We start from the raw sequence: 72089 nt of genomic DNA, 5'->3' as shown, positions 1-72089 counted from the left end.
TATCTGTTTTTTTGTCAATGAGATAAATATTCTTGCCAAAGATTGTGGTGATTATTAACAAATTTGGGGACAGATGTTCTGATGTCTCTTGGAGAATAAACAATACATTTCAAGAGATAAATGGGCTTTCAGAGAGAAATTGTCATCTGTGATAAACTTTACAATAAAATCTAAAATTTTTTCTAACAATAAATATGCCCATTTGAGTATGTATTTTACTTTAGTTCTCTCAGCAGCAGCATGCACCTGCTCATCCATATTTTTTCTCATATAGATTTCTTATGGTCCATTTGATCCTGGTCTTACTGACAAAGTCCAGTTTCCTTCCCTCTATCAGATGGCCCGCAAATCCTCTTCTCTTCACCAAGGAATTGTCCGCTTATTGGTATATTTTCAATGGAACTGGATAGGTCTGATTGTCTTTGATGATATGAGAGGTGAGGAATTCCTCAGGGAAATGAGAGAAGAAATGAAAAAGAACAGAGTTTGTGTGTCCTTCACAGAGAAGATCCCTCTCAGTGACAGAAAAAATAGGGAGACTTCTGTGGCCTTCAAGTCCAGAATCCTAATTTCAGAAGTCAAAGTCATTGTCATTCATACTGACACAGATTCAGTAACAATTATGGGAACCCCACCAGGATTTTTATTCCCAAGCAAGAAGGTGTGGATTTCCACATCTCATTCAGACACTACAACAAGAGCGGTGTACCATTATGGTTTCACTTTCCATGCTACTCTCTTCTTTTCACACTTGACTGCTCCAGTCCCTGGGTTTGAGAGTTTTCTGAGGGAGTTTATTCCACCTTTAAACATGAGGAAATTTTTTCTTAAAGCATATAGGCCATCACCTTTGAAATGCTCAGATCAACCAGATATCCCAGAGCAAGATTTATATTTACCAAATGCCTCCCTAAAACATTTACCTCTTTACCCTGTGGACATGACAACATCTGCCTTGTGTTACAACATCTACAATGCTTTTTATGCTGTGGCTTGGGCTCTCCATGAAATACTGATGAAAAGATCTGAGAAAAGATCCTTGGGAAATGAAGAATCTCTATTGCCTCATTCATGGCAGGTAATATTAAAAGTGTGGTGAATTTTTAGTTATGAATTTTTGAGCATGTATTTTAGCAAGAAGTGGGACACGGGAAACATTAAAGACTTTTCAATTTCTAAAATTATTCTGATTGTGTGTTCTTCAACAATTGTATTATTGGTTTCCAATATTTGTCAAATTGCAAATAAAGTTAAAATTAAATTTCCTTCCTAAAGTCTTAGAGTTGTAAATAACCTTAGGTTTCATATTTCTTATTCAGCTCTGTTGTTTTTATCATAATTATTTGAAGGCCTTTTATTTCATTAGGAACTCTTTTTTTTTTCCCTGAAGGACTGAACTTAGGTTTTCTGAGTAATTGATCCTTAGTTGTAAGCCAGATACTTTTTTTCTCAAAATTATCCTATTCCAAGCACTCTGATCTTTCAATTAAGAAGGTGAGAATTCTTTTGTTATTCCCATTGTGGCCATAATGTATAGATTTGTTTCTTACTACATCTTTACAATATTTTCTTTCTTTTTTCTTTTCTTTTTTTTTCCCCTAATGCTGGGGTTAAGTGACTTGCCCAGGGTCACACAGCTAGGAAGTGTTAAGTGACTGAGACCAGATTTGAACTCGGATCCTCCTGAATACAAGGCTGGTGCTCTATCCACTGGGCTACCTAGCTGCCCCTAATATTTTCTCCTTCACCTTGGAGGTCTAGAATTGGACTGTAATATCCCTGGTGAATTTCTCTGGGGATCTTTTTCAGTAGATGATCTGTAGCTTCTTTTATACTCTATTTTACCTCATATTTTGGAATGCAGGAGAAATTTACTTGATACTTTCTTGAAAGACAGAATTCATGTTCTTTTTCATTGTTGAACTCATGTAATCTCATAATGTTAAATGCTCTCTCTTCTATCTGTTTTCCAGATCAGCATTTTCCATTGTGGCATTGAATATTGTTTTCCATTCTTTTTCCTTTTGGCTTTTTCCTTTAATTTCTCAAAGCATCATTACCTTCTACCTTCTTAGTTCTCATTTTTAAGCAAATATTCTCCTCAGTGGTCCACTATATTTCCTGTTCAATTTGTCCACTTCTGATTTTCAAGGCATTTTCTCCTATATGACTTTTTCTGCTCCCTTTTACATCTCTCTCATTTCTCTTCATAATTTTTTTCTCTTCCTCTCTGACTTCATTTTGATAAGAAAAAGGATGTCTCAATTTCAGGAGTTTTGTACAGCTATTTTTCAGGGATTCTTCTAGGGTCCTGGAAGTTCATTTCTTTCAAGGTTGTCTGATCTTAGGAAAAATGTGTTTATTAATGTCCTGGCCTCTGTTCTGTTTGTAAGTTGCCACAAGCACTTTTTCCTGCCCTACAACTATGAGAAGATCCATATTTCACTGTTGCTAAATGTTCTGGTGTTCTACTTCTCTTCCTCACTTTCCAACTGTGATCCAGGAAGGTGTTCTCCATCTGGGTACTAACAAAGCAAGCCAGTTCTGCCCCAGGGCTTTAAAAGAGACACTTGTAATGTAGTGGGCTTAAGGCCCTTTAAGATTCCTTGTCTGATCTATCTTTGGAACAAGATATTCCTAAAGGAAAAGATCTGTATCTGATCCAGTTTGGGCTGTACCCAGCCCCCAATTGGTTTGGGTTTTCAGCCCCCTTTGATACAAGATCTGGTCAGAACTAGTTTGGGCTGTACCCAGCCCCCGCACTGGATCTGAGCTGGCTTGGATAAAGCCTGACAAAAATCTGGCCTTCAAGGAATTAACCTGAGCTCCGCCCATTACTTCTTCAAGCAGATAAAAAGGGCAAAGCTAGAACCATCTTTGGTTCAGAGATTTGAAAGATGCCAGCTAAGATGCTTGCATCAGAGATTCTCTGTCCCCGCCGCTTTCGGCGTATATCTTCCTCTATCTAATGCCTTTTACTAACCAGACCTTAACCTTGCTTCCAAACCTGGCAATAAACATCTTTTACCCATCTAGGTTTTCGGCCTGTAAATTCATTTACAGGGGACTCTCGCCACCACTAGGCCTGATTTAACTTTGTATCCTTGTGCCGAATCCTAAAGGGGTTGCAGGGGAGCTCCATGTGACTTCCTGTACCCCGAATCCTGCCACTAGACCTCACTTAATCCTATTGAGATATATACCTCATTATTAGGTATTTACCTCATGATTTGGTTCAAGTTACCTCATCATTTTGAGGTTCCCTATTACCTCATCAGTAATACCCTTCTGACAAGCTCTTCAACCCTATTAACATCTGTGGTCCAAGCACTCCTGCAATGGCTGCCACTTCTGCTGCATCTTCAGGTGCTTTGTGTTCAGTGGCTGCTCTGGTTCAGTTGAGCTCCTGGTTGACATCAAGTGCTTTGAATGTTTCATAGTTTGTCCTACAGATGGGAGATTATCAAGAATGGGAGGGTCTGGCCTGTGCTTCAGAACAGTCTCTTCCAAGGCAGGAGGAAGGGCAGAATAGGAGAGATTTAAGGCAAAGGCACCCACCAGGATCCTATTGCAATAATCTGGATGTGAAGTCATGAGGATGTTCCAATAGTGAAAACAGGAGGGGAAAATATTAGAGAGATTTCTCAAGCAGACCTCGGCAATAAATTATATAAAGGGGGTGAGAAACAATGAGGACTTGAGTGTGAAACAGAAACTACAAACCCAGGAGATGCAGGCAACCCTGCGGGTTTCAGAGGGTCATTTCTGTGTCCCAGAAGAAGCTCAGATTTGATACCACCTGAAAATCAGAGCACAAGACTCCACAAATTCTCGTGTACAATTGCCTTTCCTTGAGGTGCGGCTCACTGATGAGCGTTTCTCTTCCTTTCCAGCTACTCTCCTACCTAAAGAACATCCAATTTAAGAACAGTGTTGGTGAGCAGGTGTTTGTGGATGAGAATAGACGTAGAGAGGCCCAGTATGCCATTATGAACTATGTATACTTCGATTATGATAATGATCATCTTCTGTACGTGGGGGATTTTATCCCAGAAGCTCAGCTCACTCAAGATTTTACAATTTGTGCAAATGTCATAGTGTGGGACACATGGAATTCAAAGGTCAGACACATTATTAATGTTAATTTATGATCTTAAACAGGAAGAATCCTTGATTTATGTGGTGTACTCTCCATTACTGATAGGTTCAGCTGGGTAGGAAAATAGCTAGACTGTAAGCCCTAGTTCTGTTTCACTTGACATAACTTCATACGTCTCCCCTGTTTTTTCTGTACTATTCTCTTTATCATTTCTTATAACACTATAATACTTTATTATATTTATATACATCTACATAGGTATTTTGTTACACACACAGACAAATTTTGTTGCATATATATACACATATGTGTAAATTTATTTCTATGTATTCCCACAGATATCTATAAATATAATATGTAGTTCAACAAATCTTCAATTTATAGATACCATTTCATATTCCCTTTTTTCTCATTTCCAAAAAAGGAATAAATATATTTTAAATTGTATTTATTTTCAACTTAAATAGGAAAGAATGAAAAAATCTTTAGCTTGTATGCAGCACAACATACAAGATTCAATATATAACATGACTTTCCATTTCACACTGCTTACTTTTTTCCTTAAAAATGTATCTGTTAATCTATCTATTTGTTTGGGTATGTGTGTGTGTGTGTGTGTGTGTGTTTGTGTAAAGCAAAAGTATCTATATTCTGTCTCTCTTTAGAGGTAAATTCTTTATGCTTGCAGCTTTTCTTTGTAGTTGATTGTAGAAGTTTTAGCACAGAAAAATGACTTAGAATTTAAAAGTGTTCTTGGAAAACCATCACTGTTACTGTGCACAATATTTTCTAAATTCAAATCATTTTACTTTTTGTTATTTCATTCAACGTTTTCCCTGTTTTTCTAAAATCAACCAGGTCATCATGTCTAATAACACACCACTATTCTATCACTATTATATATACCATATCTTGTTTAGTCACAATGGATAGAGCACCAACCCTGGAGCCAGGGGGACCTGAGTTTACATCCAGTCTGAGACACTGAACATTGCCTAGATGTTTGTCCCTGATTAATCCCAATTCACACACACACACACACACACACACACACACACACACACACACACTCACTCATAACAAAGACAAAAGTCTATTAGAATTATCATGTATCATCTCATTGTTGAATTGTACCAAGCCCATCCCAGCTGATCATCATATAATCTTACTACTTTGTAAAATGATCTCCAGGTTCTGTTCATTATTAATAATTTTACCTCTTTATCTCTGGCACTCCTCAGTAAGATTTTGTTTTCTTCCTTATCTCTTTAAACTGTATCAATTTTTGTTTTTACTTGATCTAGGATCAGGATCACTACTCCTGCTTTTTTTTCTTTCTTTTTTTTTTTACTTCACCTGAAGAATAATATTTTCTGTTCTACTATTTACCTTTAATCTGTATGTATATTATTGCTTCACATTTGTTTGTTGCAAACTACATATTGAGGATTCTGGCCTTTAATCCATTCTGCTACTTCTCTTTTCTGGGAGTGCCCATCTCATTCATATTCATGCTTAAGATTGCTAACTCTGTATTTCCCAGCAATCCATGTTTTCTACTTTATACTTGTCTCTCTCCTTTCACCCTTTCCTTCCTCAACAGTGTTTTGCTTCTGATCCTCATATCTCTCAATCTGCCCTCCCCCTTTTTAATCACTTCCCATTTCCTTTATCCTTTTCCCTTCTACTTCTGGCTTCCCTTCTATTAGCTTTATTTCTTTTTTTTTTTTCTTTCCCATTCCTATTTCTACTTTTTTATACAGTGAAACAAATTTCAACACCTGATAAAATCTGTACAATATTCCCTTTGTGAGTTCAAACCCAGGAGAATAAGAGTCTACCAATGCTCATACCTCTCCCTTCTTTCCCTATACTGTAATAGGACATGTGTTCCTCTTTGAATGATGTCATTTAGCTTATTTTACTTCCCTTTTTTCTTTTCCCAATGCAATTATTTTCCACCTTTAATTTATTTTTATATTATCATGTTAATGTTAACTTATTCCTACACCTTCTATGTACACTTCCCCTCTTTTTATCCGGATTCAACTTTTTCTGATACTCTTTACTCTTGTATTTGAAGTTCACATTTTATTTATAGCTTTGGTCTTTTCATCAGAAAGGACTGAAAATCCTATATTAAATATCTAATTTCCCTTCAGAAAGATAATGCTTAATTTTTCTGAATAGCCCATTTTTGGTTGTCTCCAAACTCTTTTACCTCCCAGAATATTGTATTCTTGAACCTCAAATCCTTTAATATAGTAGTTTTTCAGTCCTGAGTAATACTGATGGGGCTACCTCAATTTTTGCTTCTTTTTCTGAAATCTTGCAGATTTTCCCCTTGATTCTGGAACTTAGCTGCAATATTCCTTGGAAGTTTCATTTTAGGCCTCTTCAAGGAAGTAATTCATGGATTCTTTCAATTAATTTTACCTTCTGCTTCTCAAATATCAGAAGAGTTTTCCTTAATGATTTCTTGAAAAATGTTTATCAGGTCATTTATTTATCATAGTTTTCAAAACATCCAGTAATTGATATTTTGTCACTCCTGGTTTTGTTTTCCACATCATTTATTTCTCTAATGAAATATTTTGTATTTTCTTCAAATTTTTCATTTATTTTACTCTTATTTCATTGATTCTAGATGTCTAGTTGAGTCATTCATTGCCATTTGTCAAATTCTAAGTTTTAGTGAATTACTTTTTGTTTTTCTGTGAGTCACCTCCTTTTAGATTTGGCCAATTGTACTTCAGAAGAATTTTTGTTTTATGGATTTTTTTTTTCATTTTTCCGATTTTATTTTTAGGTGTTATTTTCTTTTTCAATTTTCTCAAATTGATTTTTAAGAAATAATTATCTGTTGAGATTCTTACAAGGTACTTATGTACTTAGCACTAAGTACACAATTACTTTGTAAGAATCCTAACAATTATCTTCTATAATTTTTCCCATTTTGCCAAATTTGTTTTGTTAGGAATTGTTTCTTCTAGACATTTTCCTATTTCCCTTTCCAAACTTGGGTTTTTATTACCAAATTGTCACAATTTCCCTTCATACTTCTTATTCTTGCAAATTTTTTTTTCTCATATCTCTTTTTTTAAGAATTTTTTAAGCTTTTTCAAGAGAGGCTTTTGAGCTTGGGCTGAGTTCATATTCCCCTCTGAGATTTTATTCATAGGCATTTTGCCATTGTATCCTCTTCCAGGCTTCTATTATGATCTTCCCTGACTGATACCTCTCTATGGTCAGAGCATTTTTTTTTTTTTGCTGTTATACTGTCTTTTAAAATTTGAGCTCTCTTCCAAGGACACACAAGAGATTGTCTCAAGGTTCTTTTGAGGAGAACAGGGATTTCTCATGGACTGTGTGGGACCAATACTGCTGCAGGCTTTGCGCCTGGGCTGCTTGCTGAGGTTCATTGACTCTCAGGTTCTCTTCTATATTTGCCCTGGAGTCTCGTAGCAGAACTGTTGATGCACTGGCTTTCTGGACTAGGACACAGTAGAAACTGTTGCTGTACTTTGGCTAAGAGCCTCACACTAAATTCCCAATGCTGGAATTCTCCAGGCTGTACCTAAATGTGCCACACCTCTGTTAGGCCATGACCCAACAGTGCTGTCCACACAGATCTGTCCTGAAAGCATTTCAATGTATCTTAAGCTGAAAAATTACATTCCAAATGTTTCTGAGTTCTGTCACTCCAAAACCCTATCAGGCACTTGATCTGCCAAAAATATCATTTTTGGTTTTTCACTGACTATGCTAATTCCTTCAATTTCTCTTTCATCACTTATTACTGAGGAAAACATTTCCAGTACAGTATTGAATAAGAGTTGTGTTATTAGACATCCTTGTTTAACCCTTGATCTTATTAGGAATATTTCTAGACACTGAAAATTCCCATTGCTTTGGGAACAGCACTTGAAGTACAATGGCCCTGCCCAAGGAGAAGCTTCAGAGCCGTGATGAGGTATCTCCCACATCTATAACTGAGACAAGGGAAGTCTTCTTCTCTGTAAATATGCAACATATAGACTATCTTATAAATGACCAAGGTCTGAAATACCTTTTTTAATACAGTAAGAGAAGGTTTGTCTCTGAGTATTACAGAAGAGTGGGTAACAAATGGAAAGAGTACGTTGGATCCTGGAATCATTCATATATACTCCTTTTTATTTTTAATTAATTAATTAATTATATTTTTAAAATTTATTTTTATAATTATAACATTTTCTTTGGCAGTATATATACATAGGTAATTTTTTTTACACCATTATCCCTTGTACTCCCTTCTGCTCCGAGTTTTTCCCCTTCTTCCTTCCACCCCCTTCCCTTGATAGGGGGCATTCCCATACATATTAAATATCTTATAGTATATCCTAGGTACAATATATATGTGCAGAACCGAATTTTGTTGTTGTTATTGTTGCAAAGGAAGGATTGTATTCACAAGGTAAAAATAATCTGGGAAAAGAAACAAAACAAAACAACAACAACAAAAAACAATGTTCACAATTTACACTCATTTCCCAGTGTTCCTTTTCTGGGTGTGGCTGATTCTGTCCATCATTGATCAATTGGAATTGTATTAGCTCTTCTCTATGTCGAAGATATCCACTTCCATCAGAATACATCTTCATACAATATCATTGTTGAAGTGTATAATGATCCCCTCGTTCATATCCTTTGATATATACTCCTAATTATGTATCTGTGGAGGTGGTTATCAAAATCAGAATGGCAAAAACAGCTGCATTTTTCTTCACAAGCATAAATAGCTATCAGTTAAAAATGTTTATTCCTGTCTCCTGTCACCATCTTAGGTTCCCTCTGCAGTATGTAGTGCCAGTTGTCCTGCTGGATTCAGGAAGTTGCCTTTGGAGGGGAAGCCTCCTTGTTGCTTCAGCTGCTTCCCATGCTCAGAAGGAGAAATCTCCAACCATATGGGTGAGTTACTACAAGGAGCTGGCTTCTCACAGCCCCCACTAGTGAAAAAAAAAATAAGAGGATATTCTTTTGTCTCAATTTTGCAGAAATGTCAGGGTCTCTGTAAATGGTTATATGAGCCAGAGAAAGAGCAAAAGGTAGGACCTTTTCCAATAAGATAAAGGGTGAAAACATGGATGCCCATTCTCACCAATATTAGGAATCTTTGTCCTAGAAATGTTACCTTTAGCAATGAGACAAAAGTGAATTTGAAGGAACTAATGTATGCAATGAAAAAAAAAGTTGTATCCCTCTTTGGAAATATGGTATGTTTAGAGAATCCTTGAAAATCAACAATAACTACTTGAAACAATTAACATTTTAAACACAATTGGTGGATTTAAAACAAACACATATATCACTGCAATTTGTATGTCACCAACAAAGGCCAGGAACAAGAAATAGAAAGAAAAATGCCAGTTATGTGTAAACAAGGCAAAATATGTGGAAGTCAACTTGCCAAGACAAAGCCAGGAACTGTACAAACACAATGACATGGGAAATTTCCCCTACTACAAAATGAGAATGAGAATATATAGGAAGAAATTATTCATCATCTTATTTCTTTGATAACTGCAATCACTTACCCTTTTACTCCTAGATAGTGTGTCAAGGATATACACAAAGGTATAGATTAAAAACAATATGTACAAGTGTCACTATATATATGTGTGTGTGTGTGTGTGTGTGTAAAAATATAGTTGTACAAATTAATGTATGTACATATATATTAAATATATGTTCATAAATAAGGGAGTGGGAGAGATGTCTTAGTAAGAAATAGAATGGGAGAAACAGATAGACAGATGTTGACAAAGGCAGAGCTAGAGATAGAAAGAAATGAATAGAGAGACAGAAATTGAAACCGAGATATTGAGATGGACAAGGCAAAAGCAAAGAGTGTCACCTAATTGGGGAAGGGGTTGTATTCCACACATTATAAATTTCAGACTTTTCTCTAACTTATGGGTCTGTTTTCTGTGGAAAATTTACTTAAAACTGACCAAGAGCTGAAAACTAGCAGGGTCTTCAGAGATCATGCTTCATGTCCCATATGAAACCCAGAGCCATTAGCTGACTGTGTAAGCTCCATAGGAGCCATCCAAATGCTATTACTCCTTTCTATTGATGATCCAATATTGCCTTTCCACATTTCATTGTTCTATTTTTTCATGGTATTGAACAATATAGTAACAAATAAGTCAGGCATAGTAAGGAATGCTAAACAAATTGGCCTGTTCCCCTGACATGTTAATCAACACAGTTGAAAGCAGGGATAGCCCTGGGACTGGACCTGTGACTTGACTCTTAGAGAGAACTCCTGCAGCAGGAACAATCCCTACCTAAGAAGGTCAGGCATTTAGCTGGGCCTTGTTTTCTGGGAGATGCCAAAACCATTGTGGACCAGAGTGACTTCCACAGTATTAAAAATGTACCTTACCCCTCCATGGCCATCACCTGTTTTCATCACACTGCACATGGAGTGACATCAGATAATCATCTCATGAGGTTAAGAAATGAGACATGGGATAAGTAAATCACCACATGGTCACAGGGCTTGTGGAGTCAACATTGCATCACAAGCTCGAAGTAGAATGGATGTTGCCATGGCTTATTCAATAGCATTGCATTTGAGCCTGGTCTTAAGTAGTTTTGAATCCAAGAGAGAAAGCAAAAGAGGAAACCATAAAAAAAAAAGCTGCTTCTATGAGAAAATCCTACAATTTTTACAAAGTATACAACATCCCTTAATCTCATCTACTGCCTTAGTGGGGGCACACATGAATCTCTCCCCTGCAATGAGGGCAAACTCTTGATTTAGTGACAAGAAGGATGAGGGTGATGGTGATAAAATTTTTTTAAATTATGTAAATTGAAGCTCAATTTTGTGCTATATAGGTTGTCTCTCACTTGATGTTTACAATAAACTTACAAAGATGATGAGATTATTATCCTTATTTCACTGAAAGGAAAACAAAGACAGACCAAAGGATATTATTTCCACAGAGTTACATAGAAACTGTATTTTTGAGGCAGGATGTAAACTCTGACTTTCTTGACTTCAAGTCCCATTCAAACTCAAGTAGTCCTTTACTTGCTGATAGTGAATAGTAAAATTGAAACAGTTGGCGGTAATTTGTGACATAGCTATCATGTCTCTGGTGGTTTTCACTGCAGATGTGTCAGGGGCAACAAAAGATTGGTAAAGATCACAGAAAAAAAGGAAGAATCAATGAGCAGAAAATTTTTAGGCAACAGAGAGACAGCTGATATCAAGTACAACCCTAGGGTGTCATTGGAGCATTCAAGATACTAATTTCAGCAATCATGAATCTGAAAAATCCAATATTCCAGCTATTAGTGAAAAAATCCAATTGAGGATTGAAAGAAAATTTTTCTTTAAATTAATTTATGAAATGACAGTATAAAAGGATTATTGTTTTCACTATTGAATATAACCTAAAAAGGCTTCATTTCTCTTGGTATTCATAAAAGGAACACTTCCAAAACAAAAGAAAGAGGTTTTCTATAAGAAACTTGCCAGCTATTTAATAAGTAATTATTTAGTCAATCAATAGTCATTTAGTATGAGAAGGACTTGGTCATAAATAATGGGACAGAGTGATAAAAAGGAGGTGAATCTTTCATTCAGTGAGATTCTATTCCAAAAGAGAAGACAAGAATATACACACTCTCTGTATCTACCAAGAAAATGTTTTAAAATTCATATAAATTTAACAATATTAATTGTTAAAAGGTGTAAACTGGGAGCTGGAAAGAATGAGGAAGTATTGATACAGGCAGCTCTTCAACTTATGTTATTGCCCAACACAACACAAGAGTAATCTCAATATTTGATACTGAAGGGCTCCTCTGTCCAAGCCTATTGTCCTTAGTGATTAGGTTAAGAAGAAAAGGTGATATCACTTACATAAAAGGAATAAAGAGAACTTGACCCAAAGCCAATAGGGATCAAGGACAAGTATACATTTGATCTGGCCAATATGCCAAGTAACTTACAAGTTACTGTTTCATCCAGTAAAGAGAGAATGGGATTTTGCATCCTATGGAAGCAGAAGGACTTGCTGCAAATCTCCTGATGATGTCCTAATGTGGGAATAAATAGAAATATTTTAAGGTAAACTTTAAGTCCTTGTTTGTCTCCTGCAGATGCTGAGCAGTGTCAGAAGTGCCCAGAGGATGAATATCCCAATGAGCAGAGAGATCAATGCCTCCCCAAGACTGTGACCTTCCTGGAGGTGACTGAACCTTGGGGGAAGACAGTGACAGCTGTAGCTCTTTCACTCTCATTTCTCACTGCCCTGGTTCTATGGGTCTTTGTGAAATTCCAAGACACTCCCATAGTCCAAGCCAATAATAGGAACCTCAGCTACTTGCTCCTCACCTCCCTTTCCTTCTGCTTCCTCTGCTCCTTGCTCTTTGTGGGCCGTCCCACCACTGCTTCCTGCCTTTTCAGACAAACAGTATTTGCAGTTGTGTTCACAGTGGCCATTTCCTCCATTTTGGCCAAAACCATCATAGTGGTTCTGGCTTTCAGCGTTACAGGGCCAGGGAGCAGGATGAGAATATTCCTTCATCCTAGAGTGTCCTACTGTGTTGTTCTCATCTGCTCTGGAATTCAAGGGCTTTTCTGTGCCATCTGGTTGGGGACCTCTCCCCCCTTTCTAGAAGCAGACACACACTCTGAATCCAGGCACATCATCCTCACATGTAATGAGGGCTCTGCCTTTGCATTTTACTGTGTCCTGGGCTACATGGGCTTTCTGGCCCTGGGAAGCTTCACCATAGCTTTCCTGGCCAGGAACCTGCCTGATGCCTTCAATGAAGCCAAGTTCATCACTTTCAGCATGCTGGTGTTTTGCAGTGTCTGGGTCTCTTTTCTCCCCACATATCAGAGCTCCAAAGGGAAAGCCGTCATGATTGTGGAGATCTTCTCCATCTTGGCCTCCAGTGCTGGGTTACTCAGCTGCATTTTTATTCCCAAATGTTTTGTGATTCTCCTGACATCATGGGAAAATACCATAAAACAGAACAAGAATCAAAGGGGTTCCAGGAGCAAAGATTTTTCTTTTTTTTAAATGTGATACTTTAATCTTCCCCCATCCCATGTAAAACAATATTTTTAACTTTTTTTTTTAAGCTTTGACTTCCAGGTTCTTTCCCTTCTTTTTCAAACACAGAACCATTGAGATAGCTCATGTTCAATTACACAAATATTTATATAAATATCTTGTTGAGAAATATACGTGCATCATTCCTTAAGTTAATAAAAAGAACCTTTAAAATAAAATGTTTACAAACTGTATTACATCAACAGTTTCATCATAGAGACCTTCAGAGTAGTTTTGGATCATTGTGTTCTTGAAAAAAATCAGACATTTGCAAGTGACCAATCCACTATATTGCTTGACTTTGCCAGCATTACATTGTGGTTTTCTTTATGTTCATGTTATCTGTAATGTTCTTCTCTAAAATGCAATGTTCTCTGGGAGCAAGGTTCTTAGGGGGCTTCTGGGAGCTGCCTTTGTTTCAATTCAGTGTAATCATCCCAAATGCAGCCAGGAGTTAAAGTCCAGATGCTTTGTTTTGTTTTTCCAAGTCTTGTCTCCTTCCTTGGGCCCGGTTAGATTTTTTAGAGGCCTGTCTCTCTCCTTGGTTCCCAGAGCTCCTGCTGCTAGTCCTTTGCTTTTACCAGCTTTAGCTTCTCCTCCTCCAAATATCTCCATCCAGACCAAAGATAGAAGTTGGAATGAATCTGACTCTGCCTCCAAGAGAGGCTTTGAGACTTTGTGTCTCTGCCCCTGAGAGCTTCTTGCTTTTATGCTGTGCATTGAGTATACTTCAATCATTATAACACTAGGAAACCATCATATGTTGTAGGATTAAATCAGTGCTAAATTAGATTTAACCACTGTCTCCTCAATTCAACTTAATACCTTGTTTCAGGTTCTGGCCCACAACATCTCCTTGTAGGATCAGATCAATCATATTGAACAATGCTAAATTAGATAATTATTGTCTCTGTCAATTCCACCTTGTAAGAATCATAACATCTCCCTCTTTCTTTTGATTTAGAACATAGGTAAATGTTCCTAACTTCTCAAGGAGGTGAGAACCCCAAAAAAGAAGGTGATCACACCTTCCCAGACCGCTCAAAAAAGGAGTGAAAACTCTATAAAAAGAGGAGGTGATCATACTCTCCCTGACTTCTCAGGAAGGGAGATGAAAACAGCAAAGGAAATGGGAAATCAAATCAGATTAGCGGGTTTCTGAAGGAGCTCACTTGAAACACATATACATAAATCCATTACACATAATTACATAAATTGCATAAGCTAGTAGTGATGTAACAAATAACATGAATCAACATGAGGATTTATACATGTCCATAAGTCCTAGAAATAGTCCAAATGGAATCCATTGTCCTTTAGTTCATATGCCAGGAATCCAATCATTCCTGAAAGTTTTGAAGTCCTGTAATACCCTCATCTTGTGTTAGGGAATCCAATGATTCCTGCTGGTTTTCAAGTCCTGCAACAGTCTTTATCAACAATTTTTCATCTCAAGGAATCCAATGATTCCTGCTGGTTTTGTTTTTAGGGCTTCTCCTTTGTTTCCAGATTTTTCTTTTTTTCTCTCTCTCCAAGTGCTTGTTGCCACCCATCTGTTTCCTTCTCCATCTGTAGCAATATAAGTAAACCCTTTCTCCCAAGAAGTTAAACTATCCTAATTCCTTTTATTTACCACTTTCTAAATCTCTCATCATCTGGCAATTACATTGGAGCTGTTTGCACTGGATACTGCCCTGCTGTTTAAAAAGCCTGCATTCTCCCCAGTTGTAATTCCTTTCTCCCATCTGATTGCTTTTTGGCTGATAGATCACATCAGAGTTCTGAACTTATAAATTCTCTCAGGGTGTAAACTCAGCTGCCATCATGCCCTACATATATTTTGTATGATATTTTGGGGCTGGGCCTTGCCTCTCATTCTGAGGCCCAGTGGAATCCCTTGTGGCTTTTTGGACATGGGGTTTTGGGTTTTATTGTCTCACCGTTTCTTCTCACTCTATCTTTATATCTACACTGGGCTCTCAGATGTCCGAGTTTCCACACTGAAAACATCAATGATTTTCTCTAGAAGTTCCTTGCTAAGAGGGACCCTGTCTTACCATCATAGTCTGGGAATAATAAGCATTTGTGCCCACTGTGGCACAGCATCTTATAATCTCCTCTAAAGGAGCATTTTTGTGTAGTCCCTATATAATTCTTTTGCAAACCTCTTTGGCATTTTCCTTAGCCAGATCTCTGGTCATTATTTCTGTAGCTGCATTTTCTCCAGTGGATCTTGTGACAGCTGTTTGCAGACATCCCACAAAATGTACAAAGACTTCATTGGGACCTTGTTTTGTTTTTGTGAAGGCTTCCCCTCAATCTTTTTGTCCAGGGAGGGAACCCCAAGCTTTTATAGCAGCATTTGTGATCTGTTCCTAAAAAGCTGTTGTGTGTTAATTAATCTGTTCTGAATTCTCTGCATATTGATCTTCGCGTGCTAGTTGGTCAAAGGTGACTTGTGTATTAACCCCTGTTTGCCTATTACATCTGGCTTGAATCCTGCATAATTAATGATTCTCCAAAAGCCATAACAAGTTTTGTCCATGTTCTAAACATGTCCTTGCTATGGATTTCCAATCACTAGGGGTTAAGATTTCATAAGCCAAACTATTTAGTAACATCTTAACATAAGATGATGTAGCCCCATAAAGAGTGCAACCTTTTTTCAAATTCTTAATTTTTCCAGATCAAAAGGAGTGTATCTTTTCCTTTTTTGACCTGAAAAGTTAAGCTCTTCAATCACTTACATCCTGTCCTTTATCTTTTGCTTTAACCAGTGCCTTTTGTAATCTTGTCATAGGCTGCTTCATAGGAGATGCTTATTGTGTTTCTGCCTCTCCCCCTCCTTCTTCTCTCTCCACCCATGAAGGGCTAATTGAGGGAGGGAGGTCAGGGGATGGGAAATGTTCCTGCTGTGAAGTGCCACTATGAGAATTATGCTTAATTCCATTTTTATCAGATTCTTCATCCTTTTCACCTAGTTTATTTGGCACCTCCCCCTTCAGTTCTTTCTTATTTTTCCTTATTCTATAACTTATATAATTTCCTAAAACCTGTTCTAATTAAATTATATGTATTAAGTGTGTCTTTGGAAATTGAATCAGGTCCATTATCATTATAAAATTGACATAATTGCTCTCCTACTAATTTCCACTCCTCTAGATCTAATTCCTTTTCCATAGAGAAGCAAGGAGATATGTACTGTACAGTTTCTAAAAGTTTAGTGGTCTGTTCCCAAATTAAAATCAAACCTTGGCTTTTCATATGTCTGACAATGTTCTCTACACAGTTTCTTTGAAGAGTAAAATAAAGGTGTTTTCTAAACATCTTTCCCATTTCAGCTGAAATTCTACTTTAGCTCTTTAACAAAGTTTCCTTGTTGTACTCACCCTAATTTCTGAGTCACAAATGAAGGTTCTTGGTCCCATGTTCAGGTATAAAAATGTAATGTACTTCTCTAAAATATAATCTTCTCTGGGAGCAGGTTTCTTGGATGGCTTCTGGGGGCAGCCTTCATTTCAGTTCAAAGTAATAATCACCTCAAATGCAGCCAGGAATTAAAGTCCAGATGCTTTATTTTCTCTTTCAAAGTATTGTCTCCGTCTTTGGGCCTGGTTAGATTTCTTAGAGGCTTATCTCTCTCCTTGGTTCCCAGAGCTCTTGCTGCTAGTCCTTTGACTCTGCCACCTTCAGCTTCTCCTCCTCCGAATGTCTCCATCCAGCACAAAGATGGAAGTTTCTTTTTTTTAATTTTATAATTATAGTTTTTTGACAGTATATATGCATGAGTAATTTTTTATAACATTATCCCTTTTATTCATTTTTCCAAATTTTCCCCTCCCTCCCTCTACTCCCTCCCCTAGAAGACAGGCAATCCCATACATTTTACATGTGTTACAGTATAACCTAGATACAACATATGTGTGTACATCCAATTTTCTTCTTGCATGTTAAGTATTAGATTCCGAAAGTATAAGTAACCTGGGTAGATAGACAGTAGTGCTTACAATTTACATTCACTTCCCAGTGTTCCTTCTCTGGGTGTAGTTGTTTCTGTCCATCATTGATCAACTGGAAGTGAATTGGATCTTCTTTATGTTGAAGATATCCACTTCCAAAAGATGGAAGTTTCAATGAATCTGACTCCACCTCTAAGTGTGGGCTTGTGGGTCTCTGTGTCTCTGGCCCTGAGAGCTTCTTGAATATATGCTGTGCACTGAGTATACTCCAATCATTACATGACTAGGAAACCATTATTTGTTGTAGCATTAAATCAATGCTAAATTAGATTTAATCATTTTCTCCTCAATTCCACAGTACCTTTGTTCAAGTTCTGGCCCATAATATATACTTGGAGGATCAGATCAATCACACTGAACCATGCTAAATTAGATAATTATTATCTCTATCAATTCCACTGTCTTAGTACCTTGTAAGATTCATAACATATATGCTTCCAGATTTTTCTGGTCATCATATTTACAGAATCATCAAAGTACTCAATCGCAATTAAACAGCACAATTTCTTCAACCATTCTGCATTTGATGAGAATTCCCTCAATTTATAATTCTTTCTCCAAGAAAATAGGTGACATGAATATTTTAATATTTGTGTGTGTGTATATGTATATATTTATACATATATATATACATATATATATACATATATATGTATATATGTATATATATGTATATATATATGTATATATATATATATATATATATTTCCTTTTCCTTTTTTTCTTAAACCATTTTGGGTTTCCAGCTATGTAGTAGTTTTAGGTCGATGAATTTGCTTAATTTTATGGCCTTTACAACATATATGATATATTTTAATCAATATCAATTGGAATGGCTCATATTTTAATACATTTCATTCCTTTTTCTATACATTTTTATTATAAATTTTTGTTGACAGAACATATGCATAGATAATTTTTTTACAACTTTATCCCTTTCAATCACTTCTGTTCCAACTTTTCCCTTCTCTCCCTCCACCACCTCCCCTAGATGGCAGGCTGTCTTATAAATGTTAAATATGTTATAGTGAAGTACCCAGGCACAAGAAAAACAGCACAGCCAAATAATGAAAATTTAAGAGCGTTGATTGCTAGCTAGCCACTGCACCCCACTAGAACAGGGGAGTCAGCAAATGAATGATCTCAGGGCAGAAAAAATGTTTCTTGATACATTTGTCATAATAAAATAATTTCTATTCTAAACAGGAGGCAAAGACGTTATCACTTTAAGGGGGTCATTCTCAGGCAGCAGCAAGGAGTATTTCTTTAAGCTCATCAGGTTGTCAAGGACTCAGGTCTCTCAGGACAGCACATCTAGGGGTGTAAGAATACCATCTGCATTAGGGAATGAAGAACTAATAATAAACTTCTAACTACAAAGATTCAAGATTATGTTTCTCACAGTCCTATTTGGGGTGCTTTTCCACTTAACTCCCCCCTTTTCTTGACACCATCAGAGACTGGACTCATCAGAGGCCAGGGGAGAGTAAGTGACCCTGGCAACAAACAACAGTCTGGATCCTCTTCCTGATATAATTAGGCAAGGGGCAATCAGTAGAGCCAGCAGAAATAGGGTAATGGGGCCTATCATGGAGGGCACAAGAGAGGTTACCCAGGGGGAGCAATTGAAAAGTGACTGGGACCAAGACATTGATTGGGGTTCAGACATCTCTGGGTCCTTGATCCATTGTCAAACTGCAGAGAGAGACTCTCTTATCACCCCAGAGTTGTTAGCATAGAAACAGCAAACAGCCCCAAGGGCCATACATACCCCTCCTTGCTTAAGATAGAGAAAATCTAGGCCCAGATGATTCTGTAGGACCACCTCTGCCAAGGAGTTTAGGGAGTTTACATATTTTTGTGAGGGGGAACCTCAGTAATCACCACACAATGCTTTTTGTATGGGGAGAGATCCAGATTATAACCTTCAGATTTGATGCACCTGCCTCACCCTGCACCTCTCCCAAAGTTAATCTGAGAACGTGGGCTGTGTGCTCTGGGGACAGACTCTTAGCTGAGAGGGAAAGATTCAAGGAGTGGGCCTCTGTCCCCCAGGTGGTGCCAATGTCCACAAGGTGGGGGGGAGGGGCAGGTCCAGGCAGAGCCAGCAGCTTGGGGTAAGGATGGGGCTGGTCAGATTTATCAGCTGGTCTATTCCAGCAAGGGCTGACATAAAGATCTCATAGGGAGACAGCTGTCCTGGGGAGTGGAGGCTGAGGGGGTGTTGTTGTGATTTCTCCCTCTAGATGAGAAGTAGTCATGGCTGGTCTCAGGGGTAAATGAGGGGGATTAATAACTGCATTAGGGCCTATGGGGATTTTTCCCTCTGGAGGGTCCTTCTTTGGATTGTGAACAAGGCTCCCAAATCTCTTCCTGCTGCATAAAACCTGATACCCCAGGTCCTTCATAGATCCAGGTAGAACTATGGCTGCCCCAAAGTATCATTTCAGACCTCCATCTCCCCCAGTAATTCTCATCAGGGTCCACACATAACTATGGGAAAATTAGTGGCTGGACTTCCCCAATAGGGTGGGGGAAGCAAGAGATAGGATCAGGCCAGAAAAAGGGATAAGATACAAAAACACCATGTTCCTTAGTCAGGTCCTGCAGGCGTCTCAGGAGCGGGGCAAGGCCTCATGTGAACCATGGATCCAACCCTTTCAGTGGGCCACTTTCACTGCTGAGGAATTGAAAGGATGACCTGGTGTGGGCCGGTCCAGCAGGGTTCCCATGCAGAGGCATGAGTAAATTTTCTGTTCAGGATCCAAACCCCCAGGTGGAGGTCCAATCAAGCAGGCTGGGGCAGGGGAGGCTGAGCAGAGGTGGGATAGAGAGATCCTACCCAGGTCTCACCAGCTCCAAATCAGGGCTTAGAAATGTGCTCTTTAAGTGTCCTGCTCATGCCTTCTATCTGATTCGAACACTGTGGTCCATGGCACAGTGCAGGTGTCCTTGAACTCAAGCGCCCATCCCAGGGAGCAAACAACATTAGAAACAAAAGCCAAGCCACTGTAAGACTGGAGGGAGAAAGGGAGTGAGAAGCGGGGAATAATCTCAATTCACAAGTTTCTTGGTCACAACCAAAGCAAATTCAGACTTCACAGGAAAGGCTTCAGGCCATCCTGAGAAGGTATCAACAAATACTAAAAGAAAATGATATAATTGAACCCAAACTTCTATGTCCATGAAATCAACTTCCCAGTGTTCCCTGGGTGTGAACCCTTGTGGGGCTCAGGGAAGGCAAAGTGGGGGGATGGGCAAGGTTCACTTTGGCACAGGTCAGGAATCAGCAGGCAGCAGTCTCAGTGAGGGATTCCATTCCAGGCGAGAAAAAAAGAAACAGCAAAGCAGACCATTATAAGTGAGTCCCCCCTAAGTGAGTTAGAGAGTGCAGTTTTGAAACAAAGAATAGCACAAGGCTTTTGGAAGAGTCACATCCTTCTTCAGGGCGATGCCAGCCCTGGCCATCAGCTGGGCAAGGAGGATCTTGAGGCATGTAGGAGGGTCAGTTCCCCATAGGTTTCATTGAACTCCCCCTTATCTGGAGTTGGTACATGTGCAAGTAACTAGCCCTAAGTTTATCAGTCCTAATTAACAGGAGGGGGTTGCAAATAGGGCAACTGAGGCAGAAGAATTCAGGGAAACTGAGGTAGGGCCATTTAGGGAACTGTGGCACAACAATTCAAATCATTGAATTACCTTCCCCTAGATACCAGGAAGTCCCAGAACCATAATGTTGACCAGCCCTATTTGAGGCAATAAACCAAAATAGAAGTAGAAAAATGTAAGGACTTATATGGCAAGGGCAAGCCTCTCCCTGACAACCCCAAGGTTCCCTGTTGCAGCTGACAGATGGAGCACCATCTCAGCCAGAGAATCTAGTTTGAGATGGACAGTTCATTGTGTTAGGTGGTCTGCAGTCATTTATGCATTTAGCTCAGCCTCTGCTTATAGAGCAGCAGGGCTCAAGACAGTTGTGCTGCCCATTCAGAGGGGCAGCCCACTCCAGGGGAGAAGGGTGAGGCCTGGAGTAGCTCCACCTGTCTCCACCCAGGATACAGATTTCTGAGCAGAGCTATGAGAGTATGGGCAGTTAGACCATGAAGGCAGGCAAACTCTGGACTTGAGAGGCCTGAAACGTCCTTTGAGAAGGCTGAGGTACCAGCTAAGAACATGGGGTTACAGGACTGGAGACTGCCAAGTCCCAAGGTGTCTGATTTCTGGTTGTTTAAAAAAAATGCCAAACACTGAGTCTGCCAGAGCAACTCCAACAGAATAATGGCGTAGAAAGTTAAAGCATAACCAGCAGTCACATTCCAGTAGATTTAAGCAAGGAATAAAAACAAAAAAGGACTGCTTAAAGGACTTCTAATTCAGTCTGAACTAGTGAGATAGGGGGTGGGCAGAAGTATCTAGGGCAGAGTGAACAGGAAACTATGGGGTCACATTCTTCCTCTTTCCCCAATTTCCTAGCTCTTCTTCTCTCCCTTTTCTCTCAGGCAAATGGAATCATCCAAAAAAAAAGCATAAATTGTCAAATAGCCATCCCATATATAAATCCCAAGAGTGAATTCCTATACATATCAATGTAGGGTTTGCTAAAAATCATTCATACATAACAGCAGGAGTTACACAATTTTAACAATTTCTATCCCAATCTCAACAAACAGTAATAAATGATCAATTCAGGATTTAATAGTCATCCATCAACCATTTTCCAATTCCCCATATCAGTCTATTAATGGCAGGGGGCAACGTATCTCATCCAAAAAAATGCTTCATGCTAAATAGGGGCAAAGACAGTCTGAGATAGAAAGACTGGTCCACAAGGACTGCTGTAAGATGTGGGGAGGCCAAAATAGACTGGCCAGCAGCTGCCCATGGAAAGAAACATACTTGTCTCACAGGATAGCCAAATGGTTGTCAGATATAGTCCCAATAAAAATAGAATTAGGTTTCACAGACCATTGTTAATTGTCCTCTCATCATTTAGAAACCTTAAAAACCTGAATATCCTCAGACATGAATGTATAGATAACCAGGCTAAATACTTATTTGCCTAAGTATTTAGGATATAATGATTACATATAACCAGAATGGAAACAGCAAGGTATAACATAATTGAATTGCATTAACAAAATCTACTGACCATTGGCATCTATTAGGCACAGGAGGAGAAGAAATGCAGAGATATGATTATAACATAATATAAAAACTGATCCTTCAGCACATACAGGACACAGGATTAAGTAGCCTCAACCCTGTTATACACAAGAGAATAGAGCTTAAAAACTCCCTACAAATATTAATTACAAGCCCAACAAAGTTTATCTCCAATAACAAATTCCATTGAACAAAGTTTCAGGTAGATCCCAAACAGCTATTTACCATGACCTTATATTGATAACAGTAAGAAATTTGTTCCAATAAGTTCGCAAGTCATCTTTCATATCTAAGTAGGCAGTGTCACAAGTTGAACATTACACACATCATTTTGCTTTAAAATACCTAATATATAGAAAAATTCCAAATTACATATTGCCTATAACAGAAACATTTTCAAAGGACAAAAAACTATTGTTTTCAGAAGTCCTTTAAACGAGGGGCATACAATCAATACAATCAATTAAAACACACAGAATATCCTAATATCACATAAAAGAATCTGAAATCCTTTAAAACATCAATTAAACTTTTAAAAATAACTTTACTAAATTATAGATCACATTTATGACTATATTCCTTAAACAAGGAAATAATTATGTATTTAAAAAAAAAAAAAAAAAAAAAAAAACAAATGTAGGCTGTCTGTTTAAAATCACAGTTGCTCCTTTCAGCCAACTGCAACTTGATAAAAAAAAAAAAGGTTGGAACACACTTAATGGGAGGGAAAGGGGGGAAAGGAAGGTCAGCTAAATCTGCATGAGAGATGCCCTCCTGTTCCCACTCAAACTTCCCCACACAGAAATCCTTCCATTAAAACCCTTCCTTTTTCTCTTCCTACTTAACTCTTCTCTTTCCCTCAGCTACACACTATAAACACATTTTAACAACCCTTCTACTACATGCTCCATTGCTAAAGTAGCAGAAGCAGTGGGGGAAGGGGAGAGTTGAATCTTTACCTTTGAAAACAAAAGATCCTCTCCTATTTCTCTTACTCCCACCTCTTCTCTTTCCTTACTCCTGAAATCCTTCAAACCTACAGCTGCTCCTACAAACTAATCTGTCATAAATCACCATAATTCTCCTTTCCTTTTCCCTTCAAAAGTTTTAAGATTCACAATACAGTTAAATAGCTAAATAATTCCATAAAACCCACATGTCCAACAAACATAACCCATAATGTTAATAATTTACCCAATGTTTCAGAAGCAAACCAAATAGTTGATTTTTTTTTAAGTTTTTCTTCCTTCTGCCTGAGTGTTTCAGCGTCACTAGCATAAACTTCTTTTTCCCAGGCAGCATTAAGCAGATAAGGTTTTATTGACATTACTCCTCTCTAGAAGGCTTTGAAAACCTGCTTCTCAGGGAAAACTTCACCACCAGTTTAAAATAGTTGACTTATATGTTCTTTTACTTACAAATTAGTACAACAAGTTAAAAAGTTTTAAAATCACACACACACACACACACACATATATATATATATATATATATATTTTACACCAAGCATAGTTGGACAACATGGAAATAACCAAATGCCAAATTCTTAACCATTGTTCTTAAAACTTAACAGAGCTCTTTAAATCAGGACAACAGATAGACAAGTCACAAATACAGAACTAAAATCACAGAGACATTAGGGCACAATTACAATATTAAACAAAACATTTAACATATACAGACTAGAGGCTATTCAGAAACCTTAGAATACCCTTGAGGGAAGTTGTTGTAGCACAAGAGTCTTCACTCCCAGAATCCAAAAGGAGCTTTTTAGGCTTCTAAGCCTCATTTTAGTGCATGAATCTGCCTTCACAGAAAATGCCCAGAGAACCAGATAGTGCAAAAAGGCACTCAGAACCAGAGTTGTGCCACTGGCACATAGAACCAGACAGACACAAATACACTTAAACACAAAGAGACGGTAGATGAACAATTCTGGAACACAACAGACAACCAAACCAGCAGGGCACTCCACCAGCATCCTGGGGAGGCTGGTAGGCCTTATTCATTGTTGCATCCAGCATAATGACCTTCAATCCTTGAGTACTCACCCAGAAACAAAAACTGTTCCCATAATGCTCAAAGAAAATTGAGTCAAATTTATGACTCCTTTCCTAGTCTGCAAGAGTGGATGACTGAAGTCTGAAGCTGAGGAACATCTCTCATTGCCCACCCTCTAGAGACAATAATCCCCCTTGCCCTCCAAGAAAAGGGACTGGCTGTTGAAACAGAGCCAAAGGCTATCTCTCTAGGGAGCCTCCAAATGAGTACATGCAAGAGAAAAACAGGGCAGCCAAAATAATGAAAATTTAAGAGCGTTTATTGCTAATTAGCGACTGCACCCCACCAGAACAGGGGAGTCAGCAAATGAGTGGTATCAGGGCCACATATTTATAGAAAGAAGAGAGCGACATCAAAATGTTTCTTGATACATTTGTCATAATAAAGGAATTTCTATTCTAAACAGGAAGAAAAAAAGTTATCACTTTAAGGAAGTCATTCTCAGCCAGCAGCAAGGAGTATTTCTTTAAGCTCATCAGGTTGTCAAGGACTCAGGACAGCAGATCTGGGTGTGTAAAAATACCATCTGCACTAGGGAGTGAAGAATTAATAATAAACTTCTAACTACAAAGATTCGAGATCATGTTTCTCACAGTCCCATTTGAGATGCTTTTCCACTTCACTAGTATATCCTAGATACAACATGTGTGCAGAACTTTACAATTCTTTTGTTGCAGGGGAAGAATTGGATTCAGAACGTTAGAATAACCTGGGAAGAAATGCAAAAATGTAAACAGTTCACACTCATTTCCCAGTGTTCCTTCTCTGGGTGTAGCTGATTCTGTCTATCATTGATCAATTGGAACTGAATTAGATCTTCGCTTTGTAGATGTCCACTTCCATCAGAATACATCCTCATACTGTATCGTTGTTGAAATGTATAATGATCTCCTAGTTCTGCTCGTTTCACTCAGCATCAGTTCATGTAAGTCTCTACAAGCCTCTCTGTATTCATGCTGCTGTTAGATTTGAATAAAATTAAGGATTTGAAAAAAGGTTGTACCCTTTATGGGGCTACATCAGCTTATGTCAAAATGTTACTAGATGGTTTGTCTTATGAAGTCCTAACCCCGAATGATTGGAAATCCATAGCAAGGACATGTCTGGAACCTGGAGAAAATTTATTATGGCTTTTGGAATTTCATGAATTATGTAAAATTCAAGTCAGATGCAATTTGGAAATAGGAGTTAACACACAATTCACTTTTGAGCACTTAGCTGGTGAAGGTCAGTATGGAGAGAATTCGGAACAGATTAATTATACCATGACAATATATGAACAAATTGCTAAGGCTGCAATAAAAGCTTGGGGTGTCCTTCCTGGACAGAAAGATCGTGGAGAGGCTTTCACTAAAATACAGCAAGTTCCCAATGAACCTTTTGCAGATTTTATGGGACGTTTGCAAACTGCTGTCAAAAGAACTATTGGAGAAAATTCAGCTACAGAAATAATGACCAGACATCTGGCTAAGGAAAATGCCAATGAGATTTGCAAAAGAATTATATGGGGATTAGACAAAGATGCTCCTTTAGAGGAGATCATAAGACGCTGTGCTACAGTGGGAACAAATGCTTTTTACACCCGGACAATGATGAATGTGGAAAGGCAGGGTCCCTCCTGGCAAGGGCTTTCTAGAGAAACTCGGCGATGTTTTCAATGTGGAAAAATTGGACATCTAAGAGCTCAGTGTAGATATGGAGATACAGTGAGAAGACAGGGTGAGAGAAGACCTAAAACTCCATGTCCAAAATGTCACAAGGGCCTCCACTGGGCCTCCGAATGTAGATTGAGCCAGGGAAATGACAGGTGGGGCCCAGCTTCAGCCCCCCAAGTGGGGCATGATGGCAGCCGAGGTTACATCCAGAGAATTTTAAGACATGATCAATCAGCCAAAAGGCAATCAGATGGAAGAAAGGGATTGAAATTAGGACAAATAGAGTTATGTGCAGTAGAGACTACCGAGATACTCCCTGGAGAAGTGAAATCTGTTCCTGTTGAGCCTATGGATCCTTTGCCTCCAGGCACAGTAGGCTTGACCATTTCACCTTCTGAGAGTGCCTACAAAACAGTGTCCATCCATACACTGATGTGGGAGACTGGAGAACGTGTACCTAATATCCCAGTCACTAACACAGGCAGACAACGTGTGATTTATCAACCAGGAGAAGTAGTAGCATCAGCCTTATTGTTACGTACCCCTAATAAGCAACCTCGTGATAGTCGCCTAGATTTTGACTCCAAAGAACAAAATCCAGGAATTTATTGGACAGCAGCTGTGACAGCTGACCGACCTATGCTTACTATTTATATAAACGGAATACCATTTGAAGGATTGGTAGACACGGGTGCAGATCGTACAGTTATTAGAGCTGCCAATTGGCCCGGTCACTGGCCAAAGATTAAAGCAGACACCTATATGTCTGGGGTGGGAGGATCAATAGCAGCAGAAGTTAGTGCTAGGCCTTTGAGATGGGTATTTGAAGGAGAAACAGGAGCTTTTACTCCTTTTGTGGTTGAAAAAATCCCCATCAATCTGTGGGGAAGAGACATTTTACAGCAGATAGGATTACAAATAAGCACTTCGGCTTTTTAGGCAGGGCTGCTGTTGAAGGCCTACCTGCACTTTCACCAGTTCCTATTCAGTGGAAGACTGATTCACCAGTGTGGGTAGAACAGTGGCCCTTAAGAAGTGATAAAATTCAGGCCTTATTAGACATAGTGCAAGAACAACTTGACCAAGGACACTTGCGGCCTTCTCTAAGTCCTTGGAATTCCCCAGTATTTGTGGTGAAAAAGAAATCTGGAAAATGGAGGATGATAACTGATCTAAGAAGAGTAAATGAACAGATGGAAACTATGGGAACTCTTCAGCCTGGACTTCCATCTCCTACTCAGTTGCCAAGAGAATGGCCTCTATGGGTTATAGACATTAAGGATTGTTTCTATTCTATTCCTCTAGATAAGGAGGATATGAAAAGATTTGCTTTTTCAGTGCCTAGTGTTAATTTGGCCGAGCCTTATAAAAGATATGAATGGACAGTTTTGCCACAGGGAATGAAAAACAGCCCTACTATGTGCCAAATGTATGTTGCAGCTGCTCTTGCTCCAGTAAGAAAAGCCTTTCCAAAAGTAATATTGTTACATTATATGGATGATATTTTGGGATGTGCACCTGAGGAACAAATGTTAGAAGCATGTCTACAAAAGACCATGGAAACACTAAAGTACTACAAACTGCATATAGTTACAGAAAAAAATTCAAAGACATGCTCCTTTTCAATATTTAGGATATGAAGTATATCCTAAGACACTCACAGTACAAAAGCTTTCTTTAAGAACAGAGAAGTTGAACACCTTAAATGACTTTCAAAAATTAATAGGAGATATCCAATGGATGCGTCCAGTGTTAGGATTAACTACCAATCAACTACAACCTCTATATGACATTTTAAGGGGAGACAGTGCTTTAAATTCACCCCACCAGCTTACAAAAGAAGCACAAAAGGCTTTGAGAGAAGTTGAACTGGCTTTATCCAATGTGGTTGAAAGAGTCACTCAAAAACCCCTGGAAATATCAGTTTTTGCTACAAAAGAGGCACCCACAGCAGTCCTTCATCAAGGAGACAGAGTGATTGAGTGGGTGAACCTCCCAACACAACCAGAACAAAGCCTTACACCTTACCCAGTGCTTGTGGCTAGGATTTTATTAAAGACTATTAAGAGAGTAACACAATTATCTGGAATAAGTTCTGAAAAAATATACACATTCTATACTAATGCACAAATTAATGTATGCTGTGAGACCATCCCAGAATGGCAAATTTTATTGGCCACCGCTCCAAATTTTGCACATGGATCTCCATTAAAGATTACCCGGCTACTACATAATTGGCGATGGATTTTTGAAGAAAAGGTTTCTAAGGTTCCTCTTAAAGGACCAACAATCTTTACAGATGCCTCCAAAGAAAATATTTGTGCTGTATACTCTCATGATTTAACCACAAAGAGAGTAGTCAGGACTCCTTTTCAGTCCATTCAACAGAATGAATTATTTGCTATCATGCTAGCTCTTACTTATTACCCAGGAGACATAAATATAATTACTGATTCAGCCTATTCAGTAGGTGTAGTACAAAGAATTGCCACAGCCCAAATAAAATTTGCAGCCTCCAATATTTATCAGCTCTTTAAGGAACTTCAAGAGCAAGTGAGAAAACATCCAGGCAAGATTTATATCTTGCATGTCCACTCACATAGTGGACTTCCAGGTCCCATTTTTGATGGAAATTCAAAGGCAGATAGCCTTCTAACCATGTTAGCTAGTAGTCCTTTATTTCAGGAAGCACAAGAATCTCATTCTAAATATCATCAGGCTGCTCGAGCTTTACGTTTACAATTTGGAATCACAAGAGAGGAAGCTAGGAGCATAGTAAAAAGCTGTACAGCTTGTCTTCCTTTCCATGCTCCTACACTCCCTCCAGGGAAGAATCCTCATGGTTTGAGACCCAATGAAATCTGGCAAATGGATGTGACCCATTATAAATCTTTTGGTCCTCTATCTTTTATCCATGTTGTGGTAGACACCTTTTCAGGATTCACATTTGCAATGCCAGCAGCAAAAGAGACAGCCCGAGTGGTCACTGAATTCCTTATACAAGCTTTTGCAATTATGGGTGTGCTACAAGCAATAAAAACAGACAATGGACCTGCATATACGTCCAAACATTTTACACACTTTTGTGCACAGTATAAGATTTTACATACCACGGGCATACCCTTTAATCCTCAAGGGCAGGCAATAGTAGAGAGAAGAAACAGAGATATTAAGACACTCCTCCAAAAACAAAAGAAAGGGGGAGCCACAGGTAGCCCTAGGGAACTTCTAAATTTAGTTCTCTATGCCATTAATTTTCTAATTTTTGACAAAGATGCACTGGCTCCAGCAGACAGGTTTTATAACCCACCAGAAGGGCAGTGTCCAGTGCGAGCATCTCCACTGTCCTTAGATAATCGCCAGGTGATATGGAGAGATCCAGAAAGTGGTGAATGGAAGGGACCAGATAGGTTAACTGCCTGGGGGAGGCTTGTATTTCTTCAGCAGGAAAAGGAATCAGATGGGTGCCAACGAGTCATATTCGCCTTGTCCATCAGAGAGAGACAGAAAAAGAGAAAGACCTCAAAATAAAGGAGAAGATCTAAGAAACATCTGACACTGAAAGAGCATGGATAATAAGAAGACTGTTGAAGAACTTAAAAAACCAGCAGGAATCATTGGATTTCCTCACACAAGATGAGACTAATGGACAATGGACTTATGGACATTTATAAATTTTCAATTTATGATTATTTGATTATGTTATTTGTCATATACTTCTAGCATGTATTATGTTACTATGTTACTATGTGCTTATGTAATTTATGTAATTATGTGTAATACTCCCCATATTGATGGATTTATGTTTCAAGATCATGACTGTCCTATGTTCTAAATCAAAAGAAAGGGGGAGATGTTGGGATTACTAGGTGAGAACTCGGGTTGTCTGGATAGTGACAAGGTGAGAATTCAGGTTGGACAATTACAAGGTGAGAACTCAGGTTGACTTGATGGAAGGAGCAGGCTCATTGGCTGAGGTGGTTCTTCCCAGAAGCCCTTGCATTATCCCACGCCCATTCTCTGAGAGAATAAAAGAGAGGACTCCCAGAGATAGAAGAAGACTCTGCATTGCATCAGGCTTGACGGGGCTCCCTGCAGGAAGGGAAGTCACTTCTCTGGACAAGAGTTAACAGCAACTGCCTGGAGACAACGGTTCATTACAGGAAGAAGAATCTGTCGGAGAGATTTGAGTAGAAGACACAGCAGATCTCTTCCCAGAGAGTGATACGGCAACTTCTGGAGACAACAGTTCGCTACAATTATCCAAGTGCATTGCTCAGTTCTAGCCCTTTACACAGCCCCTCCAACATTCATCATTATCTTTTCCTGTCATCTTAGCCAAACTGACAGGTGTGTAATGGTATCTCAAAATTGTCTTAATTTGCATTTCTCTGATCAATAGTGATTAATAGAAATAGTTTCAATTTCATCATCTGAAAATTGTCTGTTCATATCCTTTGACCATTTATCAACTGGAGAATGGATTGATTTCTTATAAATTAGAGTCAATTCTCTATATATTTTGGAAATGAGGCCTTTATCAGAACCTTTAACTGTAAAAATGTTCTTCCCGTTTGTTGCTTCCTTTCTAATCTAGTCTGCATTAATTTTTTTTGTATAAAAGCTTTTTAATTTGATGTAATCAAAATTTTCTATTTTGTGATGAATAATAATCTCTAGTTCTTTTTTGGTCACAAATTCCTTCCTCCTCCACAAGTCTGAGAGGTTAACTATCCTATGTTCCTCTAATTTATTTATGATCTCATTCTTTAATCATGGATTGTAATATCCCGGTGACTTCCTCTGGGGATCTTTTTCAGTAGTTGATCCGTGGCTTCTTTCATACTCTATTTTACCTTCATGTTCTGGAATGCAGGAGAAATTTACTTGATACTTTCTTGAAAGATAGAATCCATGTTCTTTTTTATTGTAGAACTTGTGTAGTCTCATAATGTTAAATGTTTTCTCTTTCATCTTTTTCCAGGTCTGCATTTTCCATTGTGACACTGCATATTTTTTATTCTTTTTCCTTTTGGCTTTTTCCTTTTATTTCTCAAAACATCAATACCTTCTACCTTCTTAGTTATAATTTTTAAGGAAAATTTTTCCTCTATATTTCCTTTTCAATTTGTCCAATTCTGATCTTTAAACCATTTTTCTGCTCTATGTATTTTTCTGCTTCCTTTTACTCTCTCTCATTTCTCTTCATAAGTTTTTCTCTACCTCTCTGACTTCATTTTGAAACTTCACTTTGACCTCTTCTGTAGCTTTAGACCAATTCTTAATTATGTTGCAGATTTTGGATAAAGGAATTTTGACTTTGTTATTTTCTTCTTAGAATGGATTTTTCATCTTCCTATTCATCAAGTAATTTTCTATGATCAGAACCATTTTTCTGTTGTTTATAAATTATCCCAGACTATTATTTAACTTAACCTGTTTATTAGAGTAGTCCCCTGTTTCCAGGGTAAATGGGTCAATGCCCCAAGCTTCAGGACTTTTGTGCAGCTATTTTCAAGGATTTTTCTAGGGAGCTGGAAGTTTCACTTCTTCTAGGGTGTCTGATGTTAGAAGAAATGTGTTTATTAATAATCTAGCCTCTATTCTGTTCTGTGAGTTACCACAAGCACTTTTTCCTGCCCTGCAACTGTGAGAAGATAAATTATTTTGCTGTTGCTAAATGTTATCATGTGCTAGTTCTCTTCTTCACTCTCAAACTGTGAGATAGGAAGTTGTCCTTGTTCTGGGTATTAGCAATTAGCAAAGTAACTGAGTTCTGTCCCAGGGCTTTAAAAGAGACCCCTCTAATACCCTTCTGACAAGCACTTCAACCCTCTTAACATCTGTGGTCCAAGAATGATTGCCTATGTCTGTGATTTCTTCAGGTGCTAAGTATTCAGTGGCTACATTGAGCTCCTGGTTTACACTGAGTGCTTTTAATGTCACAAAATTGGTTTTATAGTTTATCCTGGAGATGGGAGAAAACCACTGAAGATTATCCAGGATGGGAGTGCCATGGTCTAGCCTGCACTTCAGAACAATCTCTTTCAAGTCAGGACTAAGGGCAGAATAAGAGAGGTTTAAGGCAGAGGAACCCACCAGGAGACTATTGCAATAATCCGAGTATGAAGTCATAAGGATGTTCCAGTAGCAGAGAACAGGAGGAAAACATATTAGAGAGATGTTGCAAGCAGACCTTGGCAATGCATTATATAAAAGGGGTGAGAAACAATGAGGACTTAAGTATGAAAATGAAATTACAAACCTAGGAGATGTAGGCATCCCTCTGGGTTTCAGAGGGTCATTTCTGTGTCCCAGAAGAAACTCAGATTTGACCCCACCTGAAAATAAGAGCACAAGACTCCATAAATTCTCGTGTACAATTGCCTTTCCCTGAAGTGCCTCTCACTGATGAGCATTTCTCCTCTTTTTCAGCTACACTCCTACCTGAAGAACACCCAGTTTAAGAATGTTGTTGGTGAGCAGGTGTTTGTGGATGAGAATAGATGTACAGAGGCTCAGTATGCCATTATGAACTATATATGCTTCGATTTTTTTAATGATAATGTTCTCTATGTGGGGGGACTTTATCCCAGAAGCTCAGCTAAGTCAAGAGTTTACAATTTCTGGAAATGTCATAGTGTGGAACGCATGGAGTTCAAAGGTCAGACACATTTTTAATGTTAATTTATGCTCCTAAACAAGAAGAATCCTTGACTTATGTGGTATACTCTCCATTATTGATAAGTGCAGGTGGGTGGAAAAATAGCTAGACTGTAAGCCCTGGTTGTCTTTCACTTGTCATAAGTTCATATATGTCCCCCCTGTTTTCTCTATAGCAATCCTCTTTATCATTTCTTACAACACTATAATACCTTATTATATTTATACACATCTACATAGGTATATTGTTAAACACAGAGAAATTTTGTTGCATATATATATATATACATATGTATGTACATTTATTTCTCTATATTCACACAGATATCTATAAATATAATATGTAGTCCAACAAATCTTCAATTTATAGATACCATTTCATATTCCAATTCTTTGCTCTTTCCAAAGCAAGCATAAATATATTTTAATTTGTATTTGTTTTCCACTTATATAGGAAAGAATGATAAAAACTTTAACTTGTATGCAGCACAACATAGAGGATTCAATACATAACCATGACTTTCCATTTCACATTGCTCACTTTTTTCCTAAAAGTTGTATCTGTGTATCTATCTATGTCTATCTGTGTATTTGTGTGTGTGTGTGTGTGTGTGTGTGTGTGTGTGTGTGTGTGTGTAAAACAAAAGTATCCATGTTCTATCTTTTGAGGTAAATTGTTTATAGTTGCATTACTATAATTACTATAATTGTTGACAATTCTGCAGTATGTACCTAACTTATTCCACTGATCCACTATGTTTCTTGCCACTACCAAATACCTTTGATGACTACTGTTATAATAGTTTTATTTCTAGAAGTTCTAGACCTTATTTGTTTCTATTTTTCATTATTTCACCAATTCTTGACATTTTGTTTTTGTAGATAAATTTAAAAAATTATTCTTCTGATTCTAATAAGCGAAGTCTTGGGAGGAGGATTAGAATGGCACTGAATAAGTAGGTTTGTTAGAATTAACACTCCATTATATTAGAGTGGCCTACAAATGAGCACTCAGTATATTTCTAATTGTTTAGATCTTACTTTATTTGTATGAAAAGTGTTTTGTAATTCTGTTCCTATATCCCCTGTCTTTAGCTTAGCAGACTCCCAAATATTTTTATGCCAACCATTATTGTGAAAGTCATTTTCCTTTCCACACCTTGCTGCTAAGATTTGTTGGTATCATAGAAACAGTTATAATTTGTGTGTGTTTATTTTACATCCTGTGCAGCTATTAATGTTGTTAATTGTTTCTACTAGTTTTATAGTTGATTCTCTCAAATTATATAAATATAACATTATGTTATCTGCAAAGAATGATAGCATTTTTTTCCTGCACAAATTACCACATTCATTCCAATTTTTTTTTTCAGTTGCGCTGATATCAGTGGCAGCAAGAAGGCAGTATCTGCTCTGGGAGCAGTGACTGTGGCTGTGGCTTCACTTGGATCATGCTAAGTTACTCTGGGTATTGGGTGGGTGTGGCCAGGTTCTGAGAGCCCCCAGCTTTTAGGTTTATAGCCTTTACCCCTGTGTTTATAGCTTCCCTGCTGATCTACTGACTTGCTGCCAAGTCAGAGTAGCCATACTGTGGTAAAGTTAGCTCCACAGATTTTCTGCCAGCAAAGACCACACCCTGCCCCTTTCCAATCTGCTTAGTCTGAGCTGTTTCCCATGATCTCACTGCTTACCTGAGGTCTGTGCCTGGCCTAACCCGCACACGAGCAAAACATATCCTTTCTGGAGAATTTCAAGATTGTCTTTGGTTGGCAATGTGTTGTACTCCCAATATCTGTGGGTTCTGACAAACACTAATCCCAAGGCTAACATTTGTTAAAATTGATTGAGGGTAAAGGAGAGCATAGGAAGATGCATGTGTCCTCTCCACCATCCTTTTACCCCCTCCACCCAAATTGATTTTTAAGAAATAATTCATTTCTATATGTTTTTTCCTATTTTGCCAAATTTGTTTTTTGAAGAGTTGTTTCTTTTAGACATTTCCCTACTTCCTTTTCCAAGCTTGGGTTTTTATTCCCAAATTGTCATAATTTTCCTTCATAATTCTTATTCCTGTAAAGTTTTTCTCACACCTCTTTTTTAATATCTTTTTTGAGCTTTTTCAAGAAAGGTTTTTGAGACTGACCTAAGTTCATATTCCCCTCTGAGATTTTACTCATAGGCATTTTGCCACTGTTATTCTCTTCCAGACTTCCATTATGATCTTCCCTGACTGACATATATATATATATATATATATATATATATATATATATATATATATATATATATATATGTATGTATGTATGTATGTATGTATTTGTTGTTTTGTTGTTCTGGTCACCTTTAAAATTTGAGTTCTGTTCCTTAGACACACAAGAGATTGTCTCAAGCTACTTTTGCAGAAGACCAGGGGCCAATGGTGCTGCAGGCTTTGCCACTGGGCTGTCTCACTGAGGTTCACTGACTCCCACGTTCTCTTCTATGTTTGCCCTGGAGGTCTCACAGCAGAATTGCTGATGCACTGGCTTTCTGGATGAGGACACAGTAAACACTGTTGCTGTACTTTGGCTAACAGCCTCACCCTAAATTCCCAATGCTGGACCTCTCCAGGCTGTACCAAGATGCACCACACCTCTCTGCTGGGCCTCACTGCTTCCCTCGGCAGTCTGGCAGTCTGTAGAGGAAGCTCATTAACAACATCCAGACCCCCCCTAAAAAAAAAAAAAAAAAAGACTGCATTTTTATTTTTGTGTGTGTGTTTGTTAATTTGCTTCTTTGATTCTTTCACAAAATGAGGAAAAAAATTAAAACAGACTCTAACTATTAATAGCTTCTATATGGATAGAGAGTAGACTTTAAACCCTGAGGAGACTAAAAACAGACTCTCTGCAGATGAATCCCCAAAGGGGATATGATCTGGTCTTCAAAACATAAGACTCTCATAGAATAAATTTAAAAATCTCTCACAAAAGAGCTAGAAGAAAAATTGGGAAAAGAAAGGGAAGATTGGCAATAGAGTCTGGATAAGTCATCCCACTCATTTAACGATAAGAGTGGATAAAGAAATCAAATCCTTGAAAATCAGAATTAGTGAATTGGAAAAAGAAAATAGCTCTCTAAAAAATAAAATTGGCGAAATGGAAAAAAATTCCATAGAACAAAACAACTCACTTAAAAATTTGATTGGACAATTAAATAAATATATAAAAAAGTGACTGAATAAAATAAGTCATTAAAAATCAGAATAGAGCAAATGGAAATTAATTACTTCAGGAGACAACAAGAATCTATCAAACCAAACCAAAAAAAAATGAAACAATGGGGAAAAAAAGTCAAATATCTTCTTGGGAAAACAGCAGACATGGAAAATAGGTCTAGGAGAGATAATCTGAGAATTATTGGACTTCCTGAAAAATATGATGAAAAAAAAGAGTCTGGACACTATTTTCCAGGAAATTATCAAAGAGAACTGTCCAGATGTTATAGAAACAGAGGATAAAATAGACATTGAAAGAATTCATTGATCACCTACTGAAAGGGACCCTAAAATCAAAACCCCAAGAAATATAGAGGCCAAATTCTTGAACTAACAATGGAAAAAAATACTGCAAGTTGATAGAAAAAAAATCTATTCAAATATAGAAGAGCGACAATAAGGAATACTCAGGATCTAGCAGCATCACAATAAAGGATCAAAGGGCCTAAAATCTGATCTTCCAAAAAGCTAAGGAACTTGGTATGCAGTCAAAAATAACTTACCTAGCCAAAATGAGCATTTTTTTTCCAGGGAAGAAGATGGACAATCAACAAAATAAATGAATTTCATCTATTTCTTATGAAAAAACCAGAACTTAACAAAAAAGTTTGATCTACAATATAGAACTCAAGAGCAACTTAAAAAGGTAAAAAGAAATCTTGGGAACTATATTTCTGCAATAACAATATGTAAAGAACACGTGTATATTTTGTTTTAGAAATTAAAGGTGGAAAGGAAATTGTACCATGAAAAGGATAAAGTGGGGGTGTTACATCTAACAAAGAGGCAAAGGGAACCTATTATATCTGAGAGAAAGAATGGAGGGGGATGAACATGGTGTGTATCTTATTTTCATCAGAATTGGCTTAAAGAGTAAAATATTAGACATATTCGATTTATGGTGAAACTTCTCCTAACTCATTGAAAAGTGGAAGGAGAAAAGGGAAAAGGAAGGAGTAAGCTAAGCAGAAGGGAATACAGAAATTTTAAGGAAAAGGGATAAGAAAGGGAGAGGAACTCTAAGGGAGAGGAGGATACTAAAAAGCACGAATTATGAGAAGCAAGTAGTTTAATACTGGGGAGGGAGGGAGGGGGAACAAAGGGGAAAAAAGCATAAGCAGGAGTTAACAAGATGGCAAGTAATACAGAATTAGTAATTTTAACAATAAATGTGAATGGGGTAACTTCCCCATAAAGAGGAAGCCATTAGCAGACTGGATTAAAAGCCAGAATCCTACAATGTGTTGTTTATAGGAAAAACACTTGAATCAGGGCAATACATACACAGTAAAAGTAAAAGGTTGGAGCAGAACCTACTGTGATTCAGGTGAAGTTAAAAAAGCAGGAGTAGCCATCCTCATCTCAGATCAAGCAAAAGTAAAAATTGATCGGATTAAAAAAGGAAAGTGAGGGCACTATATCTTGCTTAAAGGGTAGTATAACAAATGAAGCAATATCAATATTAAACATATTTGAATCAACTGGTGTAGCATCTAAATTCTTAAAAGAGAAATTAAGAAAGCTGCAAGAAGAAATAGACAGCAAAACTATAATAGTGGGAGATCTCAACTTTGCAATTTCAGAATTAGATAACTCAAACCACAAAATGAATAAGAAAGAAGTCAAAGACATAAATAGAATACTAGAAAAGTTAGATATTATAGATCGTTAGAAAAAACTAAATGGAAACAGAAAGGAGTACACTTTCTTCTCAGCTGCTCATGCAATGTATATAAAAATTAACAAAATATTAGCACATACAAACCTCAAACTCAAATGCAGTACGTCAGAAATTGTAAATGCATCCTTTTCAGACCATGATTCAATGAAAATTACATTCAATAAAAAGCCAGGAGAAAATAGATTTTTAAAAATTGGAAAATAATAATCTCATACTAAAGAATAATTGCATTAGGAACTTCCGGCCAAGATGGCGGCGTGGAGGCAGACAGCTGCTTGAGCTCTGCGTTTTCTCTCAGAACTTACTTCATGACAAGCCTTAGAGTTAATGCTTGACCGAGAAAGAAATCCACAAATAATCACCAAGAGAAGACATCCTTGAAATTCGCCAGAGAAGGTCTGTGTTTGCTTGGGGGAGGGTCAATCAAACTGGGTGCAGACTGAGGGCAGGCAAGCCAGAGTGAAACAGGCAGCTCACACAGCTCAGACCAGAGGGGGAGGGATACAATCTCTGCCATTTCTGGGAAAAGGCTTTTACCCAAGTGTGGATACTCCGACTTGGCAGCAAGCCAGGATCAGTGGAGAGGGTGTAAACACCGGAAGTGAAGATTAAAACCCCGGAAAGCTAGTGTCTCTCAGAACCCGGCTACCCCCAACCCCCACCTGGACTGACTCAGCGCGTTCTCAGAGCCTCAGAGCACAGACTCAGCGCAGCCATTGTTGTCCTGTTAGTGCCTCGCTGCTGCCCTCCCCCCCAGTCTGTAGAGGAAGCCGATTAATACCATCCAGCCCCATCAGTTTTGCACATATATATTGTACCTAGGATATACTATAAAATATTTAATATGTACAGGAATGCCTGCCATCTAGGGGAGGGGGTGGAGGGAAGGAGGGGAAAAATTGGAACAAAAGGGAGTACAATGGATAATGTTTTTAAAAAAAATTACCTATGAATATGTACTGTCAAAGAAAATGTTATAATTATAAAAATTAATAAAAAATTAAAAAAAAAGAATAATCAGGTTATACAGCAAATCATAGACATAATTAATAACTTCATCCAAGAAAATTACAATAATGAGACATCACACAAAAATATGTTGGATGAAGCCAAAGCATTGTAATAAGGGGAAATTTTATATCTCTAGAGACATACTTGCATAAAATAGAGAAAGAGAAGGTCAATGAATTGGGCTTGCAACTAAAAAGGCTAGAAAAGGAACTAATTAAAAATCCCCAGTCAAACACTAATCTTGAAATTCTAAAAATAAAAGGAGAGATTAATAAAATTGAAAGTAAAAAAATATATATACATTGAATTAATAAAACTAAGAGTTGGTTATATGAAAAAACTAAGAAAATAGACAAACCATTAGTAAATCTGATTTAAAAAAGGAAAGAGGAAAATCAAATTGCTAGTCTTAAAAATGAAAAGAGAGAACTTGCAACTAATGAAGAGGAAATTAGAGCAATAATTAGGAAATGCTTTGCCCAGCTTTATGCCAATAAATTCAATAACTTAAATGAAATGGAAGAATACCTTCAAAAATATACCTTGCCCACAATAATAGAAGAAGAAATAAATTGGTTAAAGAATTCCATCTTATAAAAAGAAATAGAACAAGCTTTTAATCAACTCCCTAAGAAAAAATCCCCAGGATCAGATGCATTTACATGTACATTCTACCAAACATTTAAAGAACAATTAACTCCAAGGTTATATAAACTATTTGAAAAAATAGGGATTGAAGGAGTCCTACCAAATTCCTTTTATGACATAGACATGGTACTGATACCTAAAGCATGTAGGTTGAAAACAGAGAAAGAAAATTATAGACCAGTTCCCACCAATGAATATTGATGCTAAAAATCATTAATAAAATGTTAGTAAAAAGATTACAGAAAATCATTTCCAAGATAATACACTATGACCAAGTAGGATTTATACCAGGAACGCAGGTTCAATATTAAGAAAATTATTAGAATAACTGACTATATCAATTACCAAATTAAAAAAAACATCTAATCAGCTCAATAGATGCAGAAAAAGCATTTGATAAACTCTAACATCCATTCCTAATAAAAATAACTTGAGAATATAGGAATAAATGGACTTTTCCTTAAAATAGTCAGAAGCATATATTTAAAACCACCAGTAAGCATCATATGTAATGGGGATAAACTAAAACCTTCCCCAGTAAGATCAGAAGTGAAACAAGGTTGCCCACTATCACTATTACTATTCAATATTGTATTAGAAATGCTACCTAGGCAATAAGAGTAGAGAAAGAGATTAAAGGAATTAGAGTAGGTAATGAGAAAACCAAACTATCACTCTTTGCATATGATATGATGGTATACTTAGAGAACCCTAAAGAATCAACTAAAAACCTATTAGAAATAATTCACAACTTTAGCAAAGTTGCAGGATACAAAAAAAAAAAAAAAAAGTTGCAGAATACAAAATATGTCCATATAAATCCTCAGCATTTCTATACATCACCAACAAAATCCAACACCAAGAGATACAAAGAGACATTCCATTCAAAATCACTGTAGATAGCATAAAATATTTGGGAATCTATCTACCAAAGGAAAGTCAGGAATTATATGAGCAAAATTAAAAAACACTTTCCACACATATAAACTCAGATTTAAATAATTGGAAAAATATTAAGTGCTCTTGAATAGGCCAAGTGAATATAATAAAGACAACAATACTCCCTAAACTAAGTTATTTAGTGTTACACCAATCAGACTCCCAAGAAACTATTTTAATGACCTAGAAAAAAAAACAACAAAATTCATATGGAAGAACAAAAGGGCGAGAATTTCAAAGGAATTAATAACAAAACAACAAACAAACAAACAAATTAATTTCACCTAGCTGTACTAGATCTAAAACTATATTATAAAGCAGTGATCACCAAAACCATTTGGTACTGGCTAAGAAATAGATTAATTGATCAGTGGAATCATTTAGATTCACAGTACAAAATAGTCAATAGCTGTAGCAATCTATTGCTTGACAAACCCAAAGATCCCAACTTTTGGGATAAGAATATATTATTTCACAAAAACTGATGGGAAAACTGGGAATTATTATGGCAGGAGGGGCGGAGTCAAGATGGCAGAGAAGATTCACGTAAATTTCTAAGCTCCTTTCTTCCCTCAATAGCAACTAGTTAAATCAGCCTCAAAAATAATGCTGGACTGATAAAAAAAAAAAAGCCACAAAGATTAGAAGCACAACTTAGCAGCTGAAGAGATTCTGGAATTTTAACAGAAAAGGTCAGTTCCAAGGGGAGGAAAAAAAAGACCAGCACAGACAGTGTAGGATTGGGGCTAGCACACTGCCAAATGGACTGCGGAGACCTCTGGGATCAGAGAAGCCACTGAGATAGAAGAATCTGGCATAGGCTGATAGCTCTACTCTGCTTATAAAATAGTAGATAAGAAGAGAAATCAAAGCCACATTAAAGCAATAGCCAGAAAATATAATCACCCCAAACCGGAAATGATCTAACAGATCTTGGAACGGCTGTGGAGCCTCCTGTTGCTGTCTGGGACTTTTCCTTGGGGTACTTAAGAACCTGAACAGAGGAGGACACAGCTTGGGACAGCCTCTAATCCACATAGTGTAGGGCTCAGCCTGAGGCAGTGGAATTCTCCCTGTAGCTAAACTCCAGTAGCAGCAGAACTCTCATAACAGAGGAACCTTTGCAGCAGGGACAGTGCTTTCAGGGCAGACACTTCAAGTTTGAGCACAGGGGCTTTTCACATCAGCTGCTAATATCCACGGCCCCACAGGAGGCTTTGGCTAGGGTTTGTGATGCTTTTACGTTCAGACTCTAGTCTCAGGGCAGTAGCTAGGCCACACAGCGGGAGTCCTTCACTGGGCACTCCTCGCAATGCAGCCATGCTAACCATCTCTAAGTCACTTCTGGGGAAGGGGAACTCTCTCCCAGAGCTCTCTCTTAGTCCAGACACAGGATAGCGGCAACCTATCCCTATCTGGGAGGAAGCTGATAAATTTCCTATCCAAAGGGACCCCCACAGAGTGTTAACAATGAGTAAGAAACTGAAAAGAACGATTGACACCTTCTACACAGAAAAAGAGTGGGTATCCAACCCCGAGGAAGCTAACACCAGACAGTCTCCAGATAACACGCTAAAGGGGAATGATACCTGCCCCCCATCACACAACTCTCCTAGAAGAGACTATTAAAAAGTTAAGAGAGTTTGAAGGAAAATAGGGAAAGGAAAGAGAAGGTATGATAGAGAATAGCAACATCCTGAAATTTGAGAAGAGTTGGAAAAAATAAGGAATTCACAGGAGGTGCAGGAAAACAAAATTTGTGAATTAGAAAAGGTTAAAAAATAGCAGGAAAGTAGGATTTCTGAATTGGAAAAAGAAAATAACTCACTAAAAAAATTTAGTGAAATGGAAAAAAAATTCAACAGAGCAAAATAATTCATTTAAAAATTCAATTGGACATATCAAAAAGAACTAAAAAATGTGAATGAAGAAAATAACTCATTAAAAATCAGGACTGAACAAATAGAAATGAATGATTCATTGAGAAACCAAGAATCAGTCAAACAAAACAAAAAATATGAAAAGCTGGAGAATAAAATCAAATGCTTACTGAGAAAATCTATAGATCTGGAAAGTAGATCTAGTAGAGATAGTTCCCGAAAATTATGAAGAAAAAAAGAGCCTAGATTCTATTTTACAGGAAATCATCAAAGAGAACTGTCCAGAGATAATAGAAACAGAAGTGAAAATAAGCGTCGAAAGAGTTCATCAAACACCTTCTGAAAAAGACCCTAAAAAAAGAACTCCACAGAACTAAGCTGCAGAACTATCAAACAAAGGAAAAAATATTGCAAGCAGCTATGAAAAAAACAATTCAAATATCAAGGTGCCACAATAAGGGTCACTCAAGATCTAGCTGCCTCCACATTAAAGGCTCAAAGGGCCTGGAACCTGATATTCCGAAAGGCAAAAGAACTAAAACTGCAACCAAAAATAAACTATTCTGCTAAGTTTGGCATTTTCTTCCATGGAAGAAGATGGACATTTAATGAAACAGAGAAATTCCATTTGTTTCTAAGAAAACAACCAGACTTAAACAAAAAATTTTATCTACATCCACAACATTCAAGAGAAGTAGAAAAAGATAAAAAGAACTCTTGAGAACTGAATCTCTGTTGTGGATATACAGAAAGTCCACATGGATAATTTGATTTTATTCATATAATACAAAAAAAGGGAATTAGTAAAGGAAAGGGGATAGTATCAGAAAAATGGAAATGAGAAATAAAAAGAGGGAAACTACATCCCAGGAAGAGGCATAGAAAATTTATCATATTGGAGGGAATTTAGAGAGGGGGAGAAACATTGTGTGAATCTTACTCTCATCAGAGTAGGCTCAAAGTGGAAATAATTGACATATTTGTTTTTCAGAGAATTCTCTCTCACCTCATTATAAAGGGTGAGAGGAAAAAGGAAAAGGAAAAGAGGAATAAGGGAAGGGTACAAGAAAGGGGAACGGACTTATAAGGAGGGGGAGGGATACTAAAAAGGGAGGACTGCATGTCACAAGTGGGGTCCATAAATTCAATAATGGGGAAGGGGTTCGGGGGGGACAAGGGGGAAAAAAGCATAATCAGGGGATAATATGATGGCAGGAAATAGAGAATTAGTAATTTTAACTGTAAATGTGAATGGGATGAACTCTCCCATTAAACGGAGGCGGATAGCAGAGTGGATCAAAAGTCAGAACCCTACTATATGTTGTTTACAGGAAACACATTTAAGCAGGGAGATACGTACAGAGTAAAGGTAAAAGGTTGGAGCAGCATGTATTATGCTTCAGGTGAAGTCAAAAAAGCAGGGGTAGCCATCCTTATCTCAGATCAAGCAAAAGCAGAAGTTGATCTAGTTAAAAGAGATAAGGAAGGAAACTATATCCTGCTAAAAGGTAGCATAGACAATGAAGCCATATCAATACTAAACATATATGCACAAAGTGGTATAGCATCTAACTAGCTAGAGGAAAAGTTAAGAGAGTTGCAAGAAGAAATAGACAGCAAAACTATAATAGTGGGAGATCTCAACCTTGCATTCTTTGAATTAGATAAATCAAACCACAAAACAAATAAGAAAGAAATTAAAGAGGTATATAGATCATTAGAAAAATTAGGTATGATAGATCTTTGGAGAAAACTGAATGGTGATAGAAAGGAGTATAATTTTTCTCAGAAGTCCATGTAACCTATACAAAAATTGATCATATATTGGGACATAAAGATCTCAAAATTAAATGCAAGAAGGCAGAAATAGTAAATGCCTTCTTCTCAGATCACGATGCAATAAAAACTACATTAAACAAGAAGTTAGGGGTAAATAGACCAAAAAGTAATTAGGAACTAATTAATCTCATCGTAAAGAATGACTGGGGGAAACAGCAAATTATAGAAACAAATAATAATTTCACCCAAGATAATGACAACAATGATACATCATACCAAAATGAGTGGGATGCAGCTAAAGAAGTATTTAGAGGAAATTTTATATCTTTAGAGGCTTACTTCAATAAAATAGAGAAAGAGAAGATAAATGAATTGGCCCTGCAACTTAAAAAGCTAGAAAAAAACAAAATTAAAAACCCCCAACCAACAACTAACCTTGAAATTCTAAAATTAAAAGGAGACAACAATAATATTGAAAGTAAAAAAACTATTGAATTAATAAATAAAACTAAGAGTTGGTTTTATGAAAAAGCCAACAAAATAGATAAATCTTTGGTAAATCTGATCAGAAAAAGGGAAGAGGAAAATCAAATTGTTAGTCTTAAAGATAAAAAGGGGGATCTTTCCACCAATGAAGAGGAAATTAGAGAAATAATGAGTTACTTTGCCCAACTTTATGCCAATAACTTTGAAAACTTAAGTGAAATGGATGACTACCTCCAAAAATATAGACTTCCTAGATTAACAGAGGAGGAGATAAACAGCTTAAGTAGTCCCATTTCAGAAAAAAGAAATAGAACAAGCTATTAATCAACTCCCCAGGAAAAAATCCCCAGAACCAGATGGATTTACATGTGAATTCTACCAAACATTTAAAGAACAATTAGCCCCAATATTATATAAACAATTTGAAAAAAATGGGGATAAAGGAGCCGTACCAAACTCCTTTTTTGACACAGACATGGTACTGATACCTAAACCAGGTAGATCAAAAACTGAGAAAGAAAACTACAGACCAATTTCCTTAATGAATATTGATGCTAAAATCTGAAATAAGATATTAGCAAAAAGACTTCAGAAAATCATCCTCAGGATAATACATTATGATAAAGTAGGATTTATACCAGGAATGCAGGGCTGGTTTAATATTAGGAAAACTATTAGTATAATTGACCATATTAATAGGTCAAATTAATAAAAATCATATGATGATCTCAATAGATGCAGAAAAAGCATTTGATAAACTTCAGCATCCATTCCTATTAAAAACGCTTGAGAGTATAGGAATAAATGGACTATTCCTTAAAATAGTCAGGAGCATATATTTAAAACCACCAGTAAGCATAATATGTAATGGAGATAAACTGGAACCTTTCACAGTAAGATCAGGAGTGAAACAAGGTCGCCCACTATCACCATTACTATTCAATATTGTATTAGAAATGCTAGCATCGTCAATAAGAGTCGAGAAAGAGATTAAAGGAATAAGATTAGGTAATGAGGAAATCAAACTGTCACTCTTTGCAGATGATATGATGGTATACTTAGAGAACCCCAGAGATTCTAATAAAAAGTTATTAGAAATAATTCAAAACTTTAGCAAAGTTGCTGGATACAAAATAATTCCACATAAATCCTCAGCATTTTTATACATCACCAACAAAATGCAATAGCAAGAGATACAAAGAGAAATCCCATTCAAAACAACTGTTGAGAGTATAAAATATTTGGGAATTCATCTGCCAAAGAAAAGTCAGGAATTATATGAGCAAAATGACAAAACACTTGCCACAAAAATAAAGTCAGATTTAAATAATTGGAAAGACATTCAGTGCTCATGGATAGGCCGAGCGAATATAATAAAGATGACAATACTCCCCAAACCAATCTATCTATTTAGTGCTATACCAATCAGACTCCAAAGAAACTAGTTTAACGACCTAGAAAAAATAAGAACAAAATTCATATGGAAGAATAAGAGGTTAAGAATTTCAAAGGAATTAATGAAAAAAAAAAGTCAGATGAAGATGGTCTAGCTGTACCTGATCTTAATCTATATTACAAAGCAGCAATCACAAAAACCATTTGGTATTGGTTAAGAAATAGACTAGTCAATTGTAAGGGCCCTTTAAATGGGCGGACACAGTGCATCGGGATTGAGGCCCAGAAATAATTTCTGTGGATATTAGGACTGCCCTTGGGCGGGATCCTGGCCATATTGAGATAGCTTCGTAATGGGTGACTCTCTCGCTGATTGGCTGTGTGTGTGACCTCACAGGCCCTATATAAGCCCACTGCAGGCAGCAACCGCCCTCTTTAACCTCCTGCTGTTCACCCTGGCTCACCAGCCTGGGTGGCCAAGCCAAGATGGGTAGCCGAAAGAGGTAAGGGTTTTGGTAGTGAACACATGGGTCTTCTGACCAGGTGTTCACTAGGGAACCAACAAGTCAGGGCATCAGTTAAGGCATTATGTGAGTAGGTATAATAAAGGCTTTTAAGATTACATGTGGTTGTTCTTGAGTGCGCTACAGGTTACTAAGCTATAGATTCAAGAGATTGTGGCCAGAGACCTTAGAAGGCCTCAGAGGAGGCGAGCCGGGTAGAGCTCACACTGCAAAGGACAGTGGTCAAAGGTACTCTGGTGGGTCTAGGACAGACTAGTAATTGTAACTGCCAGGAGAGCACGTTACAAATGGCGCTCAACGTGGACGCATCAGGAATTATCAGGTTTTGAAAATTTTTAATATTCAGAATTAAGATTCTGAAAGATCCGGTAGAAACGCCACTTAAGAGGGAAGACAGAGAAGCAATATGGACCCAGGTAACTCTGGGATCAGACTCAAGGACACAGCTGAACATAATGCTTATTATATAAAGAGGTTAAAGAGCCAGATGGAAGATCTTTTAACAAAGATCGCCACTGAAGAACAGCAGGAAGCTTGTAATCAAGCTCCCAGAAGGCTATCCCCACACCCAGTAAATATAGCTCGGAGAGGGAGCAACCTAGAGCTAATGCGTATGTATGACAGTATAGAGTATAAAATGCCACAGCAAGAGTTGCTGGAATTGCAGGTTAAACTACAGATGGAGATAGAGAAAGAAGAAAAAGCTAGGTTACTACAGATAGAACAGGAAGAGTTCAAACCAGTGGCTGAAATTAAGGAAGGAAATAAACGAACCACATGGACTTCAGTTGTAGAAATTCTTCTTAGCATTTTGTTGGTTTACCTCGTGCATTGTTGTTTTAAGGAATTTATTGATTACTCTTTCATTGAGAAGAAGTTTAGTTCTTTTTATGTGCAAAGCTCAGGTTTGATTTGGAATCAGCCTTTGGGGAATTTTCCAATTCTTCTTCCCTCTGCCTCACCTTCTTGGGCCAAGGGAGAAGGGGGAGGAGGAAAAGGAAGGGCGATAATATCATCAGCACTGCCCATTAATCCATTTAAAACTCCTGTGTCTTCATTTCAAAGGACAGGAGTAGGCTTTATGCCCCAAGGCAAAAAGGAATTGTGGGGTATTGAGTATAATCAGAAAAGTTTTAAAAATACAGTTCAGTTAATTTCTAAGAAACCTTACAGGGATAAGACCTTGCAGTTAGAGAGAGTGGAGTTTTATACTTGTAAAACTGCTAGGATAGTCTTTGGAGAGTTGGAACTCCTCTTTTATTACCTCGTGGATTTTCCACTTCCACAGGTGAGCTTGATTTCCCAACCCCCTACGGGTATTTATAAAACAGTGTTTATGTCTAGAATGGGTTGGAAAATTGCTGTTTTAATCACTAGAATAAATAGACAGTGTGTGATCTTTGACCCAGGAGGAAAATATCAGATTTATTGATTCGCACTCCTGAAGTACAATTCGGTATCAGAAACTCAAACTTTGATTTTTAGGCAAAAGAATTCAGGGATATAGCCGAGTGTTCTAGTAAAGTCATTACTGCACAGACTATCCCCAAGATCTTCTCTTCTAAACAAGAGAAGGGAATTTTGGGATATGTGATTGCTTACAATTTTTAAATTTTGATTTTACATTTTTAAACATTTTTGATTTTACATTTTAAAGTTATTTTGGTTTTATATTTTTAATCTATTTTGGTTTTACATTTTTAAATTCTTTGCCTTTTACCTTAGCAATGCACTTCGGGCATACACAGAAAGTGCAGCTAAGTGACAGACTGACTAACTTTTGTCTGACTTTTGATCTTTTTGACAACAACTTTGTTTCTACTGTGATGTGGAAAGGCCTGGATGGCATTTGGAAAGGCCCAAGTTGGGCCCCGGGGACATTCCTTCCTAGGTGCAGATCCAGCAGCAGAGTTCATCCCCACCAGAGACATTTGTAACCTGGGGATCCAAGAGAAGGACCAGACAACAGTCCAGGGAGACCAGCCAGATGTCCGCAGCCCTTCAGACGCTGATGGCAGCAATGCCCCTCCTGACCGTGACACCAGAGACACCAGACACAGTTCCAGTGTTGCAGCTGAAAATGGACTGTTTTGGGTGATATGCAATATAAAGACTGGATGGACAATGGGCCTGCTTGCTTCTCCCGTGGCCACTTGCCATATGGTGGCCTGGGAAGAGGCTTTGCCCTATGCTTTCTATTGAAGGACTATGCTTTTAAATTAGTGGGTGAAAAACCAACACACCCACCTGCCGTTGTTATTGAGACAATGTTACTGGACATGACTTTGCTTATGTGCACCTGTGAAACTAGAATTGTTCTAGAATTGTGAAAAGTGCAATAGAGAATTGTGATAAGCTAGAATTGTTCTAGGATTGTGAAAAGTGCAATAGAGAATTGTGATAAGCTAGAATTGTTCTAGGATTGTGAAAAGTGCAATAGAGAATTGTGATAAGCTAGAATTGTTCTAGAATTGTGAAAAAGTGCAATTGAGAATTGTGATAAACTAGAATTGTTCTAGGATTGTGACAAATGCAATTGAGAATTGTGATAAACTAGAATTGTTCTAGGATTGTGACAAGTGCAATAGAGAATTGTGATAAGCTAGAATTGTTCTAGAATTGTGAAAAGTGCAATTGAGAATTGTGATAAACTAGAATTGCTCTAGGATTGTGAAAAGTGCAATAGAGAATTGTGATAAGCTAGAATTGTTCTAGAATTGTGAAAAGTGCAATTGAGAATTGTGATAAACTAGAATTGCTCTAGGATTGTGACAAGTGCAATTGAGAATTGTGATAAGCTAGAATTGTTCTAGGAGTGTGAAAAGTGCAACAGAAAATTGTAAGAAACTAGAATTGGTCTAGAACTGTGATAAATGTAACTAGAATTGTGACAACCTACCTACTAATATTTGTTAACTAGAATTGTGATGTTTTACCTTGTTGACTTCCCACCTCAGTGTTGACATCCTACCTCTTTGGCATATTATCTCGAGTATGACTTTGATGAATGGGTTGAACATTTGGGCCACTGTTGAGCCTGGTTCTCATTGTCATACTTCTGTTTACTGATCTGCTGCTTTGTACCTCCTTGGGCATAACACTGTCATCTCATGGATCAAGTGAACTATAGCTGGTGCTAAAAGTTTAGCTTGGTGAGATGTGCGGTTCCCGCAAAACAAGAGAAAGGGAATTGTAAGGGCCCTTTAAATGGGCGGACACAGTGCATCGGGATTGAGGCCCAGAAATAATTTCTGTGGATATTAGGACTGCCCTTGGGCGGGATCCTGGCCATATTGAGATAGCTTCGTAATGGGTGACTCTCTCGCTGATTGGCTGTGTGTGTGACCTCACAGGCCCTATATAAGCCCACTGCAGGCAGCAACCGCCCTCTTTAACCTCCTGCTGTTCACCCTGGCTCACCAGCCTGGGTGGCCAAGCCAAGATGGGTAGCCGAAAGAGGTAAGGGTTTTGGTAGTGAACACATGGGTCTTCTGACCAGGTGTTCACTAGGGAACCAACAAGTCAGGGCATCAGTTAAGGCATTATGTGAGTAGGTATAATAAAGGCTTTTAAGATTACATGTGGTTGTTCTTGAGTGCGCTACAGGTTACTAAGCTATAGATTCAAGAGATTGTGGCCAGAGACCTTAGAAGGCCTCAGAGGAGGCGAGCCGGGTAGAGCTCACACTGCAAAGGACAGTGGTCAAAGGTACTCTGGTGGGTCTAGGACAGACTAGTAATTGTAACTGCCAGGAGAGCACGTTACAGTCAATCAGTGGAACAGATTAGGTACACAGGAAGGTACACAGGACAAAATAGGGTATAACTATAGCAATCTAGTGTTTGACAAACCCAAAGATACCAACATTTGGGAAAAGAATTCATTATTTGAAGAAAATTGTTGGGAAAACTGTAAATTAGTAGGGCAGAAATGAGATATGGACCCACAGTTATCACCATATACCAAGATAAGATCAAAATGGATCCATGACTTAGGCATAAAGAATGAGATCATAAATAGACTAAAGGAACTGAGGATAGTCTACCTCTCAGACCTGTGGAGGAAGAAGGAATTTATAACCAGAGGAGAACTAGAGATCATTATTGATCACAAAATAGAAAATTTTGATTACATCAAATTAAAAAGCTTTTGTACAAACAAAACTAATGGAAACAAAATTAGAAGGGAAGTAACAAATTGGGAAAATATTTTTTTACAATTAAGAGTTCTGATGAAGGCCTCATTTCAAAAATACATAGAGAACTGATTCTAATTTATAAGAAATCAAACCATTCTCCAAAGGATAAATGGTCAATGGATATGAACAGACAATTTTCAGATGATGAAATTGAAACTATATCCACTCATATGAAAGAGTGTTCCAAATCACTACTGATCAGAGAAATGCAAATTAAGACAACTCTGAGATACCATTACACACCTGTCAGATTGGCTAAGATGACAGGAAAAGATAATGATGAATGTTGGAGGGGCTGTAGGAAAAGTGGGACTCTGATGCATTGTTGGTGGAGTTGCGAAAGAATCAAGCCATTCTGGAGAGCAATCTGGAATTATGCCCAAAAAGTTATCAAACTGTGCATACCCTTTGATCCAGCAGTGCTACTACTGGGCCTATATCCCAAAGAAATAATAAAGAAGGGAAAGGGACCTATATGTAGCAAAATGTTCGTGGCAACTCACTTTGTAGTGGATACAAACTGGAAAATTAATGGATGTCCATCAATTGGAGAATGGTTGGATAAATTATGGTATATGAATGTTATGGAATATTATTGATGTGTAAAAAATGAACAGCAGGAGGAATACAGAGAGGTATGGAGAGACTTGCATGTACTGATGCTGAGTGAAATGAGCAGAACCAGGAGATCACTATACATTTCAACAACAATACTGTATGAAGATATATTCTGAGTGAAGTGGATATCTTCAACATAAAGAAGATCCAATTCACTTCCAATTGATCAATGATGGACGAAAACAACTACACCCAGAGAAGGAACATTGGGATTTGAATGTAAACTGTTTGTACTACTGCCTTTCTACCCAGGTTACTTATACCTTCGGAATCCAATTCTTACCGTGCAACAAGAAAATTGGTTTTACACACATTTAATGTATCTAGATTATACTGTAACACATTTAATATGTAAGGGGTTGCCTGTCATCTAGGGGAGGGAATAAAAGGAAGGAGGGGAAAATTTGGAAAAATGAATACAAGGGATAATGTTGTAAAAAAAAATTACTCATGCATATGTACTGTCAAAAATATATAATTATTTAAAAATTAACAAAAAAATAAAATTAAAAAAAAATTAGTATGGCAGAAATTGGACATGGTGGTACACTTAACACCGTACAACACGATAAGATCAAAATGGGTCCATGATTTAGGCATAAAGAATGAGATCATAAATAAATTAGAGGAACATAGGATAGTTTACCTCTCAGATTTGTGGAGGAGAAAGGAATTTGTGACCAAAGAAGAACTAGAGATCATTATTGATCACAAAATAGAAAATTTTGATTATATCAAATTAAAAAGCCTTTCTACAAACAAAACTAATGGAAACAAAATTAGAAGGGAAGCAACAAATGGGAAAACATTTTTACAATTAAAGGTTCTGATAAAGGCCTCATTTCCAAAATATATAGAGAATTCACTCTATAAGATATCAAGCCATTCTCCAAAATATAAACGTGGTGAAACGATAGACAATTTTCAGATGATGAAATTGAAACTATTTCCACTCATATGAAAGAGTGTTCCAAATCACTATTGATCAGAGAAATGCAAATTAAGACAATTCTGAGATACCACTACACACCTGTCAGATTGGCTAAGATTACAGGAAAAAATAAGGATGAATGTTGGAGGGGCTGTGGGAAACCTGGCATTGTTGGTGGAGTTGTGAAAGAATTCTGCCTAAATCATGGACCCATTTTGATCTTATCTTACTATGTGGTATTAAGTGTGGGTCCATGCCTAGTTTCTGTCATACTAATTTCTAGTTTTCCCAGCAGTTTTTGTCAAATAATGAATTCTTATCCCAAAATTTGGGATCTTTGGGTTTGTCAAAGATTAGATTGCTATTTTTATTCACTATCTTGCCCTGTGAACCTAACCTATTCCAAGGATAAACTGTTATGTTCCCAGTTTACAATATCCCTTACAGCATTTTTTATCATTCTCTATTCTCTAGATCTGCCTATCTGACAGGAGAGCACCCCTTGTTAGAAAGTCATAGGACCCTTCTTCAGGAAATTTAGGGTTAGGGATAATTCTACTCTTCCCACCTCACTTATGAGTTGGAAACATGATCTTATGTTTACTCCTTCCTGTGGGTAAGTGAATTTATCATTATTTTCTATTCTTTTTGGACAAAGTAATGTTGTCACGAAAGTCAGTGTGTGCTAGCTTAGGGAATCTCAAAGGTACTGAGTGCATTAGGACTGATGGAGCCTGAAACTGAGGGCTGGGAAATTTGACTTTATTTGGAAAAGACAGAATTCTGCAGGATGGAGTTCTAGCAAGTTCTAAGCCTTGCAAATGGCTTTATGAAATGCCTGTTCCCTCTCAGGGATGTCTGGAGAATACTGTTTTCTCGAGGTAGTGTGAGAGCGGCTTCTTTTAATTTCTCAAGCTAACTCTTCCTTAACCCAGGACAGATGGTGTTTATTTACTTTCTGGCATTTTGACAAACATCCTGACCTTCGTGCTGCTTGCATAGCTCTAAGTTTTATGCATTATCACAATCAACTCTTCTTGTAAATCCCTCCTTTTCATAGCAGGATCTCAGTATATAGTCATGCAACACTCAAATATAACCACTTGTAAGTCTACGCTGTAGCAAAAAAATTCAGACTCCTCCATCTATTTATGGATCATTTTCCTCTGTCACATCAGAGGAAAAGCTCATCAGCTTTTTACTCTGTCTTCTGCTTGTTGAAGACAGACCATGAGTTTCCCTGAATGGTTCCTTGTCAGATAAAAGTTCTTTTCTGAACTTTGCTGTAGTCTTATGTCATTATTTATTTCCTCTGGATTCTTTTTTCATGTGTACTTTTCTTTGTACTTATAAATGAAAATTCTCTAGAAATCAATAATAATAAATTATAAACATTGCATTACAGTTGTGTATATTTTTGTCTAAGAAACAAGGCTATTAAATGATATTAATTATTGGTTATTCTTTTACTGCTTAAATATGCTTCTTTTTGTTCCATTTGTTGTTCAGCATTTAGGAAAAGTGGGAAGTTTGACCTAGAGGGCAAGTGTCACCACCCATTGGTGAAACATTAAATCACAATCCTGTTCTAAATCAAATGCCCTTTTATGCTTTATGAATTATTTGATTTTTTCCTTAAGAACCATGGAGAAGACAAGGCCTCTATATTGTCAGCGTCAATGATAATTTGATGAAAATTGAATATAAGTGAGCATAATGTAACTCTAACCTTTTACATCCATTAAAACAAGTCCAGAGTGTCTGAGAGATAGTCACTACTAAGAATATTTTACAAGGTTTTGTCAATTTTTAAACATGGCCTAGAATAATAAATTTATAAGTTTTTTGCTATTGCTGGTTGAAGATCTAGTACTAAATCAAAATCTTGGAACTGACTTTTCTTCTCAGATCCTGAGAGAAAAGGAAAAAGTGAGGAGAGAGAAAAGCCGGACCAGGAACTCATTTTATAATAGATATTAGATAAGATCTGAGTAAAATATTGCTTGTCTCGATCTGTGGCACATTCTATTCTCACACTTATTAGAATTTAGAGGTGTAATTTCCTCCTTTTAAAAGGACCTCTTTGCCAAATACCCAAATATCAAAATTTCCTCAGTTTTCATAGACAATGATGATCTCCATGAAATCTTCCCTAATTTCTTCAGGGAAATATGGTCTCACTGTACAGTTTCCATATATATTAGTGACTCTAACCAATTCAATTATTCTTTTCCCACCTTGCATCACAGTACATTATTTCTTCCTCCCATTATACTCTAATGCTTGTAGAGTCAACAACTATCCATGTTTTCTTGTGTAATTAGTGAATGTCTTAAGCAAATAGTTTCACTGGGTCGTAAAGCCAGTAGTCCTCACCCTTTAAGAAATTACCAAAAAAAGTATACTGGAACAATGTGTATGGAGAGAGATCATAAATGTTGGCAAACTCCCTCTTCTGAAATGAATTCTGTGTGGTTTGCATTAATGTTCTATAATATTTACCATTAATTCACCAGAGTTATTGAAAAAAATTACCAGCAACTCTACATGCCTTCCTTCACCCTGCTCGAGATTTACAGGAATCCCAATCTGTTGCCCAACATTTCCCTGGGATACAGTATATACAACTCCTATTCCAGTGAAGAAAGGACCTTGGAGCACTACCTGCGGTGGCTTTCTGGAACACACCAGCCCCTCCCTAATTACAACTGCAGAGAGGGAGGAAAGATTGTGGCTGCCATTGGAGGAGCCACATCAGCTCTCTCTGTTCAGATGGCAACCCTGCTTGACCTCTACCATTTACCCCAGGTGAATGAGATAGAACCTAATACATTCTCTGTTCTTCTGTATAATCTAGCAGTCACAGCAGTAGTATTAGTAGTAGAAGTAGCAGGAGCAGCAGAAGTAAAATAAGATGCATTTATGTATATCTTTAAAAAATTAAAAAATGTTTCACAAATGTATTTCTTTTGATCTTCACAACAAACTCATAATGAAGATATTCTTATAAATCCCATTTACAGTGGAGAGTACTGTGACTGAGAAAAGTTATATTGTTATCATGCAGCTAATGATCAAATGGGATACTAATTAATCTAAGTTTTCTTAGATCAGTTTAACTCTCTAGTGACTGAACAAATCCACTGTCCTCATCATCAGGGAAAATAAACAACTCCTAAAAAAGCAACCATATTGTGAGCCAAGAAGGCATTTAGCCTTCAACCCAAGAAAGGATCTGAAAGCAAAACTAGTTCTATTTGCCCATTATACAGATAAGTTCAGTAATGATTAGAGAAGTTAAAGTGTTTACTGGACACTACACATTTTACAGACGGAAGAGAACTGATCAAATCTTACCATTCTTGACTTTAAGTTGAATGAACTTTCAGTATTTTGTACCTCATTCTATGAGCTTCATTCTTCATAATCACTTAGTTCTTCACAATTAGTCCAGAATTTATTGAGAAGAGAATTATTTATAAAATGATACTGAGCATGAGCACTGATGTATAATGTGCTTTTTTTAGGTAGGACTGGGAAGCTTATGCACAGAACTGTTTTAAGAAATTCATATTTACATTTACAAATGAACATGAGTTTGAGAACATTCCTGACACTGTTCTCAGATAGGATCCTAACTTTATTAATGGGCACAGAAGGAGAGCAAAAATATTTGGTGCAAGGAGTGACATTTCAGAAAGTACCTCATCTTTTCCAAACTGAAAAGAGAACCCTGTGAGCACTGTAGTTTAAGCTGGCTGCTTAGTGAACTTTGCCACTGGTCAGTTAGATGGGTGACTGTTTAGTTGGTCAGAAGCAAGAAGAAAATTGGGGATGATTTCATGGAAGAGAAATAATAAATATTTAGATTGTTTGCTTTAAAGGAAATAGAGGTCAGTATTGAATGTGGAAGTACGCATATGAAAAGGGGAAGGACTGGAAGCCTCTCTCCTTTTCTATCCACATCCCTTATTTTAAAGCTCTCCTGATTTAAGCTAACATTATTTAACTATTATTTCTTTACAAATACAGATTCAATATTTAAGGCTCTTGGAGAAAAAACAATTAGGATCTTCATTGTATCACTAACATTAAAATTATAAATAGTCCTGACCATATACTTGGAGAAGAGTAAAAGCAAAAACCTATAAGCTCAAAGACTATAGGAATTAACTCTAGAAGTCCTTGTGGAAACATGACTAAACTGTCTAAGCGAGGGATTCATGAGAAAGCCTTAATCTGAGACCTTTGTTGCCAGATAATATAACAGCAGGAAGTCTGATCAAGAGAAGAGGCAATCTGTTCTATTCTGGGATTATTTTTCTTTGATCCTGATAAGAGAGCAATGGCTGGATAAGTTGAATAAGTCTCCTTCACCAAATGGGCAGATTCTTTCCCACTGTGATGTATGGGCATATATGTGACCCTCAGATCTGAAACACTATTTGTTATAGATGATTTGAGTTTTTATCAGCCCTCTTATGCAATCCACGAATATCTGTATTTGTCTATGAGACAAATATTCTTGCCAAAGATTGTGGTAATGATTATCAAATTTTGGGACAAGCCTTCTGATGTGTCTTACAGAATAAACAATACATTTAAAATTTTGTCTCATGATAGGTAATGTGTGCTCAGCTGTAGAGCAGAGTAATGTTAGGTATAAAGAGTCATGAATGTCTGATGGGGTGTTAAACCGTGCTCTCTTTTCCATAGTTTTCATGTGTATAAAAACTTTACAGAAGCATTAGACCACTTATGTGCAGTTTAAGACATGTTTCAGCTCTTTTCAATTATTTTACAATTTTATTTATTTTTGTTCTTAAATGTTTACAAGCACATTGTTACTATATTTTATTTCATCGCTTCCAATAATAGCATGAAAAAAAAATTTTTTAGTGTTCTGAGCTCCCCATTCTCTTTCTCTTTCTTCCTTTATGGTGCTCCCTACATAAACTGGTAAGCCTTCAGATATCAGTTATACATGTACAATCATGAAAAACATTTCCATTTCAGTCATTTTTAAAAGAGAACCCAAAAGAAAGAAAGAAAGAAAATGAAATATGCTATGCTTCATTCAGGATTCAGACAATATCAATTCTTTCTCTCTTGATGAAACCTATATTTCTTCATTAGTTCTCTCAAAATTTCTTGATTCATTGATGAGAATTTCTAAATCATTCACAGTTCCTTAGGGTACAATAGTGCTATTCGAGTGTAGCATACTCTCCAGCTTATGCTCACTACACTTTACATCTTTGTACCTAGAACTTTCCAGCGATTTTCTTTTCTTTTCATTTATATCAACCTATTTACATTTCCTCATCATCATACACTGTAGCTAGTGTAACCACTTTACAATTGAAATATGTGCATTTGACTTCCAATCTTTAGACTTAGCAAAAACAACTGCTTATCGAATCTAGTTCAAATTGGTTCGTTGTCACTTTCGTAATAATATTGGTATATAGATTTATCAAAGGTATTGCTGGATGGAAGGATATGAACAGTTTTAAAGACTTTTGATCATATTTTCAAATTTTTTCCCATAATAATTGGATCAGATCACAATTCAAGCAACAGTGTGTTATGTTCCCAGTTTACAATATCCCTTACAGCATTTTTTATCATTCTCTATTCATTATGTTAAACAATCTAACAAGTGGGATGTGGTACTTCAGAGTTGTTTCTCACTATGCACACCTCTAAAAATAGTGACTTAGAATTTTTTCATATGCTTAGAGATAACATTAATATTCGATAAATGAAGTCAATCTACAATATACATTGTAATTCCCTTGCCCAGTTTGCTGCTGAATTTACCAGAGAAACTTCGTACAAAAATTTTCCACGTTTTCTGCTTTCGTTTTATGTTTTTGGGATATTTGTAAATGTGATAGGTGTCCTTTGCTACATCCAACTTGTTTTGAATTGCATTTCTCTAGTGTTGAAAAAACATTTTTGTTTCCTATTTGTTCTATTTATAGCAATGATACATGAAGAAGAATGAGCTGTCATTATGCTTGAAAAGTCATATTCTTGGACATCCTTAGTGATTGGGAGGATGTCAGCTACTCAGCTACATTGTACTGGGGGTGTCTTTCCTGTATCACTAATTTAGATCTCACTAAGTTACTTTAGGAATCTCAGTTTTCTGATTTCATAAAACCAGAAATACATATTCAGGGTATATTGGAAACCAGTTAGATTTTCTTGTTGAAAATACCACAATTAAAACCAGTAATGACATCTATAGATGAATATTATTGTGTCCCAAATCAAAAAAGTACCCAGTTCTGATCAAGTGGTTTTCTTTCATTCACCAAAGAAAACCTTGTCTTCAGCCTCAATCATATAGACTTGGTTTACTCTAGAAATTTGTTCTGGGCCAAAGATCAAATGAAGAAATAATTTATATATTCTGGTTCCTTTGGGAAGCGTAAGGAAGATTCATTGCTTGAATGCCTTCAATTAGTCATTGTCTTTTTGAGAGCTCAGAGAGAGATAGACTTTCAGAGAGAAATTGTCATTTGTGATAAACTTTAGAATAAAATCTAAACCTTTCTTCTAACAAAAAATATGCCCATTTGAGTAAGTGTATTTTACTTTAGTTCTCTCAGCAGCAGCATGCACCTGCTCATCCTTATTTTGTTTTTCATCCAGATTACTTATGGTCCATTTGATTCCAGTCTTACTGACAAAGTCCAGTTTCCTTCCCTCTATCAGATGGCCCACAAATCCTCTTCTCTTCACCGAGGAATTGTCCGATTATTGGCATATTTTCAATGGAATTGGATAGGTCTGATTGTCTTTGATGATATGAGAGGTGAGGAATTCCTCAGGGAAATGAGAGAAGAAATGAAAAAGAACAGAGTTTGTGTGTCCTTCACAGAGAAGATCCCTCTCAGTGACAGAAAAAATAGGGAGACCTCTGAGGCCTTCAAGTCCAGGATCCTAATTTCAGAAGTCAAAGTCATTGTCATTCATACTGACACAGACTCATTAACAATTATGGGAAAGCCAACAGGATTATTATTTCCAATCAAGAAGGTGTGGATTTCCACATCTCATTCAGACATTACAATGAGAGCCCTGTACCATTATGGTTTCACTTTCTATGCTACACTCTTTTTGTCACACTTGACTATTCCAGTACCTGGATTTGACAGTTTTATAAAGGAGATTATGCCTCCTTTAACCAGGAGGAACAATTTTATTGAAGCACATAGGCCATCACCTTTGAAATGTTCAGATCAACCAGATATCCCAGAGCAAGATTTATATTTTCCAAATGGCTCCGTGAAACATTTACCTTTTTTCCTTGTGAACATGCCCACATCCGCCTTGAGTTACAACATCTACAATGCTTTATATGCTGTGGCTTGGGCTCTCCATGAAATACTGATGAAAAAATCTGAGAAAAGATCCTTGGAAAATGAAGAATCTGTATTGCCTCATCCGTGGCAGGTAATATGGAAAGGGGGGTGCCTTTTTACCTATCATTTTTTGAGTATGTATTTTAGTAAGAAGGGGTACACATGAGACATTGAAGCCTTTTCAATTTCTAAAACTATTCTTATTGTGTATTGCTCAAAGTTTTTATTGTTGGTTTCTAATATTTGTCAAATAGCATATAAAGTTACTATCAAATTTCCTTCCTAGAGTGTTAGAGTTGTAAATAATGTTAGGTTTCATATTTCCTATTCAGCTCTGGACTTCTTTTATCAGAAATATTTGAAGGCCCTTTATTTCATTAGGAACCCAATTTTTTTTTCCTGAAGGACTGAACTCAGGTTTTCTGGGTAGTTGATTTTTATTTGCAAGCCAGATCCTTCCCCCCCCCCCCAAATTAGGCTATTCTATGCACTCTGATCTTTCAATTAAGAAGCTGGGGATTCTTTTTTCATCCTCAATGTGGCTCCAACATATAGATATGTTTCTTTCTGCATCCTTGCATTATTTTTTTCATTCACCTTGGAGGTCCAGAATTGGGCTATAATATCCTGGTGACATCCTTTGAGGATCTTTTTCAGTAGATGATCTGTAGCTTCTTTCATACTCTATTTTCCCTTCATATTCTGGAACGCAGGAGAAATTTACTTGATACATTCTCAAAAGATAGAATCCATGTTCTTTTTGATTGTAGAACTCTTGTAGTTTCATAATGTAAGTCTCGCATAAATGATCTGCCTTCTTTCTGTTTTCCAGGTCAGCATTTTCCATTGTGATACTGCATACTATTTTTCATTATTTTTCCTTTTGGTTTTGTATTCAATTTTCAAAAAATCATTATCTTCTGCCTTCTTAGTTCTAATTTTTAAAGAAATATTCTCCTCAATGGTCTCTATATTTCCTGTTCAATTTGTGGAATTCTGATTTTTAAGGCTTTTTTCTCTTCTAAGTCTTTTTCTGCTTCCTTTTACATCTCTCTCATTTTTATTCATTCTTTTTTTCTCTACCTCTCTGACTTCATTTTGAAAATTCATTTAGAACTCTTGTGTGGCTTTACACCAATTCTTACTTTTGTTGAGGACTTTGGATATAGGAGCTTTCACTTTATTTTCTTCTTAGTATAGATTTTTCCTCTTCCTGTTCATCACAGTAATTTTCTATGATTAGGACCCTTTTCGGTTGTTTGCCAATTTTCCCAGCCTATTATTATTTGACTTTCCTGTGCATTAGAGTAGTGCCCTGTTTCCAGGGTAAAGGGGCCAAAGTTCCAAGTGTCAGGAATTTGGTGCAGCTATTTTCAGGGATTCTTCTAGGTTGCTAGAATTTTCAGTTCTCCCAAGGTGGTCTGATCTTGGAAGAGATCTGTTTATTAATGTCTTGGCCTCTATTCTGTACTTTGAATTACCACAAGCACTTTTTCCTGCCTTGCCGCTGTGAGAAGATCCATCTTGTGCTGTGCCTAATGTCCTTGTGTGCTTGTTTTCTTTCTCACTCTCAAACTGTGAGCCAGGCAGGTGTGCTCGATCTGGGTACTGGCAAAGCAACCGAGTCCTGTCCCAGGGCTTTAAAAGAGACCCCTGTGATACCCTTCTGACAAGCTCTTCAACCCTCTTAACATCTGTGGTACAATAACTGCTGCAATGACTGCCACTTCTGCAGTCTCCTCAGGTGTTGTGTATTCAGTGGCTACTGTATTGAGCTCCTGGTTGGCTTTGAATGTCACACAAATGGTTTGATAGTTTATGCTGGAGATGGGAGAAAACCACTGTAGATTATCAAGGATGGGAGTGCCACAGTCTGGCCTGTGCTTCACAATAATCCCTTCCAAGGCAGGATGGAGGGTAGTATAAGAGAGGTTTAGTCAGAGGCGCCCACCAGGAGCCTATTGCAATAATCCAGGTGTGAAGTCATGAGGATATTCCAGTAGCAGAGAACAAGAGGGGAACATATTAGAGAGATGTTGCAAGCAGAACTTGGCAATACCCTATATAATGGGGGTGAGAAATAATGAGGATTTGAGTGTGAAACTCAAACTACAAACCTGGGAGATGCAGGCAACCTGCGGGTGTCAGAGGGTCCTTTCTGTGTCTCAGGAGAAACTCATATTTGATCACACCTGAAAATAAAACCACAGGAATCCATAAATTCTCATGTACAATTGCCTTTCCCTGAGGTACTGCTCACTAATAAGCATTTCTCTTCTCTTTCAGCTACACTCCTACCTGAAGAACACCCAGTTTAAGAATGTTGTTGGTGAGCAGGTGTTTTTGGATGAGAACAGACCTATAGAGGCCCAGTATGCCATTATGAACTATGTATACTTTGATTATTATAATGATCATCTTCTGTACGTGGGGGATTTTATCCCAGAAGCTCAGCCCGGTCAAGATTTTACAATTTGTGCAAATGTCATAGTGTGGGACCTGTGGAGTTCAAAGGTCAGAGACATAATTGTTAATTTATGCTCCTAAACAGGAAGAAACCTTGACCTATGTGGTGTACTCTCCATTATTGACAGGTGCAGCAGGGTGGAAAAATGGCTAGAATGTGAGACCTCGTTCTCTTTCACTTGTCATAAGTTCATAGATTTGTCCCCTGTTTTCTCTGTAGCAATCCTCTTTCTTATTTCTTACATCACTACAATACTTTATTATATTTATGCACATCTACATAAGTATATTATTAAATGCACAGAGAAATTGTTTTATATATTACATATATGTAAATTTTTATCTATGTATTCACACAGATATCTATAAATATAATATGTAGTTCAACAAATTTCAATTTATGGGTACCATTTCATATTCATATTTTTTGCCATTTCCAAGGAGACATAAATATGTTTAATTGTATTTTTTCAACTTATATAGCTAAGAAGGAAAAAGCCTTTAATTTGTACACAGCAGAACATAGAGGAGTCAATATATAACCATGATTTTCCTTTACATATTACTTACTTTTTTCCTAAAAGAAGTATCTGTGTATCTATCTATCTATTAGTGTGTGTGTGTGTACATACATATATAAATATAGGTATTTATTTATTTGAGAAATGAGATCTATAAAAGAGAGAGTGCAGTGAAAAAAAAATCCCCAATCTTACTAGTTCTGTTCAAATCTTGGCTATCTTGAGTTTTTTTCTGCAGGATTTTTTCCATTACATTTACTCAAAATTATCCATTTTGCATTTTTAATGTTCTCCATTTCTTTTTTGGTCATAAAATCCTCTCTTCTCCAAATATCCAAGGGAGAGACCAGCCTTTATTCCCAGAATTTGCTTATAGTATCACTATTTATGCCTAAATCATGAATCATTTTTTTCTTATTTTAATATAATACATTAAATGTTGGTTAGTGTCTAGTTTCTGTTGTATTATATTTCAGGTTTCCCAGCACTTTTAGTCAATGAGTGAATTCTTCTCCCAGAATGTGGAGTCTTTCATTTTATCAAACACCACATTACTATAATTGTTGACAATTCTGCATTGTGTACCTAACTTATTCCACTAATCCACTATGTTTGTTGCCACTAGCAAATACCTTTGAAGGTTACTGGAATAATAGCTTTATTTCTGTAAGTTCTAGACCTTATTTGTTTGCATTTTTCATTATTTTATTAATTCTTGAATTTTGTTATTCCAGGTGAATTTTTAAAATTATTTTTCTGATTCTAAAAAGCAATGTCTTGGCAGGAGGATTAGAATGACACTCAATAAGTAGGTTAATTGCAATTAACATTTGATGAGATTACCTTGGCCTATACATGAGCAGTTGATATATTTCTGATTGTTTAGATCTCACTTTATTTGTATGAAAAGTATTTTGTAGTTCTATTCCTATATTCATGCCTTGTCTTAACAGACAAACTCCCAAATATTTTATATGTCTACCATTATTGTAAATGTCTTTTTCCTTTCCATACCTTACTGCTAAGTTTTGTGGTAACATATAGAAATACTGATAATATATTTGTGTTTATTTTACATTCTGTGGAACTGTTAATGTTGTTAATTTTTTCTAGTAGCTTGAATTGTATAACTATAACATCATGCTACCTACAAAGTGTAATATATGTTTTCCTGCACAAATTACCAGATTAATACAAAAATTTCTTCTCTTTTATTTGCTTAAACTAACATTGCTGAATAATAGTGGTGAGAATGGGCAACCCTATCTTATTGTAGATGTGTTGAGCTTATCCTCATAAACGTATAATATTTGCTGAAAGGTTTAGTGAGAAGCTAAAAGAACTCCACTTATCCCTATGCTGTCTAGTGTTTTTAATAAAAAATTAGATGTTGTATTTTCCCAAATAATTTCTCTGCATGGATTGAGATAATTGTATGACATATGTTACTTTGGTTTTCGATATAGAAGATTATGTTGATAGCTTTCCTTATACGGAGCCAGCCTTACATTTCAGATATAAATCCCACTTGGGCATAATGTATTATGTCTAGTGATAAGCTACTAGAATCTCTTTTCCCATACTTTTATTTTTTTTTGCATCGATATTCATTAGGGAAATTGGTTTATAATTTTCTCTTTGTATTTTGGCCTTTTTTGGTTTACATATCAATACAATTTCTATGTCAGAAACGAAATTTGGTAGGATTCCTTCTTAAATCATTTTTCCAAATAGTTTACATAGTATTAGAATTCATTGTTCTTTAAATGATGAAGAGAATTCACTGGTACAGGAAATGTTTTTGAGGGGATTGAGTTAACTTATTTTCTAATTACCCTTTTCTAAAATGAAGCTGTTTAATTATGTTATTTCCTTTTCTGTTATTCGGGACAATCTATATTTTTCTAAGGATTCATTCATTTCATTTAGATTCATGTCATCTTTATTAGCATAAATTGGGGGAAAATTGTTCCTAATTTTTGCTTAAATTTCTACTTCATCCATGATAAGTTCATGCTGTTCATGTTTGATACTGGTAACTTGGTTTCCTTCTTTCCTTTTTCTAATCAAATTAACCAAAATTTTATCTATTTTGTTCTGTTTTTTCACAAAATTCAAATATCAATTTTATTATTATTTCAAGTCTTCTCCCTTTCTATTGTATCCATATCTAATTTAATTTTCAGATGTTTTACAATTTAATTGGAAATTTTAACTTCTTCTAATTCTAGGTTTTTTACTTGAATACCCAGTTCATTGATCTCCTCTTGATTGATGTTATCCACATGAACACTTAGAGACATAAATTTTCACCATTTACTGTTTTGCTTCTATGCATAGTTACTGGCATGCTATCAATCATCTGTTGTTAGACTTACTCATTATTTATGAATCAATTATTTACTTTTTAATTAATGTTGGGTCTATTTTTCCTTGGTCATTTATTAGAAGTAATTTTTATTGCATCATGATCTGAAAAGCAAGCATTTTGCACATCTGTCTTTCTATATTTGATTCAGAGGATCTTATGTTCTAAGAAGTGGTCAGTTTTTGTAGAAGTGCTATGGTACACTGAGAAAAAAAAGGTCTATTCCTCTCTATCCTCATTCAATTGTCTTCAGAGATCTGTCTTACCCAATTTTCTAAAATTCTATTCACCTCCTAAACTGCTTTCTTGTTTACATTGTGGTTGGATTTATCTAGTACTTACTACTTTGTAATTACTATTTTGTCACTCGTGGTTCTATTTTTCTACATCATTAGATTCTCCAATGAAATATTTTATAATTTCTTCAAAATTTTCACTTAATTTTTACTTTAATTTCATTGACTTTATGTCTAATTGAGTCATTCATTTCCATTTGTCAGATTCTAAGTTTTAGTAAACTACTTTTTTTTCTGTCTGTCTTTCACCTCCTTTTGTATTTGGCCAATTATACAAATTGGCCATGGACATGGACATGGAACTTTTGTTCCATGGCTTTTTAATGAATTTATCCAATTTTAGTTTTAAGGAGTTATTTTATTTTTAATTTTCTCAACCTTATTTTCATTTTTTAATAATTTTTAAAAAGTTATAGCTTTTTATTCACAACACATATACATGGGTCATTTTTCAACACTGACCCTTGCTAAAGCTTTTAATCCAACTTTTCCCTTCCTTTCCCCTACCCTCTCCTTTATATGGCAGGTAGACCAATACATGACAAATATGTTAAAGTATATGTATTTAACATATACAATATATGTATACACATAAGGATCTTAAAAGAAAGCTAGAAAAAAATGGGGAAAGTAAAGGAAAGCTTTGCAAGAGGTTCAGGAAATCATCTCCCTGAAAAACAGTATTTGTGAAATGGAAAAGATAAACAACTCCCAGTCAAACAGAATATGTGAATTGGAAAAGTTAAACAATTGCAAAGAAAACAGAATTTGTGAATTGGAAAAAGAAAATAATTCATTTTAAAAACTTGGGAAAATGGGAAAATTCCATAGAATAAAACAACTCATTAAATTAAAAAACTCAATTGGACAAATACAAAAAGAAATAAAAAAGGGAATGAAGAAAATCATGCTATGGAATATTATTGTTCTTTAAGAAATAACTAGCAGGATGATTTCAGAGAAGCCTGGAGAGACTTACAGGAACTGATGGTAAGTGAAATGAGCAGAACCAACAACAATACTATATTATGATGAATTATGATAGACATTAATCTCTTCAACAATGAGAAGATCCAAATCTCTTCCAATGAACAGAAGCAGCTACATCCAGAGAAAGAACCCTGGGAAAATAATATGGACCACAACATAACATTTCCTCTCTTTCTGTTATTGTTTGCTTGCATTTTTGTTTTTTCCTCTCATTTTGTATTTACCTATGTGGTAGGGACCAGATCAGATCCACCTTTACATCTGGAGTCAACCTGATTTTAACCTCCTCAGGGTCTGAAGTCTGTTATCTTTCCTATAGAAGCTACCAACAGTTGGAGCATGCATTGCTTTTTTGCTAGCTTTAAGAAAAAAACAAAAGCTATGGTCTGCTTATGGGGGACAGGGTGGTATTTCCAAGCTGCCTCTACAGACAATAGGAAGTGGCAGTGAAGCAGCAGTGGGGACTGCACCCAGAGGCTGCCTTGAGATTAGCCATTGTGCTGAAATCAATAGCAGAGAGAAGGCAGTATCTACACTGGGAGCAGTGATTGGGAGCAGCAGTGGGCTGCACTTGGATCACACTGAGTCCCTCTGGCTGTTGGGTGTGTTTGGCCAGGTCCTGAAATACTCAATCGTTTTGGGAATATAGCTATTACCCCTGTGTTTATAGCTTCTCTGCTGATCTACTGTGTGCTGCAAGGGTAGAGTAGCTGACACTGTGCTAAAGTGTTCCCCCCAGATTTTCCACCAGCAGACACCACACCCCACCCCCCTCCAGTCTGCTCAGGGTGAGCTGTTTCCTGTGGTCTCACTGCCTGCCTGAGATCTGTGCCTGGACTAACCCCAGTCTGTCCCCAGGCATGAGCAAAACAGACCTTTTTCTGGAGAATTTCGAGGATATTTTCAGTTGGCAATGTGTTGTATTCTCAATATCCGTGGGTTCTGACAGTCAAGCACTAAATGTGAGACTGAATTTTGTTGAAATTGATTGAGGGTAAAGGAGAGCTTAGGAAGATGCATGTGTTCTTGCCACTATCTTATTACCCACCCTCAACAAAAATAGATTTTTAAGAAATAATTAATATATGTATCTTTCCCATTTTTGCCAAATTTATTTTTAAAGAGTTGTTTCTTATAGATATTTCCATATCTCCTTTTCCACGTTTAGATTTTTATTTTCAAATTGTCATAATTATCCTTCATAATTCTTATTCCTACACATTTTATCTCTCATCTCTTTTTTAAGATTTTTTTTGAGTTTTTTCAGGACAGGGTTTTCAGCTGCACAAGACTTCATATTTCCCCCTGAGATTTTACTCATAGGCAGTTTGCCATTATTATCCTCTTCCAGCCTTCTATTATGATCTTACCTGACTGAAACCTCTTTATGGTCAGATCTTTTTTTTTCCCTGCTCTTCTCACTTGTAAAATTTGAGCTCTGTTCCTTGGACACACAAGAGATTGTCTCAAGCTTCTTTTGCAGAAGAACAGGGGTCTCTCACTGACTCTGTGGGGCCAATGGTGCTGCAGGCTTTGCCACTGGGCTGGCTCGCTGAGGTTCCCTGATTCTCAGGGTCTCTTCTATGTTTGCCCTCTATGTCTCACATCAGAACTGCTGATGCACTGGCTTTGTGGATGAGGACACAGTAAACATTGTTGTTGTACTTTGGCTAAGAGCCTCACACTAAATTCCCAATGCTGGACTTCTCCAGGCTGTCCTAGATATATCCCACCTCTGCTGGGCCATGATGCACCCTGTGCTGTCCACAAAGGCCTGTCCTGAAGCCATTCCAATATAGCTTAAGCTGAAAAATTACATTCCAAATGTTTCTGGGTTCTGTCACTCCAAAATACAATTGGGCTCTTGTTCTGCCAAAAGTGTACATCACTTCTTCACCAATTGTTTCACTTTCTCTTTCATCACTTATTATTGAAGAAAACATTTCCAGTACAATATTAAATAATAATGGTGTTAATGGCTACCCTTGTTTAACCTTGACCATATTAGGAATACATTTAGGCAATTAACATTCACATTACTTTGGGACCATCACTTGCAGTATAATGGCCATGCCCAAGAAGAAGCTACAGCATCTTGTTGAGATCTGTCCCACATCTATGACTGAGACTGGGGAAGGCATCTTCTCTGTAATTGGCCAATATATGGACTATCTTTGAATGATCAGGGTGTGAAATACATTTTTGTGAATGGTTCAATAAGAGAAGGTTTATCACTGAGTGTTGCAGAAGAGTGGGTGACAAATGGAAAAAGTAAGTTGGACCATGTCATCTTCATATACACTTCTAATTATGTATCTGAGGAGGTGGTTCACAAAAGGGCAAAAAACAGCTACGTTTTTCTTTGCATACATAAATAGCTATCAGTTAAAAATGTTTATTCTCATCTCCTATCACTATCTTAGGTTCCCTCTGCAGTATGTACTGCCAGTTGTCCTGCTGGATTCAGGAAGTTTCCTTTGGAGGGGAAGCCTCCTTGTTGCTTCAGCTGCTCCCCATGCTCAGAAGGAGAAATCTCCAGTCATAGGGGTGAGTTACTGCAAGGAACCCTACTTCTTGATAATTTGGGGCAGTACTAGCATGTCTCTTTGGCTCTTCACTGTCTATGTGACAGGGCACTAAAAAAGTGAAGATCACAAAAAAGAGGGAGAAACAATGAGGAGAAAAATATATTTTAGGAAACAGAGAGAATGCTGAAAGCAAGTATGGATGTAGTGTGTCACTGAAGCATTCTAGCTGCTAATTTCAGGTCTCATGGATCTGAAAGCTAGGGTGAAAATAAGGTCAATCCAATATTCCAAATACTAGTGAAAAAATCCAATGGAGGATCCAAAGACAATTTTTCTTTTAATTAATTGATGGAATGAAGGTATTAAAGGGTTGCCTTTTCATTGTTGAATATATCCTGGAAAGGCTTCATTTCTCTTGGGTTTTATAAAAGGAACAATTCCAAAACAACAGAAAAAAGTTTTCTATAAGAAACTTTCCAGATATTTAATAGTTTTATTAATCAATCAGTCAATCAATAGTCATTTAGTAGGAGAAGAACTTGGTCATAAATAATGGGGCATTGTGATAAAAAGGAGGTGAATCCTTCATTCAGGGAGATTCAATTCCAACAGAGGAGACAAGAATACACACACTCTCTGTATCTACCAAGAAAATGTTTAAAAATTCATATAAATTCAACAATATTAATTGTGGAAAGGTGTAAACTGGGAGCTACAAAGAATGAGGAATTATGGATACAAGCAGCTCTTTAACTTGAGTTGTTGCCCAACACAACACAGAAGTAATCTGAATGTTTGATACTGAAGGGCTCCTCTGTCTAAGCTTACTGTCTTTAGTGATTGTGTTAAGGAAAAAAGTAACATCACCTTATGTACAAGAAATAAATAAAACTTGAACAAAAGCCAACCAGGGATCAAGGACAAGAATAGTTTTGATCTGACAAGTATACCAAGGAACTTACCAGTGATTCTGTCATACAGTAAAGAGAGAATGGGATTTCGTGTCCTATGGAAGCAGAAGGACTTGCTGCAGCTCTCCTGACTATTTCCTGCTGTGGGAATCTAGAGAAATGCTTTAATCTAAATTTTAAGTCCTTGTTTGTCTCCTGCAGATGCTGAGCAGTGTCAGAAGTGCCCAGAGGATGAATATCCCAATGAGCAGAGAGATCACTGCCTCCCCAAGACTGTGACCTTCCTGGATGCGAATGAACCTTGGGGGAAGGCAGTGACAGCTGTAGCTCTTTCACTCTCATTCTTCACTGCCCTAGTTCTGTGGGTCTTTGTAAAATTCCAAGACACTCCCATAGTCCAAGCCAATAATAGGAACCTCAGCTACCTGCTCCTCACCTCCCTTTCCTCCTGCTTCCTCTGCTCCTTGCTCTTTGTGGGCCGTCCCACCACTGCTTCCTGCCTTTTCCGACAAACAGTCTTTGCAGTTGTGTTCACAGTGGCTGTTTCCTCCATTTTGGCCAAAACCATCATAGTGGTTCTGGCTTTCAGGCTTACAGGACCAGGGAGCAGGATGAGGATATTCCTTCATCCTAGAGTGCCCTACTGTGTTGTTCTCATCTGCTCTGGAATTCAAGGGCTTTTCTGTGTCATCTGGTTGGGGACCTCTCCCCCCTTTCCAGAAGCAGACACACTCTCTGAATCCAGGCTCATCATCCTCACATGTAATGAGGGCTCCGCCTTTGCATTTTACTGTGTCCTGGGCTACATGGGCTTTCTGGCCCTGGGCAGCTTCACCATAGCCTTCCTGGCCAGGAACCTGCCTGATGCCTTCAATGAAGCCAAGTTCATCACTTTCAGCATGCTGGTGTTTTGCAGTGTCTGGATCTCTTTCCTCCCCACATATCAGAGCTCCAGAGGGAAAGCCGTGATGATTGTGGAGATCTTCTCCATCTTGGCCTCCAGTGCCGGGTTACTGGGCTGCATTTTTATTCCCAAATGTCTTGTGATTCTCCTGACATCATGGGAAAATACCATAAAACAGAACAAGAATCAAAAGAGTTCCAGGAGCAAGAATTTTTCTTTTTTCTAAAATTTGATATCTTTATTTGCCCCCATTCCATGTAAAACACTATTTTTAATGATTTTTTAAAAAGGTTTGACTTCCACATTCTCTCCCTTCTTTTTCAACCTCAGAACCATTAAGAGGCCACACGTGTAGTTACAGAAAATATTTATATAAATGTCTTTTTGAGAAATATACATGCATTATTCCTCGGCTTAAGAAAAAGACCCTTAAAAATAATTTTTTTTACAATCTGTGCAACACCAACAGTTTCATCATAAAGATCTTCAGAGTAGTTTTGGATCATTGTGTTGTTGAAACATCAAAGTTATTTGCAGGTGACCTCTGCACTCTATTGCTGGTCTTTGTAAACATTCCCTTTCAGTTTTCATATTGAAGAGGAAACCCCAAAGCTCCAAAAAATCCTTAAAGGAGAAAACTTCCTTTGATTCTGCCTCAGTGAGGGGACTGCACTCCCAGCACAAACAGTTTCTTCTGTATTATCTAGGTGGGGATGGCTCAGTCCTGAAATCCATTGAGTTCAATTCAAATTATAACCCTGGATGAAATCCAGCCAGGAACCAGCCTGGGACTTGACCCACAAACTCCCTTCAGCTTGTAGCCAATGCCCCCTATCATAAAAGATGCACACTGCAGCTCTCACTTTGCAGAGGGTCTAAACATGCCAGCACCATGCCTGGCACCAAAGACTCTCTGCTCACTAGAACACTGTTTCTGGTGCCCTTTTAATTCTACCTTCATCTTTTACTAATGAGACTTTAACTTTACTTCCAAATACCAAAATAAACCTCTTTTATCAATCTAGGTTTTTGGGTCTGTAAATTCCTTTACAGGGGACTCTTGCACCACCTCTAGAACTCATTTAATTCTATATCCTTGCACGGAATCCAAAGGGGTTGCAGGGGAGCTCCATTTGACTCCCTGTACCCGGAACCTGTCACTAGACCTCAATTAAACCCTAATTTCATTTAGGCACCCCCAATTCTAAACCTCATCACTATGTGTGTGAATCTTTCCAGATTTTTCTGATCATCATATTTACAGAATCATCAAAGCATTCCATCACTATTCCATACCACCATTTCTTCAGCCATTCTGCATTTGATGAGAATTCCCTCAATTTACAATTCTTTCCCCAGGAATAGAGGGGATATCAATATTTTTGTACAGATATTTCTTTTTCCTTTTTTTCTTAATCCCTTTTAGGTTTCAAGCCATGTAGTATTAGTTTTAGATGGAAGAATTTGCATAATTTTATGGGCTTTTCAACATATATCCTATATTTTAATCATTATCAGTTGAGAATTGGCTCATATTTTAATTCATTCCTTTATCTACACATTTCAGAAGAGCTGGCTGCAACAAAGAAAGTTGCTTCAAA

At 37.1% G+C, this 72089-nt stretch overlaps 1 protein-coding gene across 1 annotated transcript; it reads left to right on the top strand.

Moving 5' to 3' along the window:
* Positions 1 to 12864: 12864 nt before the first annotated feature.
* LOC141549522 (vomeronasal type-2 receptor 26-like) lies at positions 12865 to 70714 on the top strand. Its single transcript, XM_074279517.1, has 2 exons — positions 12865 to 13060; positions 69786 to 70714. Exons 1-2 carry the CDS (start codon positions 12865 to 12867, stop codon positions 70712 to 70714), a joined length of 1125 nt encoding a protein of 374 aa, XP_074135618.1.
* The last annotated feature ends 1375 nt before the right edge of the window (positions 70715 to 72089 follow it).

The sequence above is a fragment of the Sminthopsis crassicaudata genome, chromosome 1, assembly GCF_048593235.1.
Source record: "Sminthopsis crassicaudata isolate SCR6 chromosome 1, ASM4859323v1, whole genome shotgun sequence".
Classification (NCBI taxonomy): Eukaryota; Metazoa; Chordata; class Mammalia; order Dasyuromorphia; family Dasyuridae; genus Sminthopsis; species Sminthopsis crassicaudata.
This window is presented reverse-complemented; position numbering and strand designations above follow the sequence as displayed.

Bases quoted from the DNA above. Each gene is read 5' to 3' on its own strand.
- LOC141549522 (XM_074279517.1), top strand. From the start codon at position 12,865: ATGGGCTTTCTGGCCCTGGGAAGCTTCACCATAGCTTTCCTGGCCAGG. The intron at 13,061-69,785 runs GTGCTGGGTTAC...TGTCTCCTGCAG, and splicing joins CTTCTCCATCTTGGCCTCCA to ATGCTGAGCAGTGTCAGAAG.